This window comes from Elaeis guineensis, chromosome 9 (genome assembly GCF_000442705.2).
Source record: "Elaeis guineensis isolate ETL-2024a chromosome 9, EG11, whole genome shotgun sequence".
NCBI classification, from domain to species: domain Eukaryota; kingdom Viridiplantae; phylum Streptophyta; class Magnoliopsida; order Arecales; family Arecaceae; genus Elaeis; species Elaeis guineensis.
Genome location: NC_026001.2, coordinates 92,409,578 through 92,464,692, shown reverse-complemented (window position 1 = coordinate 92,464,692; position 55,115 = coordinate 92,409,578). Strand labels below are relative to the sequence as shown.

The window sequence follows — 55,115 nt, the reverse complement described above, 5'->3', positions numbered from 1 at the left end:
AATCAAAGATAATTAAATTGATCTTAATATATGTAGAAATGGTGAGACCAGATGTCGATCCACAGGGATCTTGGATAGGTATTGGTGAAATTAAAGTGTAATAGATGTAGTGTGAGAATTAAATATTGCTTTCCAAGAAATCTAAAGTTGATGCTAAATTACTTGGTAAAAATGATTAAATAAGAATAGGTCTCGAGAATCAAAACTTCACTTTGTAAACAGATTTTAGATCCCTTTTATGGTGCAACTTAGTAAATTTTGTGGTGCAAATTAGTATAGCTTATTTCTTTCTCAAGTACGAATCGTATTCTTAAGTTACGGCTCGTCCTTTAGGAAAATATGCTATTTATCTTAACGTACAAATTAATTAAAAAAAATAATTGATTTAGTTATTTAGAATAATTTATCCTCTCTTGGTACATATTGTATCTTTGGATCACGACGTATCTTTAAAGAGTATAAACTATTTCAATTAACCAAATCTAACTTTAAAATATAAAGAAACAATTTTGCATATTTAAAAAAAAAAATCATTCATTGATGTAAAATAAAAGGAATACAAAAAATAAGACATTGAAATAAATCTGTTACAATGTATGTCCTTTTTTCGAGAAGAAGAGAATTAGCCGTGCATGGTGGAGATATTCATCTTCCTACTGACAAAAATTTTGGATCAGTGTTCTTCTTGATGCGAAGCTGCAACTTCTTTTGAAAGCGGATTGATGACGGAACAAAGGATAGGATGGTCAGCAAGGATTTGGTGGAGGCATGGAGAAGAGATAAAAAAATGATAGCGAAAATAGTCTTTAAGTGGAGAAGAAGGATGGTCGACTTGCAGCCTCCCCAAAAATATTTCCTGTGCCTCTATTTTAAAGACTTCATAATGCGTGTTTATTCCGCGTTTGTTCTGCATCCGTTCCGCAGCTCCCGCATTGGTTACACCAGCTTACATATTCGTTGCCGCAGCCGCGTGAATGCCGTATTTGTTTGGTTCAGCAATCGTGTCCAACTCCCGTGGATTTAATCCATGCTCACCAGCTTCCACGTTCAAACCTCCTGAAATCTCTTTGAAAGCTTTTTTTTTTTTTTTTTTTTTCACTTATCTGACTATTGGATCATGGTCAAGAACACTTTAGACCATTGGATGGTATTCAAGCAGGGGTCCACCACTAAAGTATATGGAAAAGAGGGATTGTGGCCGTCTGATCAAGTGTTCCTCACAACATGAGCCATTGGATAGCACACGATAGTTTAGCACGCCACTTCTCCTTTGAATGGATTAAATGCTATGGGCCCATGAGCATTTAATGCTCTTACATTCTCCTCCTTCCAGAAAAAACATTGGTTCATTTGATATAATTTTTCATATGTCCTTTAACGAACCGTTACACATCCATGTTATGCTTGTATCCGTATTAATTTTTTAATTTTTTATAAAAAAAATTAAATAATAATTAAATAAATTTAAATATTTCTAATGATTTAATTTAAATATTTATCATACCTTCCAACTTGAATTTTACTCATCCTCAAGTAAAACAGATAAATCAGAAATATGTACCAACTTGTCCTTGAATTAAAAGTTATCCTGGACAATTCTGAAATCAGTTGATATCCGATCAGACTATCAAAGAAGTACTTCATCGGATTATCAATTATACCCATTTAATGATCGAGTAAAGTCCATAAAAATTTCTAGAGTTTTTTCTTTCACCCAACTTCCCACCTCACTCTTTAAGTCTTCTAACTTGTTGTGGATTTGGTGTAATGTCATCATGCAGTTTAGTCTCCTCTTTTTTTTTTTTGATGTGTATAGTCAGTGCAATGTCCTAACCCCTTAAGCTTTCTAATTGACCCTTATAGCGAGTTTTAAGCCAATGACTCCCAAACCAGTTGGCTTTAGGGTATTAGGTGTAGAACACCCCTCAGGCTTACTAACTCAAGTAAAAAAGGCTACGAGTTAAGATTGACTTCACAAGAGATTCTTTCACATTCTCACCTTTTGACGTGAACCATAATGCTTACTTAGGCGAAAGGGCCCGATTACTCAATGAGAGATGCTGAAAACTTATTTTATTAATCTAAATAGACTATAAGGTAGACTTTATGCATACTTTGACCTTTCCACTATAACCCCCATAAAGTAGATTCTTTATTGAGATCATTGGGCCGAAGGTTCTGGGAATTACTCTAGAATTTATTCTGATCTAAACCTTACCATTTATTGGGCTTCTTCTTTAATAATTTCTCTCTCAATATCTCTAAAATTATCTAAATCATTAATCATTCATCAATTAGAATACCCGATTGGCTTCAAACCGAGACAAAATTTAATACATAAACTGATTATGGTCATACTTGAGGATTTGATTAATTTAATTATTCTCTCTCCCCCAACTTTATTTCCATTGCCCCCAATGGATGAAAAAAATAACAAAGTAGAATAGAGAAAGAAATTACAAGGAAAGATACCACCTGGATTTGATGTGCTCGTTCATTGTCAGGTGAGGGGTTCTTCCTTTGTGGGCGTGATTGGTTCATGACTTCATCTGGGCTTTGGATGAGATGCTCCTCCCAACTTGGCTGATTGCCTTTCTTGAATTTTTCTATGAAAAGAAAAGAAGCTAGATAATCAAAAACTAAATAATAGAAAGAAATGCATAATCTGGGTTGCCTTCCAGGAGCGCTAAGTTTAAAGTCTTCAGCCAAACTGAATTGAGTATTATGGCGGTATTGGATCCACTAAATCAACAGATTCAATTAATTCTCCATCACTAATTCTATCTATGTAAGGTTTCAATCGCTGACCGTTCACTTTAAAGATGTTCCCCTATTTAGGATTTTTGAGTTCTATAGCTCCATGAGGAAATACCTGAGTTACAATGAAAGGTTCGTCCCAACGTGAGCGAAATTTTTTAGGAAACAGACGCAACCTAGAATTGAAGAGCCAAACTTTTTGATGGGGCTCGAATGTTTTTCGTGCAATGAATTTATCGTGGTACGCTTTAGTTCGAGCCTTATAAATTCTAGCACTCTCATACGCTTTATTGCGTAGCTCTTCAAGTTCATTTAGTTGAAGTCTCCTATTGGAACCTATATTTTTCATATCAAAGTTAAATTGCCGTATGGCCCAAAATGCACGATGTTCTAATTTCACCGACAGATGACAAGCTTTTCTGAATACAAGTCGATAAGGAGACATTCCTATGGGTGTTTTAAAAGTAGTACGGTAAGCCCATAATGCATCATCTAAGCATGTTGACCAGTCTTTTCTATCGAGTCTTACCATTTTTTCAAGAATATGCTTGATCTCCCTATTGGAGACCTCAACTTGGCCACTTGTTTGGCGGTGATAAGGTATGGCAACTTTATGAGTTATTCCGTATTTTTTCATTAGCATGTCGAAGTACTTATTTGTGAAGTGTGTACCTCCATCGCTAATTATGGCTCTTGGACATCCAAATCAACTAAAGATGTTATGTTGAATGAACTTGATCATGATTTTGTGATCATTGGTTCGGGTTGCCATAGCCTCTACCCATTTTGATACGTAGTCCACTGCTACCAAAATATACTCGAATCCAAATGAGGAGGGAAAGGATCCCATAAAATCAATTCTCCAAATATCAAAAATTTCTACTACAAGTATAGGAGATAGGGGCATTATATCTTTTCTCAAAATATTTTCTGTTTGCTGGCATCACAGGCAATTACGACTGAATTCATATGCATCTTTGAATAGTGTCGGCTAATAAAATCCACTCTGCAACACCTTTGCTGTAGTTTTCCTTTCACTAAAATGTCCCCAACATGCTAGCGAGTGGTAGAAGTTAAGAATACTTTGGACTTCACACTCAGTGACACAACGTCGGATTACTTGATCTGGACAATATTTGAACAGCTCTGATTCTTTCCAGAAATAGTACTTTACTTGGGAGAAAAATCTATTTTTCTCTTGTTGGGTCCAATATGATGGTATTTGTCCTATTACCAAGTAATTGACTATATGAGCAAACCAGGGAAGACCAATGGAAGACATTGAAAAGAGTTGTTCATCCGAAAATCTATCTCTAATCATTTCTTTATTGTATTCTACCAGAATCCTAGAAATATGATCTGCTACCAAATTTTCAGAGCCTTTTTTGTCTAAAATTTCTGAATCAAATTCTTGTAATAGAAGGATCCATCTAATCAGCCTAGGTTTTATATCTTTTTTGGATAGCAGATGTTTCAGTGCTGCATGATCGGAGTATACTAGGACCTTGGAACCCAAAAGGTATGATCTAAATTTATCTAGGGCAAACACAACAGCGAGTAACTCCTTTTCAGTCGTGGTGTAATTCAATTGAGCATCTGAAAGAGTTTTACTTGCATAATAAATTACATGCGATTTCTGATTAAATCTTTGCCCAAGGACTGCCCCTACAGCATAATCAGAAGCATCACACATGATTTCAAATGGTAGGGTCCAATCCAGAGATTTTATGATTGGTGCAGTGGTTAAGGCAGTTCTGAGTTTATTGTAAGCGGTTAGGCAATCTTCATTATAATCAAAAGAATTTTTCTTAGCAAGTAAGTTGCACAAGGGTCGTGAGATCTTGCTGAAATCCTTAATGAAGTGCCTATAGAAACCTGCGTGGCCTAAGAAGGATCGGATTTGTTTAACCGAGGTTGGGGGAGGCAATTTCAAGATTACTTCAACCTTTACTTTATCTACTTCAATCCCCCGCTTGGATACAATATGTCCAAGCACGATTCCTTCACGAACCATAAAATGGCTCTTCTCCCAACTTAAAACCAAATTTATCTCTATACATCGTTGAAGAACCTTGGTTAGGTTCTGAAGACAATCATCAAAGGTAGAGCCAAATACTGAAAAATCATCCATGAAGACCTCTAAAAATTTATCGACCATATCAGAAAAGATGGCCAAAATACACCGTTGAAAAGTGGCTGGTGCATTGTAGAGACCGAATGGCATACGTCTAAATGCAAATATTCCATAAGGGCATATGAAGGTAGTCTTTTCTTGATCAGCAGAAAATATCGGGATCTGGTTATATCATGAATATCCATCTAGAAAATAGAAGAAACTTTATCCTGCTAGCCATTCTAAAATTTGGTCAATAAAAGGCAAAGGAAAATGATCTTTCCTAGTAACGGCATTCAGCTTTCAGTAGTCCACACATACTCGCCAACCAGTTGTTGCACGAGTAGGAATTAACTCACCCTCATCATTCTCTATTACGGTAATACCTGACTTCTTAGGTACTACTTGGGTTGGACTAACCCACTGGCTATCTGAAATTGGGTAGATAATTCCAGCATCTAGCCATTTCACTACTTCCTTTTTCACGACTTCTCACATATTCGGATTCAATCGTCGTTGCATGTCCCTATGTGGTTTTGCCTCAACCTCACAGTGAATATGATGCATGCAAACAGAAGGATCTATACCCTTCAAATCGGCAATTGACCACCCTATAGCCTCTATGCTTTTTGAGTACCCCGACAAGTTTGTCTTCTTGGTCGTTGGTTAGGTCAGACGCAATGATCACTGGAAGGATATCATTGGATCCAAGAAATGAATATTTCAGTGTGGCAGGAAGAGGCTTTAGCTCTAGAGTAGGTGGTGCTTCTAAGAATGGTACCAGAGGGCTTGATTGAATTGGTAATTGCTCGTACTTTACAGTCCAAGAGGGATTGGTGCTAAAATTGGGAGGTTCTAGCAAAGCATGTATTTCTTCAGTGTATCCATCAATATCAAAATTATCCATTCCAAAATGTGTTAGGCATGCCTGTAAAGGATCTGAGTTGAGCAAGGCAGGAGCTTTATCGTCTATAACTTCCTCTAACAAGTTGATCTCATTATGGTCGTACACAGGTGGTCCCAAAGATGCATTGAAAATATTCAACCTTAGCTTCTTATTTCTGAAAGATACATCCATAACTCCGGTCCTACAATTTATACAAGCATTAGCGGTTGCTGAGAAGGGTCTACCTAGAATGATTGGTATTTGGTTGGGGTTGCTGCTAGATTCCATATCCAGCACAAGAAAGTCAACAGGAAAGTAAAATTCATCTACTTTCATCAATACGTCTTCCAGTATTCCATGAGGTACCTTAATGGATCGATCTGCTAGTTGTAAGGTCACTGTCGTGGGTTTTAACTCTCCAAATCCAAATAGGTCATATATAGAGCTCGGGAGAAGGTTGACACTTGCACCCAAATCTAATAATGCCTTCTTAATCGTGAGGTTCCTTATGACACAATAAATAATTGGGGTACCTGGATCTTTAAATTTGGGTGGGGCAATTTGCTGGAAAACTGAGCTGGCCTACTCAGTTAGGTAGACTTTTTTTGGTATTTGTGCCTTTGATTTTCGTTTCTGTGTACACAGGTCCTTTAGAAATTTGGTATAGGTCGGAACTTGCTTAATGGCATCGAGAAGAGGTAAGTTTATCCGGACCTATTTAAACAGTTCCAATATTTCATTCATTTTTATACCCTTCTTATCAAGAGGCAGAGAGGATTCTAAAGCACTAGGAAATGGAGCTTTAGGTGCAGGTGCTGGGTTAACAGGTTCTTTCCTCTCTTCAGATTTCTTCTTTTCTGTTGTAGCTGAAATTGGTTGCTCTTGTTGTTGGATTACTTCAGGTTGATTTAAGATTTTTTCGCTTCTAAGGGTCATGATCGATTTGGCATGTTCGAAAAAAATTTCAAGACCAATGGAGCTTTCAGCCATGTACTGTCCTTTTGGGTTATTAATAGGCTGACTGGGTAATTTGCCTTCTTCCCTCCTACTGAAAGCTGTTGCTAGCTGACCTATCTGGGTCTCTAGCTTTGCTATTGATTGCGTATGGGAGTGAAGGAGTTGGGTATTCATTTTTAGTCCTTTAAATGTTTGCAGTACCTTTTCTTCGAAAGCCGAGCTATGAGTACTCGGAGTGGGTTGACGAGGGTTCTGGTATTATGGCTGGGATGGATACCTAAAAGTTACATCCGGGTAGCCTGATCTTTGTTGCACCAGAGGAACCGCTGGTTGTGATTTCCATGAGAAATTTGGATGGTTTCTCCATCTCGGATTGTACGTACTAGAATAGGGGTTGTTCCCTGATCTATGAGTAGTTTGGGCTTGATGGACTTGTTCTTGTATATGTTCAGGAAACTGTGGTGCAACCGAACAATCATTCATATAATAAGTGGGACTCGAACACAATGCACATATATCTTGTATCTGACGGGATGGAGAAGGTGACTGTCCTATACTTAATAATTGATCTAACTTTTGGGATAATTCATCTACCTTATGATGGATATCTATGGCATTTCCTACTTTATATATTCTACCTCTCTTTGGGTTTAATATAGGTTTATCTCTAATAGAGGTAGACATATGATGTAATACATTTTCACTTAAAATTTCAAACAGCTGCCATGCCACATCCTCACTTTTCAGCATGAATGTCCCACCGCATGAAGCATCGACCATTTGTCGATGCCTTTCAGATAGCCCATCATAAAAATATTGGATTAACTGCCACTTGGGTACAGCATGGTGGAGATATTTTCTAATAAGGTCCTTTAATCTCTCCCATGTTTCATGAAATATTTTTCCATCTAATTGAAAAAAACAAGTTATGGCTTTCCTTATTTGATTAGTTTTTCCTATGGAAAAATATTTCTTGAAAAACTCTCATTGCAGCTGGTCCCAGGTTGATATAGTCATGGAATCCAAAGTATATAGCCAGTATTTGACTGTCCTTAAGTGAGAAAGAGAATAATTTTAACCTAAGAGCATCATCGAAGAAGTTGTGAATTTTGACAGTTGAGCATATCTCAAGAAATTCTTCAAGATGTTTATAAGGGTCCTCATTACTAAGTCCATAAAATGAAGGTAACATTTGGATTATACTGGACTTAATTTCATATTGGGTGGCCTCCACAGGGGGCACTTGAATACAAGGAGAGTAGGTATATATGGAAGGAGTAAAATACTCCTTCAATTGCCTGGGTGGATCATTCTCCTGATTTTGATCCATATTTTTACGTCTGTTGGCTCTAAAAGTTCTTTCTATTTCTGGATCAAAAAGTTGAATTTCTGATCATAACGATCTACGGCCAAGTATACACCTTACAATTATACTTTAGAGCAAACACAAAAAATTTTAATTTTTATAATATATATATATATAATATATATATATATATATATATATATAATAAAGTGAGAAAAGAGTGAAGAAAATCTAAAGAGAAGAACCTAAGAATCTTAAATCTATGAAAAGGGAGAAATTAGTTAATGTTTAGATGTTAATTGCAATCAACTTAAACAAGCATAGACTCTCTATCCTAGGGTTAACCTAGATCTAGACAGCTCCTAACTTTCAAGACCGTCTTTGAGCACTCCAAGCTCAAGACTGACTAACTGACTCAGTCAGGTAAGCATAAGATGTGGGAGGTTTCCTGCTCGTTGCTTTTCTTAGACACCAACTGAGTTGGTCAGGTCAGTCAACAGAATCAATTGAAAACCACTTTCTCTAACCACTTGCCTTAGACACCGAGCAATTAACCAATCCGCACTCGGTTCAACTCTAGAGCTTTCTTGTCCTATTGAGCTCGAAATTCCTAGGGCTGACATCTAGTTGATTTTAAAATTAAGGTTTGGTTTAATACAGAATGAAGATTATAATTTTTGGGCCAAGGAAATGTGATCAAATCTCCACCTTATCTGATTAATGGGTTATTGTGCTTAAGATTAATTATGGAGATGAGATGCAACAAACCAAGATGTCCAATTTTTATAATTAGCATGCAATCAAGACTAAATTAAATCAATTTATTTCTCTTTCTAGATTTTATGATTAAGTCTCTAATTTTTTAAATGGCTTATGAGGTATCAATGTAGAGATAATTTTTTTTTTAAGTAATTAAAAAAAAAAGAAAATTTTAATTATATTAAAAGTTAACTCAAGAATATAAAGAAAATAAACTAAAGCAATTCAGCCAGTAAGCAAATATTTATAATTTTTTTTTATAAATCAAGAGAACAAAAAGCAAACAAGTAAATAAAGTAGTTAACTAAAAAGACTATAAATTAAAGAAAGCAATAAATATATATATATTTTTTTACTTCATTTTGCTTCCTTTTTACTTCCTTTTTGCTTCTTTTCTTTAGACCTACAATAACAACAAGCAAATATTGGAAAATAATTAAGAAGGCAAGAGATCACAAAATAAAGAAAAAATATTTTTTTTTAAAAAAAAATCAATCGTGCCAAGATCTCCGGCAACGGTGCCAAAATTTGATATGCCTTATCATGAGGCAATCAAAGATAATTAAATTGATCTTAATAATGTAGAAATGGTGAGACCAGATGTCGATCCACAGGGATCTTGGATAGGTATTGGTGAAATTAAAGTGTAATAGATGTAGTGTGAGAATTAAATATTGCTTTCCAAGAAATCTAAAGTTGATGCTAAATTACTTGGTAAAAATGATTAAATAAGAATAGGTCTCGAGAATCAAACTTCACTTTGTAAACAGATTTTAGATCCCTTTTACGGTGCAACTTAGTAAATTTTATGGTGCAAATTAGTATAGCTTATTTCTTTCTCAAGTACGAACCGTATTCTTAAGTCACGGCTCATCCTTTAGGAAAATATGCTATTTACCTTAACGCACAAATTAATTAACAAAAATAATTGATTTAGTTATTTAGAATAATTTATCCCCTCTTGGTACACATCGTATCTTTGGATCACGATGTATCTTTAAAGAGTATAAACTATTTCAATTAACCAAATCTAACTTTAAAATATAAAGAAACAATTTTGCACATTAAAAAAAAATAAATCATTCATTGATGTAAAATAAAAGGAATACAAAAGATAAGACATTGAAATAAATCTGTTACAATGTGTTATAGCCCAAGCCCAAATTAAAAGACCCAAGCCCAAAAAAAAAAAAAAAAAAAAGAAGAAACAGGGGAACTGGGAAGAAGACTCCCAGTATGAGTCTTCTTCTCCGATTAAACCCCGGAGATCGGGAGTCCTAGGACCACCAGGAGTCCTAGAGCTCTCTATAAAAAGACCCTCCTCTTCTTAGAAGCCGATCACCGGTCCTATTCCCTCTCTTCCTCCCTGATTTTCCGATTGGAGCCGCAGATACTTATTTCGTTCTCCCGTGATTGCTCACCGGTGGGGTCACCGGAAGGCCGAAGTAAGTTTTCCTCATCTTCCTCTCTTCTTTCTCCTTCTTTCCGTGCCTCTGTGCGTGACTACCGGTGACGGGTGTCGTCGATTTTTGGTCAGAGCAGAGACCCCTGTTTGGTCTCTTCTTCCCTTTGGTTTTTCGGCGCCGGCCTTGCCTCTCCGAACTCGGGAGATTGCCCCCCTCTGCCGCCGGCTTCCGCGTGTCGGTCGTGGCCTGAATGGTCGGTCAAGGGAGGGGACCTGCTGGTCCCCTGTTTCGGCCAGGAAGGAGCCCGAGAAAAAGAAGAAAAAGAAGAAAAAGAGAAAAGAAAAAGAAGAAAAAGAAGAAAAGAAGAAAAAGAGAAAAGAAAAGAAAAAAAAAAAGAGGAGAGAGAAACTTTTCTCTCTCTGCTCTCTCTCTCTCTTAGATTTTTAGGATTTATGGAATTAAAAAATAATAATAATAATAATAATAAATAATAATAATTAAAAGAAATATAAGAAGAGTTTTCATGGATCAGTCCGAAAATCCTGAATGCTGTCATCAAGTTGATCCATATGGGATATTGGATTTTAACAAATTTTAATTTTTTTAATTCGATAAAATTTTGATCAAAATATGATATTTGACGTATCAGGTCCGGAGAAGGATTTTCAAGATTTTTAGAATTTTTAGTTTGGATTTTTTTTTGAGGTAAGTAGTATTTACTTTTATTGAATTTATCTGATAAATTATAAATTCTGAATTAAATAAATTCATGACATGCTTGTGATTGAAAATATTTATTGAAAATAATTATTGAAATTATTTGTGATTGAAGTTAATTGTAGAAATTATTTATGGTTGAAGTTATTTGTTGAAAAATTATTATGATGATGTATGATCATAAAGAATGATATGATTGGTTTGATTCGAATATCATTTATTTATATTATTTTTAAAAATAATATATGAATTGGAAGATTATATGAATTTAACAACCTAACTATGTAAAGGACCCCGCCAATGGAGGCATATACGTTGGTAATTGATTGTCCTGAGGGTTTATGTCGCCAGCGAGACCAGCGACATATCGCCAGAGAGACCAGCGATAAACTGCCAGCGAGACCAGTGGTTTCAAAGGACTTGACTGCCAGATGATTCGCAGCCTACCGCAAGTAGATACGCGGTATTATGACCCTGCCACAGAGAAAATATGGTCATAGTCATGGTTGGTAAGAAGAACCTAAGAAATTGATGAATTTAAGATGATAAGCATAATTTGAAATTATGATGAATTGAATTTTATATATGATTGATAGTATGATTATGATTTCATGAATTTACACATTGATTTTGTTATTATCAGTAAACCAACATATATAGTATTATTGCCTGATTCATTCAGTTAAAGGTATACACTGCTTACTGGACTATTTAGCTCATGATGAGTTTTATATTTTTCTTTACAGATTCAGAAAATTAGCATGATGCGAGACTTCGATTGGGAGAGCGATTAGAGATGGAATTAGCTCATTTGATTTAGGATTTTCTCAGAATTGATTCAAGACTTTTATTTTAAGTGTTGACTTTGTCAGATAATTATTTTTCTTTCGGATACTGAGTTTTGTTTTGTTATTTGAACTAAGGTTGATTGTTAAAAATTAAAAAAAAAATTATTTAACTTTATGTGTAAGATATCATGATGAGATGCCTTGCATGCTTATGGAAAAAGTTTTCTATGAGTATGCGGTGATTGCCATGACCCTCGATTCAAATCTCGGGTCGGAGGCGTGACAATTAATATGGTATCAGAGCATAAGTAGATAGATAAAGATATGTAGAATAGAATGAGCGAGTGATGGGTAGATATTAGAAAATTTGATAGGTTAGTTATGATAATTATGATCTGACCTGTCTCAAGTAAGTTTATAACCTTATTAAGGATAAGTTATTATCTCGAATTTGCCATAGGTCAAAATGTCTCTACAATGAATGAAGAATACTCAAGGAGCGGTAAGAGGGACATCAAATCCACTTGGTGATAACACTCCCCAATTGAATAGCGGCACATCTCAGCAGGAGGGAATCCTTGATCCTATCGAAAATACTCCGACAGTACAGGAGGAGCCGAACATGACTCAACTAATGCAAACTCTGATTGGAGTAGTTCAAACACAATAATAGTTACTTCAACAACAACATACACAGCCACGTCAACATCCTCCACCGACACCTGGACATGGAGAACATCCGATGCAGAGAAACAATATCGTCGAGTTTAAGAAGCTAGCCCCTCCAGCCTTCAAAGGGACCATCGAGCCACTGGAAGTAGATAACTGGATTATGGAAATGGAGAAGGCATTCACTGTGCAAGAATGCCACGATGAAGAAAAGATCCGCTACACAGCATATCTGTTACAAGGCGAGGCATATAATTGGTGGCGTATACTTGAACAAAAATATGAACACGATAGGATACTACTCACTTGGGAGAGATTTTGAGATGAATTCTTTGACAAGTACTTCTCCTGAAGTGTCAGAATACAGAAAGAGCAGGAGTTCATTCATCTGAAACAGAGGAACAGATCCGTTGCAGAATATGAAGCTAAATTTACGGAGTTAGCCAAGTTTGTTCCAAAATTAGTTGAGATTGAGCAAGACAAAGTACATAAATTTGAAATAGAATTGAAGATAGAAATTAGAAAACAAGTTGTATCCTATGAGTTAACTACTTATGCCTCAGTTGTGAATAAAGCTCTGATAATTGAGAGGAAAGTTAATGAAGCACATGCAGAGAGAGAACGGAATCAGAAGAAGAGAAATAGGTTTGATGGAACTCAAGGACGAAATCATAACAATAAGGGTCCAGCAAAGAAGCTAGCAAATGATAAGAATCATGAGAATGAGATGGCTAGATGTTCGAGATGTGGCCGAAGAGAGCATGAGTCTTCTAATTATCCATGGAATACTGGTTCTTATTTTAGCTGTGGACAGAAAGGACACAAAATTACAGATTGCCCCCAGAGGAATTAGAATAGACCCACACAAACAAAGGATGGAGGTCAAAGGCCGAAAACTCAAGGAAGAATCTATGCACTCACACAACAGGATGCTCAAGCCTCTAATGCTGTGGTGACAGGTATCATTCCTGTATCCGGTATTTCTGCTTCAGTTTTGTTTGATTCTGGTGCTACACACTCCTTTATATCCACTATTTTTATTAGACAACATGATATAGTATGTAAACCTATGAAAACCAAATTATATGTTGAGACACCAATAGATGGTATTTTGAGTACCGAAAGTGTGTGCAAGTCATGTAGTATCAGAATAGGAGAAAGAGAATTACCGACAGATTTGGTGGTCCTAGATATGCATGATTTTGATGTCATTCTAGGAATGGATTGGCTTGCTACTTATCATGCCTCTGTGGATTATCATGGAAAGAGAGTGAACTTTCAAATACCGAAAGAATTGACATTCAGTTTTGATGGAAGTATAGGAACCACCCCTCCACGTATTATTTCATTTGTGCAAGCTAGACAGATGCTAAGAAAGGGATGTAGAGGTTACCTAGTATCACTAAAGAATAAAAAACATGATGAATTGAAATTACAGGATATTTTCATCGTAAATAAATTTTCGAATGTATTCATTGATGATTTAACCAGACTACCACCAGACAGAGAAATTGAATTTAACATTGAGTTGGCGCCCAATACCGATCTGATTTCTAAAGCTCCTTATCGAATGGCCCCTATGGAGTTGAAGGAGTTAAAAGATCAATTACAGGATTTGTTGGATAAAAGTTTTATAAGGCCTAGTGTATCTCCTTGGGGAGCTCCAATCTTATTTGTGAAGAAGAAAGATGGTAGTATGAGGCTTTGTATTGACTATAGAGAGTTGAATAAGAACATTATCAGAAATAAGTATCCTCTACCTCGAATCGATGATTTGTTTGATCAGCTGCAAGGTGCACAAGTCTTTTCAAAAATTGATCTTCATTTAGGATATCATCAGTTAAAAATCAAAACAGAGGACATACCAAAGACTGCATTTAGAACTCGTTATGGACATTATGAATTTCTAGTGATACCTTTTGGGTTAACCAATGCTCCAGCGGCCTTTATGGATTTAATGAACAAAATATTCAAATCCTATCTCAATAAGTTTGTTGTCATATTTATTGACGATATCTTGATATATTCAAGGAGCAAATTGGAGCATGAAGAACATTTACGATGTGTACTACAAATATTGAGGAAAGAAAATTTTTATGCCACATTTAAGAAGTGTGAATTTTGGTTGGATAAAATAGTCTTTTTAGGACACATCGTGTCTAAAGATGAAATTTCTGTAGATCCAACAAAAGTAGAAGCTGTGATGCAGTGGAACAGACCTACAAATATTTCTGAGATTCGAAGCTTTCTGGGAATGGCAGGTTATTACAGACGATTTGTAAAAGGATTCTCTCGCATAGCTGCACCTTTGACTCGTCTTACTCAAAAAAGAGTTAAATTCGAGTGGACCGAAGACTGTGAACAGAGTTTTCAAGAGTTAAAACAGTGATTAGTTTCAGCCCCTATCCTTACTATACCAACAGGAGATGAAAGATTCATAATATATAGTGATGCATCTAAAAAGGGACTCGACTGTGTATTAATGCAACATGGTAAGGTAGTGGCCTACGCCTCAAGACAATTGAAATCATATGAACAGAATTATCCGACACATCATTTGGAATTAGCTGCAGTGATTTTTGTCCTAAAAATTTGGAGACATCACTTATACGGTGTGCAGTGTGAAGTGTTTACTGATCATAAGAGTTTGAAATATATTTTTACACAGAAGGAATTAAATATGAGACAGAGAAGGTGGTTAGAGCTGTTGAAAGATTATGATTTAACAATCTATTATCATCCCGAAAAAGCTAATGTCGTTGCTGATGCCCTTAGTAGAAAATCCATGAGAAATTTGGCGGTTTTAATCACACATCAAAGCCAATTATTGAAGGATATAAGAAAACTGGAATTAGACAACCGAATATATGACTCAACAGTACGATTAGCCAACATGAGAGTTCAGCCAACACTCATTGAAAGAATTATAGTTGCCCAGAATGATGATCCACAACTAATGAAAATAAGGAATTCAGTGGAAGCTGGTGTTCAATCTGAATTCAAGATACATGATGATGGTTCGTTGAGGTTCAAAAATAGAATTTGCATACCCAATGATTCAGTACTCAAGCATGAAATACTTCAGGAAGCACATCAGACCGGTTATACAGTTCATCCAGGAGGTACTAAGATGTATAGAGACTTAAAGAAAATGTACTGATGGAATAATATGAAGAGAGAGATCGCTCAATTCGTGGCTCAATGTTTGGTGTGTCAACAAGTTAAAGCTGAACATCAGCGACCTGCGGGACTACTTCAACCTCTTGATATTTCAGTATGGAAGTGGGAACATATCATTATGGATTTTGTAACTGGACTACCGAAGACTCCAAGTAAAAATGATGCAGTCTGAGTGATTGTGGACCGATTGACAAAGTCTGTACACTTTCTACCAATTAGAGTTGGATTTACTTTGGAAAGACTAGCAAAATTATATATGAAAGAAATTGTAAGGCTACATGAAATTTCAGTGACCATCGTATCAGATCGAGACACCAGATTTGTATCACAATTTTGGAAGAGCTTACACAAGGTATTAGGAACAAAATTGAACTTCAGTACAGCTTTTCATCTACAGACTGATGGTCAGTCAGAGAGAACTATTCAGATCTTAGAAGATATATTGATAACTTATATTTTGGATATAAAAAGTTCATGGGATGAGCATCTACCTTTGATTGAGTTTGCTTACAATAACAGTTATCAGGCTAGCATTGGTATGGCACCTTACGAAGCGTTATATGGTAGAAGATGCAGATCACCAATTCACTGGAATGATGTTGGTGAGCGGAGAATATTGGATTCCGAACTTGTTCAACAAGCAATCAAAAAGATTCAATTAATTAAAGAACGACTTCGGGCAGCACAAAGAAAATAGAAAAGTTATGCAGATAACAGGAGACGAAAATTAGAATTTCAAATTGGTGACCATGTATTTCTCAAAGTATCTCCTTCAAAAGGAATCTCAAGATTTGGCATTCGCGGCAAATTGAATCCTAAATATGTGGGTCCGTTTGAGATTTTGGAAAGAATTGATGAGGTGGCTTATAGACTTGCCTTACCACCTTCACTTGCAGGAGTACATAATATTTTTCATGTTTCTATGTTAAAGAAATATTTACCAGACCCAAGTCACATCGTGAAACTTGAACCATTGCAAGCTAAAAAGGAGTTATCATATGAAGAACATCCGATACGGATCGTAGACCGTAAAGAACGAGTGCTGAGACGTCGCAACATTCCTTATGTCAAGGACAGTGGAGTCGACATTCGGAAAGAGAAGCTACTTGGGAACTAGAAGAAGAAATGAAGCAAAAATATTCTCAGCTCTTCGAGACCACAGGTATGAAAAATTTCAAGGATAAAATTTTTTTTAGGAGTGAAGAATGTTATAGCCCAAGCCCAAGCCCAAATTAAAAGACCCAAGCCCATTAAAAAAAAAAAAGAAGGAAGAACAGGGGAACCGGGAAGAAGACTCCCGATAGGAGTCTTCTTCTCCGATTAAACCCCAGAGATCGAGAGTCTTAGGACCACCAAGAGTCCTAGGGCTCTCTATAAAAAGGCCGTCCCCTTCCTTAGAAGCCGATCACCGGTCCTATTCCCCTCTCTTCCTCCCTGATTTTCCTGATTGGAGCCGTGGATACTTGTTTCGTTCTCGCCGTGATTGCTCACCGACGGGATCACCGGAGGCTGAAGTAAGTTTTTCTCTTCTTTCTCTCTTCTTTCTCCTTCTTCCCGTGCCTCTGTGCGTGACTGCCAGCGATGGGTATCACCGATTTTTGATCGGAGAAGAGACCCCTGTTTGGTCTCTTCTTCCCTTTGGTTTTTCGGTGCCGATGATCACAACCGACCGTCGGTCTTGCCTCTCCGAACTCGGGAGAGTTGCCCCCCTTTGCCGCCGGCCTCCACCGTGTCGGCCGTGGCCTGAATGGTCGGTCAAGGGAGGGGACCTGTCGGTCCCCTATTTCAGCCAGGAAGGAGCCCGAGAAAAAGAAGAAAAAGAAGAAAAAGAGAAAAGAAAAAGAAGAAAAAGAAGAAAAAGAGAAAAGAAAAAAAAAAAGAGAGAAAAAAAAAGGGGAGAGAGAAACTTTCTCTCTCTGCTCTCTCTCTCTCTTAGATTTTTAGGATTTATGGAATTAAAAAAAATAATAATAATAATAAAATAATAATAATAATTAAAAAATATATAAGAAGAGTTTTCATGGATCCGGCCGAAAATCCTGGATGCTGTCGTCAAGTTGATCCATGTGGGGACATTGGATTTTAACAAATTTTAATTTTTTTAATTCAATAAAATTTTGATCAAAATATGATATTTGACGTATCAGGTCCGGAGAAGGATTTTCAAGATTTTTAGAATTTTTACTTTGAATTTTTTTTTAAGGTAAGTAGTGTTTACTTTTATTGAATTTATCTGATAAATTATAAATTCTGAATTAAATAAATTCATGGCATGCTTGTGATTGAAAATATTTATTGAAAATAATTGTTGAAATTATTTATGATTGAAGTTATTTGTTGAAAAATTATTATGATGATGTATGATCATAAAGAATGATATGATTGATTTGACTCGAATATTATTTATTTATATTATTTTTAAAAATAATATATGAATTGAAAGATGATATGAATTTGACAACCTGACTATGTAAAGGACCCCGCCAATGGGGGCATATACGTTGGCAATTGATTGTCCTAAGAGTTTATATCGCCAGCGAGACCAGCGACAAACCGCCAGCGAGATCAGCGGTTCCAAAGGACTTGGCTGCTAGATGATTCGCAGCCTACCGCAAGTAGATACGCGGTATTATGACCCTGCTATAGAAAAAATATGGTCATAGTCATGGTTGGTAAGAAGAACCTAAGAAATTGATGAATTTAAGATGATAAGTATAATTTAAAATTATGATGAATTGAATTTTATATATGATTGATAGTATGATTATGATTTCATGAATTTACACATTGATTTTGTTATTATCAGTAAACCGACATGTATAGTATTATTGCCTGATTCATTCAGTTAAATGTATACACTGCTTACTGGGCTATTTTGCTCATGATGAGTTTTATATTTTTCTTTACAGATCCAGAAAATTAGCATGATGTGGGATTTCGGTTGGGAGAGCGATTAGAAATGGAGTTAGCTCATTTGATTTAGGATTTTCTCAGAATTGATTCAAGACTTTTATTTTAAGTGTTGACTTTGTCAGATAATTATTTTTCTTTCGAACACTGAGTTTTGATTTGTTATTTGAACTAAGATTGATTGTTAAAAATAAAAAAAAAATTATTTAACTTTATGTGTAAGATATCATGGTGAGATGCCTTGCATACTTATGGAAAAAAAAATTTATGAGTATGCGGTGGTTGCCATGACCCTCGATTCAAATCTCGGATCGGGGGTGTGACAATTGGACTTGTTGATATAGCTATTACTATCATTATTATAGTTACAGGAAGATATAGTAACTTGTTGGACCAACAATTAAGCAACTTGGCATTTTTATTGGTTTTTTTGATAAAACACTTTTTTATTGGTTGGAACAATAACATTTTCATCGATTCATTCCTTTCGAAGCATATATCGAAATCAACTATATCTTTGAACATTTTCTCTCAACATCATTTGCATGGTCGCTACGCCGAAATTCCATAGAACATCTAACTTATCCCAACAAATATCATATTACTGATTGCTATTACTGCAAGCATCGATCATTATCTGCAAGAAAGTAAAACCAATAACAAAATTTGATTACTTTGACATGTCTCCAATTAAGTAGCTCCAAGTATCAACATACATTTGGCTCTTATATAAAAAATCAAATCCTCATATATATAGAATTTTTTAACTATTCAAATTTTGGAGTAGCTTTAGAGCTAGCTGATGCACCAAAAAATCTTATTAAATATACTGTGATATAATATCAATCATCCATACAAAACATATCTTCTTGCTACGTGATCTTTGAAGCTACTTGAAATTAGCCGACTCTTTGTCTTTAAGGCAAATGAGACCTCCACACGAAACATCAATATCTTAGATAGCTTCAGCATCAAATTCCTTTACATAATTTGACTTTTCAGGATGGATCGTTACGATTTAATCAACTTCAGTGTGCTTCATCTCTTCTTGAGTATTTTTAGAATCAACTAATTCTTCAATCACGATCTTTTTTGAATTGATATAGTATCTATCCAATCAAGCCCCTCTTGCTTCAGTTTTTTTTTTTTTTTGACTTGATTGATTCTTAAGCTAATCAAATTTGCCACACTCTAAGATTTCAAAACTTGACCTAGTCTTTAATTAATTAAGCACCTCCCACTTCAAATTTAAAATATTTAAATCAATTTTGCTCTTCTTTTGGATTTTTGAAGAAGTCTAGAACCAAAATCTATTCTTTAAGTAACTTTTGTTCAAGATATGTTATCTTGCTAAATCTTGAGTGGATAGTTGCAAAAATATTCTATACTTTCTTTGGCTCTTTTATATTATGGATATGAAGATAATTCTCTCCATCTATCAAAACTTGAAGAATCCATGTTATCCTTCTAGATTTCATATTCTACTTTCTTCTCACAATCTTATTATTAAGAGTATCTATTGGCATGATTTCTAAATCTTCTAAAATATCTGATAAATCTTATACCATCAAATATAAATTAATTATAGACTTTCATCTAAAATAAATAGTATTATTCAACTTAAAAAAATAAATTATGGTAGCAAAAGCAACAATTTGATATGGATAAAATTGACCAAATAAAAATAGAGTCTATATGATTTGCCCACATGCAAATGAATTACTAGATGCTCTGGAACCATACCAAATAATTATACCTTTAAAACCATCTACAATTAAGTCGTCGGTCTGAAGATTGCAATCCAAATAAAATCTAAAAAAATCATACATTATGTGGCTATGCTCTCATCTTGTTCTGATACCATATAAAGTTATAAATATATGGATCATCAATCTTAAAATTTATATCTCTAATATCATGTAAAATGACATGTTATTGGTATGCATTAAACATGCCATTGGTGCACATTAAATTAAAAAATATTTATAATATAAATTATGAGAAAAAATTAATATTAAAAAATAAATAAATTGAAAAATAGAATTAAAATAAAATTTTATTAATAAAATATTAGTAATATCGATGGCTAGAAACTATTCCAATTTTTTCTCACTTTCTACCGTCTGGGACGAGTACTCAAATAAACACAAAACACGGGCTACGACACTTCACGAGCTCCAAAGTACGTCCTACACTCAAGCTACTCTTTTTATAGCCTCTCAACCTAACACTGCCCGATCTTTGTAGTGCCAGTCGACCAAGGCATGACTCACCAAGTCCGTAGCCAGAGACTTTCTACTCAAACACCACTGGCCCAAACTTTCTTCCTTTTTTATTTAAATAGTGATACCAATCTTGTTCTTTTCAAAAGGCTTTGGCGTAACGGAACTAAACTTCGAAGATCATGAAAGAACAAAAATATCTGTCTTAATTATAATAATTAAATAAAATAAAATTAGAAATATAATTTTAATATTGGTAAACAATGATTTTTATTGTTGCTCCTCTCTATCTGAGTGACACGGTGGAATAGTCGGACCAGACAACTCAAATTAAGTGCCATGCTGGGGTTAACAGACACCAAGTCAGAATTTTGATCATCTACAAAGAAAGTCTACACGTCGGAGAAGAAAATGAGAGTTTTCTAATGGAGACCCTCCGATAGTTAAGTCAGTAGTAGTTGGAGAGAGAGAATAGTAGAAGGAGGTGGTGAGAGCAAAAGTCTCCACTTTTTTTGAGAGAAAAGAATCTCCTTATTTTTTTCCTCGCTTCTTTTTTTATAAGAGCGAGAGTCTGCCGGGCGGTTAGTATTAGTCAGAGTCGGAATTGAAATAGTGACCGTCAAAGCCAAGATAGTAAATCCTATCGGAATTGGAGTAGTGATTGTTAGAGTCAGGGTAGTGAATATTAACAAGCTATCTCAAGAATAGTCATCCACATCTTGAGAAACAATGGGCCTGCGTAGCAGAGTGCCAGTCCAACGAGATCTGCATTCCAAATGTCTCTAGAACCGTCTGAAGAAATGCTTATAGGGAGCCTGGTCAAAAGGGAGGCATCATCGGTCAAGGACTGATAATGCCGGATCTGCCAAATTGCCGATCTCTTGTGATAGGCCACCAATCGATGATATTGATACTGCACGGATCTTATGTCTCGGATTGCTTCATCATGAAGCTAGATATCCACCATGTATTTGGGATTCAAATACATCAGCATGTGGATGAAATATGGTCCAATAATTTTAACAAATAGAGTCTATAAAAGGGATTGAGGGTCACTTTGGTTAAACTATCAAACAAAAAGCTTGTAAGAGTTGTTTAGGAGAATACTGCTCTCTATTCTTCCAAATGTTCACTCTTTGTGTGTTATTCTCTTATTTTTCTAAGAATTCCAACCTATGGTACTCAATTGGTGAGCTGACTTGGAGGTAATTATGAGCAACTAAAGCTTTTAAGTACCGCATGATTTGTTTGAGAAATAGCCAGCTTTGCCATAAGCTCATTTAGCTATTCTTCAAACAACCACACTGCATCAAGAAGCTTTGCTTACCCACAATCTCTTCCAAATCAGCTTACTAATCCGCCACCAGAGGCTAAAACTCTTACAAAAAGAGAAATAATTGTTAGGATCATTCTAGATCCCTATGTAAAATATTTCCACTTCCTTCTATAAAAGCTTAGAAATATTCAGCTTTCTCGTCAAATCCAACGAATTTAGAGAACTCCATAAGCTTCTAGCTCTTTAGGATCCTCTTTTTTAATGTGCTCAAAAGAAGAAAATGCATACAAGGTATATGATGAAATGCTTGGTCTGCGGCATTTGTTCTAGAACTAACCATACCATGGCATATGGTGTTATATATCTTAAAAAACTCATCTCTGTGGATATGATTTTGTCCTTTTTGTCATTAAGAGAAATTCTTTGTGCACCACAAGCAGTGTAGAAAATCTAATATGGAGTACACCGTCTCATTCGATTGATCCATATAGTCACTACGTTTCAATATGTATTTAATATCTACAAATCGATATTTTGGTTTAAAAATTTTATATGATGGACAAACTTCTATTTTTTGAAAAAAATTATGACATCCTATTATGTAATATAGCCCAAGATGTCATAATATGGCCTAAAATATCATAATATGAGAAGGATATTTTTGTTCAATCACTTTTCAACGCGTATTTAATGCTTGCATGTCAATTTTTTTATTTAAAAATTTTGAATAACGAAAATGTACCGGTTCTTTCAAAAAAATTATGACATCCAGTACATATTATGGACGCAGGATGTCATAATATGAATATAGAATGTTATAATTTTTTCAAAGGGCAAGAATATTTTCGTCATACAAAATTTTTAAACGAAAAAATCGATCTGCAGATATTAAATACGCATTGAAAAATAGTGACTACGTAGACCCATCAGATGAGGCTCCATATTGGATTTTCTACACCACCCACGATGCACAAAAAATTTCGCTTATCATTAATTACCTTCAATAGTTCAAGAACAACTTTTCATCAACCATGAAATGTTTAATATTTTTGAGCAAAAAATAGAATATCAAGTTATATTAAACATAGTTTTGGACTAATGAAAATCACAGCAACAAATGCAACCTGAGTTAGAAATCTTACATTGTTTTGTTCCCTTGAATTAGTAGCCTAAACTATCCACAAGTATAGATAAAAAATATATCGAATATATTTAATTATAGAATTTGCAAGTCATTATAAAAAGTTGTGGCTTGTATCTCCAATACTTACAGGAAACGATGTATTGAATATAAAAAATAAATAGACATTTATTTAACTCTAATTGGTATACAAGGCATTTAAATAAATAGTCGCATTCTATGGTTGAAACAAGATATGCATTGGACATAAAGAGATAAGGATGTCAAAGATACATACCATGGAGAGTGACAATGGGGTCACATACCTTTGCACTCAAAGTTCTATTGACTTGAAAAGGTTTTTATGAAAGAAGAAGCGCACCTTGGTTTGTTTTGACTCTATCTCAACATATTGTAGGCCAGATGGGGCACACAGCTTTCCTTCGGCCTAATTCCTGATTGAACCAAGATCACACCACATCACATCTATATCATTTTATATATTCTAATGCCATCCCAATGTATCATACCTTAGCAACCTTGAAACATCTCCAAACGTATTGTTAAGGGAAAATTTTTCATCTCCTGCAAAAACCAACGTTTGCAACTCCCATTTTCTTTTTATTTATCGACGACAAAGTAAGTATTTTGACCTCAAATTATTGGTTAAATGTCCATTTATTGCCGGAAAAACCAGTTTTGCGGTGCTTCATGGTGATGATGATGACGAAAAATTAGAAACAACAACAAAATTTATCCTAAAATAAGGAACTCTTTGTTAGAGATAGTTTTCCACGTAATGAAACATATATAGATCTACACTATTATTTTCTATAAAAGAATAACTTAACATGATTCCTAGTTCCATTGATTTTTTTTTTTTTTTTTTTTTTAATAAGGTAGGTATATCTCAAAGTTCTTTTTGACATATGAGGAACCACCCCATCCTACAGGAGGACAATATTTGAAAGTTGAATTATTTCACCAGACTGTGGCCCTTTTCCCTCTGTTTCATTCCTAGTGGTTTGGCATGGTGCATCAGAACAATCCATTGGTCTTATCTACAGGAAACCTAGAAGAATGTTAAAGGCAAGCAAATATTCTTGGTAGGAGACCATATATTCTTGGTAGGCATTTCCCATGCTTAGCATCACAAGCCAACCCTGCTGGTCTCTCCCTTAATCATAGCCCCATAATAATACACCTCTAATGGCCAAGGTTGTCCCTTGTTTTATCACCACCAACCCAGCACCAATAGCTAGTTATCACGTTTCAGACACTGTTAGCACCCTCACCCTCCACGTGTCCACGGTCATCACTTGGTCATCTCCTGTCCCATGGTATCATGGTGATTTGACCATTAGGTAACAAGCCAAGGCAGCCATCAGTGGAGAGCTTTATTTATTTATTTTTTTTTGGTGAACAGGAGAGCTTTATTAAATGGAGGTGAGGCAATTGATTGCTTCCAAGGCCAACCGATGGATTCCATGAAATCTATTGCTTACACCATGCCTTTCCATTTCCTGCTCACCTGACATCCCCCAGGTGCCACAAGAAAGCGGTCTTAGCTGCTGCTTGTAATCTACTTGGGTATTCGACGAGATTGGACTTGATTGACACCACCCATCTTCCCTTCTTGTGATACAAGATCTTTCCCTGTGCCGCCATCACTCCCTAGATGTTCTCTACTTGTCCTCATCATGATGAATAAGATTACTTTTTGGTGTCCCCTTAGGCTTTTTAACCACCATCAAATGTGTCATTCATATCTGAAGTGACCCATGTCTTCAATCTACATGGCCAACCTACGGGCTCTCTTTCATTGGATGGAGACCTGTTCACTGAATATTCCTATAGATCGTGGCTAACATATCGAGGTTCATATTTTGGTCGGTTCTCGAGGAGATCTTGATGGAACCCAACAACTCCTGGGTCAATTGGTTTGACATCTACCTCACAAATGTGAGTAAATTGATGTCCCACATGATTAAACTAAGGTGTTCTGATTAGCATTTTATAAGAGATGCAATATCACCCATCCCAGCAGTATTATTTTCGTCCAAACACATTTAATTAAGAAATTCTAATGGACTCTGATGTATTGGTTGATGATGGTGTGATGGCACCATATTTTACTTTCATCTTAGGTAGTGTAAGTGAATTGCTTGAAACATATAGTCCTAAAGATTATACCAGCCTAGCTAGGTTATATTTCTCAGATTGAAAAAGGTAAAAAAAAAATACTAATTTTTGGTGCCCCAAATTTCTTTACATTTTATCTACAGCTTGAGCTTGACTGTCCCCTTTCCTTGTGCAAAGCATCATGAATGGTAAATAGAACAAATTTACCAAAAAAATGGTGGAACACTGAGTTGATGCCCAAACAAAACGAGATAAAGTATTTTTCATATTCTTAATATATCTATTCAAAAGATAGTGTTTCTTGGCATGTTCAATAAAAATTCAGAACGTTGGCATATATATATTTTATCACCAAATTTTTTGGATCTTTTTTTTTTCCTCAAGAGTTCTTATTATATGTTAGGGTTCGGCATACATCCATTCTAAAAGTTTTGTGGAGTAAGGATTAGACACATGACACTTCATGCTCGATCTGAATTATGTCTACAATAAATGTTACGCGGATATGTGCTATTTTCAAAATGGACAAATGTTATAGCTTTGTAATATTTTCAGCTAAATGTTCTCTATGCCTGTAAATAAGTAAGGACATGTTATATATATTTTTTATTAAAAAATAATTATTTAAAGCTTGCTATTTATTCGATATTATTTCTATCTTTCGAAAATTATACTTAAGGCATATTTGGTTGGAGAGAGTTGGACGGCTTACAAATGAAATTGGGAATGAGTTACTTCCATTTTAGACATTCGATTGGAGAGAATCCTATTTCCATCTCGATTTCAGAAAAATCTTCAATCCTCTAAAATCAAACTCTAATTCCCCCTAGTATTTAAATATTATTATGATTTTAATGACAAACCAAATGCATCAGAGAATATGACCATTCTGATTTCTATTATAATCCATTCCAATTTCTATTTTGATCACGAATCAAAAATACCATTAGAGTAGAATAAGTGTCAAGGGTTAGATCTTTAATGTTTCATCATTCTAAGTCACATAGCTATGAGAATGCATGCATGCATGCATCACCTACTAATATAATATCTTATATTAAATTGCAAAAGCTGTTTTACTAACACATAAAAGTCGGGTTTATTGTATTTCAATCATGTAATCATAAAAATTTATGCAATTATGAATTGTGAACGCGAGTTGACCCAACAGCAACACCCACTGACACCAGCAAAAGATATGCTAGGTTGAGAATTAAATCACAAGAAAGAATGATAAAGACGTATGAAAACTTTACATAGAAATCATGAAACCACTGACCTTAATAAGAACCACAAAACCAAGGTCCAAAAGCAACATTGCACTATTTTGTTGATAGTCTTCTTTTTCAAAGAGAGCGACGTGGCATTTTGGATCATCCGGTAATGCATCAATGATTCGATGTCAAATATTCCTTGAAAGACTTCATCCACAATATCATGAATCAAAACCTAATCCAAGCCCACTCTTCCAAAAATGCTCCAATGTTTCATAAACATTTACCCTAATAATTTGGCCCATACTTTGCTCAAGAAAGCTTTAGCTTTTGCTCTGGCCTGGGGCAAAGTCTCCATGTGCTCACATAGGCCAATTCCCAATGCTAACAACGCTATGTACATGATTGGGCTAGCATTTCTTGTGGCAAGTACAAACTTTCTGTATGCCCCCACTTTTTTTTTTTCTGCCACAAAATTATCTTTATGGTAGGTCATACTTTGTACCACTTTTTCCAATACTCCACAGTTTTAGATGAAAGGTTTAATAAAAAGAATAATTGTGGCCATCAATGTGTGGGCCCATCTGAGTCAGCAAGGATGGACGTATCACAGACAAGGGTACACTCCCCACGTGACGCCCACCTGTCACGCCACTAGCGACGGAACATATAACGCCAGCCGGTAGCCAATCATACCGACGTGCACCAAAGGCGAGATCTTGATATGTTGCCCACCGTTTGATCAGTGGCTGTCAGGGAATATAACTAGCTGCGGTCGTTGAGAAACGCGTTTCCTACGTTGCCTCTGGGAAACGTGGAGTTGTGAAGTGGTCTATTTCGATCATCATCCCTAGAAACTTAAATATACGTATTGTAAGGAGAATATAACAATTCCAATAGCGAAGCTGAGTACGGCTTGGGAAGGTCTGAAATATACTGTACATACGTTAATAACTTCACAAATTTATTTACAAAGAGACTCTACGATAGTTATTAAATAACTTTATGATCTACCTTACCTTTCGGTGATAGATGATTTCATCCACTCTTTCAGAATTGCTGATAAATAATGTACTTAATATTATCGATTGAAGTTTTTCATTTGTATAGAGAAGTTAATAATACAATTAATTAGATAGCATCTTATAGAGTAATTTATATGGGATATATATTATAAATTTTTTCGATAAATTTTTCTATTCAATTTTTTGATATTTTATTTTATAATTCCGATGGATATATTTATACTTGATTAATTTGAATCATCTGATTAATCAAAAAAAAAAATCAAAATCTTGTATAATGCGTGTTTTGAACCATAAAATGTTATATAACACTCGATAGCTATTATTTTAGAGATGTATGGTTATTATCAACAGCTAGCATATGTATGGCATATAAAGCTATCTTAGTTAATAGCTATTTGTTTTTATAATTGAATGACATTATAGCTATCGAGTGTTGTATAATACTCTATGGTGTAGATTATGCACCGCAAAGGATTTATGCTCTACAGAGAAACCCACCATCTTGATAAAGTTACTAGAGATATACGTGTCTTATGTATATATACAGGTTCACTAATCCAGATAATTTTGCTTATCAGACTTGATAGAGGCACTCCTAATTTTAGCTGATGAGCATTTATTATTTTTTATATGATTTGATAGATTCAATTCCAAATTTGGTTTCTCATCCTGGAGATCGTAGAATTAGCAAAATTGTGTGTTTATTTATGGTAGAAATATTTATTAACATGTTAAAAATACATTTGGCTGAACATTGTTAGAATTGACTTGATTATTAAGACAATAAGAAATATGATTTTGTGCAACCCAAACATATTGACTTATGATTAACTAGTTAGAGAAAATAAGTATGGTGTCATTTATTTATCTTCAAGAGGAATTTATAATTTTTATACGTGGACGTTGCAAGGCACGTGCAGCACTTTTTGCAACATTTTAATAATCAAGACTAGGTGGCATATTATTAGCTTGGCAAGAAAAAGCACAAGTGTAAAAGAGATAAAAGTTGTTATTGAAAAAATGTAAGTAAAAATTGTTTCGATTATTTTTTTATTTTACTTTCAGCTGAGTATATAACAGATAGCCTCGTTTATATAAAGTAATAACCAACAGGCAGTGAAAGGCTTTTACATACATTCCCAAAGATCAACAACAATTTTTTTTAAAAAAACGAGATTGATAATATTGTAATATGTTTGTTGAATTAATTCTACCGTGGAATTAATAGGCTGACGTGACATATAAAGCATTTTCTTGGGCCTTTGAAACCATCACAACAAACAATATAAGTAATATTACAGAGATTTTTTCTCTAATCACGGCAGGGTGATAGCATTCATGTAAAATAATTTTTTTCATGTAACTCCAGCTGCAAGCATCATTACAAACAAAAAATATAGGCATACCTCGACTATCATACAACAAGTAATATTTCAAAAATCTTTTCTTTAATCATGACTTGATAATAACATTTATATAAAAATATTTTTTTTATATAACTCTAGCTGCAGATATCATTCACAACTAAACAAATATTCTTATTAGTTACAGAGCTTAGATCCGCATATACAATGTATTATCTATTTTAATTTATGATTATCTTTAAATTTTAATAAATTTTAAATTTTGATGAATCTTATCATTTAAAATGTTATTTTTTAAAAAATATATTATTTGAAAAAAAATTAATTTATATAAATTATATTTTTGTAATTTATAATCAATATAAAATTAATGAAATCTTCTTCATGTCACAATAGAGATAATGACAGCTTATCATAAGGATCCAAACATCCATATTCTGACATATGTATTTAATGGGTAAAAAATATTTTTTTTTTTGAGGTGAATGATATGATGGTGATTCAAAATAATAAAGTACTCTGCGGTGCAAAAGATGTATCATAGCAAATTCTAGATCATGGCTCTTCTGACGGTTGGGAAGTAACACCAAAACACATGGAACAATTGAAAGGGGGTGGACCCTTCTAGCACGATGCCTACCATCAATCGTCTTCTTACCTCCAACCCGAATCCACTAGGCCCCAACCCAGTACCCCAACCGATCCGCTCTCCAGACCGAAACACCAGCACACCAAGATTTTCCCATAGAAAACCACCTTTGCTTGACCCACATGAAAAGTTCCATCTGGATGAAATGACGAGAACATCGATCTATTGCTTAAAATTTTTAAAAAAATTTCTTCGTCACAGCCGTCCGATACTATTTTTTGTTAAGTTTACAGGTTTCTAACACCGTCCCTTTTTTGCTACTACAACAACTACGTGCGACTTACGATACATTCAACGAAACGGGCGTACCATGCATCAGAGTGGAATTATAATGATGGGAGATAGAACCGTACGATCCGGTGATAAAAGAAGGAGATATTGGGGGATGGTGGGTGGGGCCCAGACTAATGGGATGGAGACACGGCGGCGGAGGAGGAGAAGGAACGGCGGTGGCGGCGTGGGCGTCCGCCGATTCGCCTCGAGATTCGGGGAGGCCATGCACGGAGGACGAGGGGATAGGGAGGAGGAGGGAGGAGGAGTGGTGCAGGTACCAACTTCCACCATCACCGCTTTACTTTTCGTTTTCTTTCCTCTCACCACCTCGAATGGCGTGAAGGTGGATTCCAAAGCTCATGGTGGATTCTGCTATCCTCTGTTTCGGGTGGACCGCCCACCACCGCGACCTCCACCTCCACCCAGGAACGAAGCTTGATGGTTTTACCGAGAGCATGGTATGTCCGATGCCATGGAAAATTTGCATGAGCAGCAGCGCTGCTACGATGGTGATGAGCGGATGATCATGTATAAACTTTGCACTCATCAAACTGCAATTATTTACTTGGTATTATATCCATATTGTTGCATGTGTATAATATATATATATATATATATAGATGAAATATAGGGAGAATGATATGACAAAAATTATATCCTCAATCGATCTATCCTAATAAAAAATAAGCGGATCAATAAAAGCTCATCACCTAACTATCATATGAGTGATATAAAAAAATTTGTGCAGAGACTCTCCCAATGGCTGATAATAACACGATCATAATCGCTATAATCGCTAACTTTTTCTTAACAAATGAGATAATTGAGCAAATTCCATGATCAGAAAATGTAGACGAGATTTACAGATGATTTATACGGTATATTACCTTATCAACCAATATATAGCTCCAAACTACTCGACAACAGATCCTCACCCTCATCTATGTATATTATGTTCTAGAAGAACCTTTAGGTAAGTTCCTGTCAACTCTTTTAAACTATTTGCCAGTTTCCTCATAATTTTCTATTATTTTTTAAGAATCATATTTTACTTAAATATTAGAGAGTCCCCCATTAAATATATTTAGATAGGTAAACTTCTTTATTTTTACTATTTCAGATCAAAACCAACAGCAAAATATAATCCGAAGTTGCTCTTTCGATATTCGACACTAACTAGTGGATGCTCGACACCAGAATCACTATCAATTGACCATATTCATAAGCAACCATCAAAGCATTATAGCGAAGGCATTCAATGATCCCATCTGATCTTTCTGATTCAAACGGCAGACCAGTCGAGATCTCCAGCAACCCCCATCAACTCAGTGCCTTAAATTTAGGTTTGAGCATGGGTTGGGTTCGATCGGATTGAAAGAAAAATTTTATCCAATAGAACCTAATAGGATTGAAGAAAATTCAATCCGTTGCCAATCATTTATCATGTACAAACTGTTTGAAATCAAAGTGAATAGTTTATAGCAGGTTCGGATGGATTGTATCGGTTTGGATTTCAATATTGATCCAATGTTGATTTTAAGTCTAATATTGGCTCACTTAAATTTATTTATTTTTTTATTAATTTAATATAAAAAAATTTAAACTTTATAAGTTACAAATTTTGGACTTATTTTTGAATCTATATAAAATAAAATTTTTTTAAAAAATTTACTCATCTGAAAGCAATTATATCTGAAAGCTTTCACTTTATAATTGTCTCAAATTAATGTGCTTCCATCAACAATTCAACATTAATATTTTTTCATGAATTTAAATGAGTGATGGATATTTTTTAGAATGAAGTATTAAAGTCTAAATGATGTTGTCCCAAAATAAAAGTAAGTTTGTGAAATACTACATCGATTGCATTCGGTTTCATATAGGTTAAAAAAATAGAAATCAAATTCGATCGTAAATAATCGATTTTTTACAAATTTTAATCCGATTCCATCCAATTTATATCTTTCAACCGATCAAAATCGATGTCTATTGGATCGGATTGGATAGATTTCTTCGGATTTCAGTTATTTGCTCAACCTTAATTATGTTGATTAGTTTTCAGCAGCAATACATCCTATACTACATGCACCATTTGATTACGTACACCGCTAATCACAATCGCTCATTTTTGTGGATCTTATTTATCATCGGCATATAATAAAAACAGATGGTTATGATTCTCCATATGTATGATGTACAGTGCATATATAGGGTATAATTTCTCCATGTCATGGTGCCCTGAACATTTGGTTGGGTCAAACTAGTTGGGGGCTTCAAATGCATGCTTTTTCTTATAGATAACAAAGGGATTGTGGGTCTTGGTACCTACAAAGGGGTTGGAGTTTCGTGGGAAGGAATTTTGGTGGTGGAGGGGGTTGTCTTAATGATCACCACGATCATGTGACCTACCTAGCACGTCTCAAAATTATCAAACACCTCTATTGAAATCATGGACAAAAGGAGAATCTGCACAACATTGAACTGGCATGGTAACCAACCAAGGGTGGAAGGGAAAAGTGGCATTGGAACAAGACTAAATAAATGAAAAGGCTGTACTTCATTGCTCTGATTTCGGATCGCATTGTGGAGGGTAGACGATAGAGTTATAGCTGTAGCAGGACATGCACTAGTTTCACATGGAATGCCGATGGCGGAGGGGAACGTTTGGTACCTGGTTTGGGTCCCATAGTACGACTAGTTATGATATATATAGATTCTTCTTTAGATAATCAACACCAAATTCTTTTAGCAAAATAGTGATTAAAATTCATTTCCATTTCATAAGCTGATGAGGTGGCGATGGGCAATACCACTTTCATCACAATACATAGCCATTACTGCATAATTGAATTGATCGTTAATTATTATATTATGCATGCTATTTACTAAGCCATAATAATCACTAGAAATCCAACCTTTCTCTCAACCCTAAATAATGCTCTCTCATTGTGTTTAATGCTTTTAATTTGATACAATTTCTACATAATTTTATTTTTTATATTTTTTATAAAATAAAAATAATAATAATCTTGCATAAATTGAGTTATATCCTATAATTTATTTAAGCTGCAAGAGGAATCATTCATTCAAATCTAATATGAGTACATTCAATAAAATTAAAAAATAAAATATTTTTAAACTCTCATAAATAATCAAATTATCAGTTCATGATATGTCTATCAAATATTGGGCTACAAAAGAAACAATCTAATCTAAACAGTACTGTGACAGATATGTTTGACTGCTAGAGAGATATAGTCCAATAAAATCCTCGGAATATCAAATAGTAGGAGGTGGTTAAGAGGTATCCCATCTGATGCTGGATCCATTCAACCACCGTGGCCGAATCTAATATATAAAAATTTTTAATATGTACCTTGAAGATAAGTAAAAGTAAAGACTACTTTGAATGAATTATAGAATCTATAGTAATCCTGCCTCTAAGATGCAGCACTTACTTTAGTTACTATTTTATGCGCACAGTCCTCACAACCATAAAGTGCGACCTTGGTAGATTCTAAATAATAAAAGACACCCATTCCATATTAATTGTTGGACCAGAGCACAGCTTATGATTCCTAACAATGAAAGGTACCGCTTATAGTATTTGTTAACTAATTCACACAGCTATAACCAGTCCATGGACATGTCGCATCTTAAAGTACTGTGCCACTCAATCAATTAAACTACTCAACTAAATAATTATTTTTCTAATATATTTAACTTTTAAAGTTAACAATAAGCTCTAAGAAACTAATGATCACATCTAATGCCAACCCATGCTAACCTATCCTCCCACTTTATTGAACAAAAAAAAAAAAAAAGGAGGGGTGGGGAGGGCGGGGTTAGCATGTTTACCAATTTAAGTAAATTAGCCAAACTTTTCAATCATTTTTTAAATTATTTAAATGAATAAGACAATAATGCACTCAAAGTCAAGCCTACTAACTGCTATTTCTAGAGAGAAGTTTTGGAATCCATAATAATGATCTTGCACCAACCAAACCTACCAATTTGTTGGGGTGGCAATGATAAGAACTCGTAAAATTTATCATATCCATATATAAATCCATTCAAAATTTTACCATCCGGATCCATTCTAAATATAGTTAAATATTTATTTAAAAATTTTAAATTTATTTCATCAAAAAATAGTAAATATAACAGATATTCCGGTCTGTCCAATTAATTTTAATTAGATTGGATCATTGGAGGTAGATCAGATGCTCAATCTAAAATTACAAAAAAAATTAAAAAAAAAAGAGAATAATGCCAACTAAAAATATGTATAAATAATTTGATAAATAATTTAAAATAAATAAATTTTATATTTTAGAGATAAAAATAGAGATTAGATGTCCTTAGGATATATTAGAAATTCAAGACCCCCGCAATATATATTTTTATAAAATTATATAAAAAATATATATTATAGATTACTAGATTTAGATGATAGGTATCCGAGGGTAATTTCCAAATCCATTCAAAATTTTATATCATTTTGTTTAATTAAATTTTTCAAAATTTGAAATAGAATGAATATCCGAAAAAAATTCATCTGCCTGCTATCCCTATCTCTATCTCTTTATAAAACGAGCCAAACCCCGAGCCCGTCCTCGGTCCGGTCCACCACATAAAATCCGGTTTATAACTACCCGTTCAGTCGGTGGGATTTTGTCCTTGTAAAAGTAACGCAGACCCCGCCCAAAGTTTTAGCTAAAACTGGGGCATGGGAGGGACCAGAATGTAAAGCTTTCATTAAAGCGGGTGATGCAAGCATTTTTGTCCTGTCACCCGTCCCAATCTCTTCCCCTTGGCTACCGGACTCTGACTTCGATCGCTATCCACAGATCTCCTCATGGTCTCGTCATATCAGCCGTCATTATTCTAAAAGTATCTGTATTTCTTTTTAAATTAAAAGCCTATGTTTCTTTTTACATATTGATGCATGATAGAATACCCGTCACCTTTTCCACCCAAAGGGCATGCAAAAAGAAATGCTCTTTTTACAAAATACTACCTAACTTTGGACATGATCCATAACTCCTGCTGAACATGTTCACTAGTACTCGATTATGTCTACACGAGAAAAGAATTAAGACAGTAATGAGTCGCATGACCAAAAATAAGTAGCTATAAAATAATTTTATTAGGTCAAGGTTGAGGTTTGGCCACATAAATTGCACCATGAAACCATACTGCATTACAAGAGCTGTTTGCAAGCATTATACTTAGCACTTGGATGTATTATGAAAAGGATGTGGTAACAAGGCTGATAAGGCTAGAAAAGTTGATAAGTACTTTAGCTTTGTAGCACTGAGACGTAGTGGCTAGCATTAGTGATGGATCACAATTGACCTGCCAAAGGGCACAAACGAATACCAAGAGGGAAGGTTGGAGCAAAATTGACAGAAGGGCATTTGAATATCACTAGTGCCCAACTCACGCTATCATATAGAAGGCTAAGATAAGATACTTCTCACACTTTACCCTGGTAGTGATAAAAAGCTTCATATTAAAGGCTGTACGTACCCATTGGCCACCTTTTGCCCGAACAAAGAGAACATAACAAACTCCATGCACACATGCATTTAATGGATATTAAAAGTTTGGCAATAATACAACATGCAGCCAAATCTAATCAAAGCTCAAATAAAACCAATCCATCCATATATAACTGTAATCACATAAAAGATGGAGATGGACCTAAAGCCCTGGGTCCTAACGCCTGCATAACCTGAGCAAAATACCAAACATAAATGTCATTTCCCTCACCTTCCTTTACTCACATTTCCAGAAGCTTCCCACCAAAACTTGGAACTAGTAAAAAATTTCTTACACAAAATACCAGCCCAAAGAGACCAACTAGAGCTTAACTAACATATCACTGGAAAGAAAGCACAAATATCCAAATTCTACAATTCGCCAAACAGATTTTTCTCATAAAATAACGAGATAAAGATGAAAGGAGATAAGAAAGGGGGCAAAAGGAAAGGGAAAAAAAAAGACAGAATACTTACATGGGAGAGAGGCAAAAAAAAAAAAAAAAGACCTCAAAAAGAGATACTTATTTCTAATTATATGTTTGCCGGGGTAGATACCGCAAAGAAATTTTTATCTCACCCACCCCCCGACATTCTCCATTTTTACATAACAGTACACGCGTTGGGGTTCTCATCGCTAAAGATCTGAGGGGGGTAAGGATAAGCCTGAGGGAGATAAGAGTGAGGGGGGTACGCGTATCCCACCCCGTATCTCGGATAGTAGTAGTAGAACTCGTTCTTCATCAAATCCACCACCTTTGCGGCGCCGCCGACGGCCGCCGCCGCAGCGTCCTCCGCCGCTCCACCGGTGCCCTCGTTTTCCTTCTCCTTCTCTCGACCGTCTCCACCGCCCTCCTTCTCATCCTTCTTCTCCCCCTCGGCCTTCTCGCCGCCCGCGTCGGCCTTCTTCTCGTCCTTGCCGCCGTCCTTGCCGTCGGCGGCCTTCTTCTCGTCGTCCGGCTTCTTCTCCACCGGCTCCTGCTTCACGACCACCGCGTGCTTCCCCGTCCGCTTGTAGACGTACTCCACCAGCTTCGCCGGGTCGACCACCCCGGTCACCGTGACCTGCGCAGCCTTCAGATCCGGCTCCACTGACTGGACCCCTGCTTCATTTCCCCCAGGAAAATCCAAATTCTTAGACCAATACCACAATATATCCACAAAAAAAAAAAAAAAAAAAAAAAAGGAGCTTTGGATCGAAATCTCTAAGGGAGAGAAGAGTTTCAAACACCGAGAGCAGAGAGAAAACCAGAGAAACCCACTGAATTCATCAAGAATACAATTTTTAAAAAAATTAAGGATGGGAACATGGCAGGTAACGCACGAATCACTTGGACCAAAGAGAGCATCACAGAAATCTATCTGAATCTGAATCCATTAAAGAACAAAAAAAGTGGAAGCTTTTCCTTAAATTTTTAAAATAGAATGAGTTAGAACAACTGGAACTAGAAAAGAAAAAATCCAGGGATGATACACTGAGTACTACTCTTAAAAAAAAAAAGAAAAAGAAAAAAAAAACCTTCTTTTTGCTATATTTTGAACCAGATCCAGAAGGAAAACATAAAAAATGCAGCTCGGATTCTAATATGAAAAAGGAACTTCCTTTTTTCTTTGGTATTTCAGAAAGAAAAAAAAAAATAAAGACTTTTTAAAAAGGGAAAAAGGGTGAAAGGAGGGATAACCTTTCATCTTTAGGATCCTTTTCTTAATCTCCTGGGAGCAGGCCTCGCAATGCATGTGGACCTTAAGCACCACTGCTATCACTGGTGGCTGGAGAGGAGAAGAAAACAGAGCTCAGAGAAACTATTAAGAAGAAAACAGAGCTAGCTTTGATAGATTGAGACGAAGAGAGATTAAGGAGAAAAGAGGATTAGTTAACCGACCTCCTCCTCCTTCTCCTCCGGCTTCGGTTTCTCTTCCTTCTTCTCCTCTTCCTTCTTCTCCGGCTTGGGCGGCGGCAGGGGAGTGAGAAGCTCCACCCTGCGGCCCGTCTTCTTCTGGACTCTTTCCACCACCTTCAACGGATCCTCCGCCGCCTTCTTCCCCTTCACCACCACCTTGTGGATCCTGCAGTCCGTCTTCACCTCCTCCACTCCTTCAACCACGACACAAAAAAAAGAAAAAAAGAAAAAAAAAATTATCTCGATTTTCCCCCAAAATTAACACAAAAAAAAGCGATTTTTAGATACAAAGAAGAGATTTTTATACCTTCGAATCCCTTCAAGCTGCGTTTCACCTTCCGAGCGCAGCCCTCGCAGTGCATGTAAACCTGCATCACGATCTCCTCCGGTGGAAGGGGAGGTGGTGCCGCCTCCCCCTTCTTCTCGTCCCCCCCACCGCCCTCCTTCTTCTCCCCCGCCCCTCCTCCTCCTCCGCCGCCGCCGTCATCCTTCTTCCCTTCCTCCGCATTCGCCTCCTCCTTCTTCTCCTCCGTCTCCTTCGGCTTCTCCTCCTTCTTCCCCTCCTCCGGCTTCTTCTCCTCCTGCCATCAAAATCACATATTTCCAATAAAATAATCGATAAAACCTTCTGCAAACGAAATCCGAAAAGAAACGGCTTCGGATTTCACCTCCCCCATCTCTCTCTCTGTGTGGCGTGGCAGCCCCGAGCTCAACCTTTCTGCAACGCCGGCGATGGAAGCGAAGCGATGCACAACGCCAGTTCCCTCCCCCTCCCTCTCTCGTTCGCTCTCTCGCGCCTCTTGTGGGGAAGAAGGCGGTAGTGGACTGACGTGGCATTAAATAGGCCGACACGTGCGCGATAGCGCACCGAATGTATATAAATCTCTATGCGAGATTTCAATCTGACGCTCCGTTGTCCACTGGAACCCATCCTGTCCGTCTATGTGGGGCGTCGTCAAATAGGAATGGCTTGGAGGATCTGTGCCGCCTTGCATGGACGGATGGGATGCGTTTGATTGAGAAAATATGCGGATGTATTTATTAAGTGGAGTACGAACTTTATGCGTGCGTGCAGAATGTAGATATGGGGTGCTCATCGTTTGTGGAAATCCGCCGTTGGTTTTTAACTATAATTCATGCTGTCCGTCCGTTTAATTTTTCGGGCTGTTCCAGCGAGTTCCCTCTTATCCTGTGACGCAGATTAGCCGATACTTGTCCAGAGTGTTCCTTCAGACTTCCGAGGGCGGGATGCGGCGTTCGACGGAGCGCCGCGTTTTTTTTTTTTTTTTCTTGATAAATCGAAAAATTAAATCATAAAAAATAAATAAAAAAATAAAATATTTAAAATTTAAAAAAAATTAAGCAAAAAAAATCTGAAATGAAATTTCATAATATAATATCACTATAATTAGCCACGTAAGATGTCATCCAATCAATTATATTCAATTCTCTGTAAATAAATATGAAAAAAAAAATAAATTTATGTACCATATTCAAATAATCTTGTAAAATGAGATAAAATTTATCATCAGCGGACGATGAATTTGAAAGCTATCTAATGATTATTAAAGAACTCCTTTCTAAATAAATTTAAGAAGCCCATAATATATGTGTAGTATAATGTAAAGCTTCTCTTGTAGGTAGTCATTCTGCTATTAAAATTGAAGTATTAAAAATTTCAACTCCATCTTATTACTAGAGTACTACTAGCACTTTTAATAATAAAGTTTAATTTTTAAAAAATATTTCTCTCCTATATACTGGCATTAAAGTTGATCTAGAGAAAGTAGAAGATAAAATGCAATGCTTGGCTATTTGGAGTTGTTCTGCGGGAAATGCTAACTCACGTTCAAAAGGAGAGGGGATTGATAAAAAGTTATTTAATATTTTAGATAAAAATATAATGAGAAATATTTGTTGCTAATTGAATACGTAGAAACGACTTATCTTGCATGAAAATTATTAAAAATTTCAAGATGTAGATGCATTTAGTGGTGACCTGAATGCCTTCATGTTCATTTTATTTTTTTAATTTTTTATTATATGCCATGAGATGAACCGGATCAAATTGATCAATTCTAACAATAAAATATGAGCCTGACATTGATAATTTGAGTCATAAAATATAATCTACTATCTCTAAATGATTTGTATATTAAAAATTATATTATTTAAATATAAAAAAAATCATATGATTTGGAAGGTTGGCATATGCATTTATGAAATGGTTCAAAATAGATAATTTAAATAACACAAGATAACACAAAGATTTGGCATCACTTTGATCATATCGGTAATTATTTCAAAAAAATTAAAAAAAAAAAAGATAATGATGGCTAAAGAGCTAGTGATAGTGGTGGCAAAAGAGTGGCAGTGATAATTGTAAAAATGTTAGCAATATGGTTGTGGTGCGAAATAGTACCACGGGCATCAATGAAATAGTTATAGCTATGATAATGATGATAGTTTGGTAGAGGTTATAATGATAGTAGCGATAACTATGATTATAGTAGTGACGGTGCTGTGAAGATGACTACAGCAATAGTTTAAATGATGGTAATAGAAAAATATAGTGAAGATGATGGTGACAATTGTGGTAATAATAGCAGCGATGAAAATGGGAGCAAAAATGACGATGAAAGCAGTGCCAATAATAGCGATAAAAAATAAAAATTTCTCATTAAAAAAAGAAAAAACAAGAATTTCTTACTTTTTAATAATAATAAATCTCAAAATATAAAAATAATGTAATATCATAAATATATTTTTGCTTTGATTTTTTTTGAATTTTAAAATAAAAAATTAATGGTATCAAATGAGATCCAAGGATCTCCTAATCATAGAATATTTTGTACATAAATAATTTAAAGATTGTTGCCACATCTAAAGGTTTAAATTATTAGCCTGGAGTGCTATCGTTTAGTTAGGACTGACTGATATGAAATATGGTTAATAAAATTCTAAACCACCTCTCTTTTAATAAATCCATTATGTCTCTTTAATGTTGTATGCATATTATAAGCTATGGGTAGCTATGGTTTTGTCTTTGGCAACGAATAAATTTACTCTAAAATTTGGCTAGCATGATTGGCTGTAATCTCTATTTTCTTTGAAGAGAGAGAGAGAGAGAGAGAGAATGAACAAAAGGAGATGAATTTGCTAATTAAAAATATTTGGATTCATCAACGCATATCTGTTGAGCCAACAATTTAGCCCAAAAAGTTTGCACTGCAATAGTGAAGATAATAGTTATACTTTGAAATCATCCTAGGCTATTACATAACTACTTTGGGCTAACATATATGGCTATCTTTTATTACAATCTAATATTCAATGAACTAGCTTGCAACCCAGTAACTGAATAATAATGCCATGGCTACCATTATTTGATTTTTTTTCAAAAATATTGGATATTGTACATATTCTTGAATTTTGAAATAACAACAATGTGATTCAATAATAGTTTTGCATAGTCATAAACTTGTAAATTAAATACGGGGTTATGTCACAAAAAATATGGGAGGAGGGGGGCATAAGGTATCCTTTCTTATCCCATTCGAAAAGATACTACCCTCATAATTATCTATGACTGTTCTTACTATCGGAAAGCGCCTATTAATAGAAATGGCTACTAGTTACTTTTATGATGTCATCTAATTCTTGCTATCATGGGTGTATCATATCTTATAATCATCACAACCTTAACCATAACATTATGATGATTATTATTTGTAGCCTTCACGGTGAAAGATGTTTGGTACTTGGATATTAACATCCACACAAAGATTAATTAGCAAAATTATCTAGACAACAAGTAACTAAATTCTTTTGATTCAACGTTTAAAAGTGCACCATCTAAAATGGCCAATTCTAACTAGATTAACCAAAATCTTTAAGATTTCACTATAACAAGAGATCATCATGTGAAGAATGTGCAAAAAAAATTTGAAGAATTTCACTATTTGACACAAACAACAAATTATAGTATCAAAATGAGAAAAAAATTCCTACCAAGTTATCTTAATTTTGCTAGATGGCATCCTTCTCTATTTGTGAGAGATCTAGGATTATCCTAGCGGTGGTGTCTCCACTATATTTCTCAATAAAAGTAACTTGTTGTAGAGCTGTTCCTTATATTTGTAGCATGAACTGGAGTTTAACCAATTAAATATTTCCGCAACAATTGTATTTTTCATTTATCACAATTTCATTTCAAGTATATATGATATAATATATTTCTATTTGCACTATGGTAATTAATATACCTATTTATCTGCAACATTTCATTTATCAATCAAATTAATGGTGGAACCTTGCATCATAAATAACTAGTCTAATGCAATTCTAAAATAAATTATGGTTGTCCAGACCTATTTCACCTTCCAATCTTTTATTCTTTCCGGTCAATGGCAAGCCAATCTGCCATTTGCTTTGATATATAATGTTAAGATAGTAAGTCATACTTCGTTAATAATGTTAAGCTGCAGTAACAGAAGAAATCTAGAGCTCCTCGTTATGATCAACTTATTGCATTAGAAAACTTTATGAAACAGAAGGAGTGCAAGGATCTTGTTGATTATTTTTTAATCAACAGAAGCATATGGGAATGCTAAATGATTATTTTATGATTAATGGGAAATGGTGCAAGGAGAAGGGACATTTGGTTTGCTATTTTAAAGCATGATAATGTGATCATGGTAGACTCCAAGATCTAAATCTTAACATTATCAATGAAGGGTTTTACAATCTACAAATATCTGACAGAAGTATGTTGGGATTAGATTATTTTAAACCATTAACCCATGACTCCAATTATAACATATCTATGAGCAGTCATGGTAGTTTAAGATAAAAAATAAATATACAAGTTGGTCACATGCCATTGCACATGAACAGAGAATGTTGTTTGAGCCAAATCATATGCACATGGGAGTTTTTGAATTTGACCTCTTGTCTACCTGCAGAATAACTTCACCAACAAACATTGAGATCCAAGCTGAAAGGAACAGATCAGCTGTTGGGGCTCCTGCATCATAACAGATGGAGGACCACCAAGATTAGTAGCACTGATGTTAATTATTGAGAGGGGCCTCCACATACCACATTGCTTGACATGTCCTTGATACATCGGGTTAGATTAATTGGATGCATGAGGAAAGGTTCATGAACTTAGATGCCTGCAGAAGCAGACCCATTTTGATCTTTGAGCCAGAGGATTTAATTCCATGTTCATTCTAGTTGCTTAGACTTCTGTCAAATACCTTTTTGAACCATGTTCACAGTATTTTAATACTAAACCATAAACACATATGATGAGTCATGTGTTTGTTTTATTTTCAAATATAACAAAAACACCGTCATCGTTTGCGTACAAAAGGCTTCACCTAATGTGTTAATAATTAAGGGAAGAAGAGTTTTAATGAATATATATATAAGGATCCATGTTGATATGTATTTAGTCTTACATTAGTTATGCTATAGAATCAAGGAATTCAAATAATACCATTCAGCTAGTCTTTGTGGATAAGATACTGGTTTGTTACAACTTGTGATCCCATGAACCATTTGATTGAGATGTGCTCAATTAAAGGGTTTTGGTTCATGTGAATTGATATATGCACTTTCTTTTTCGGTTGATATTCTTATCTCTTTTGTTTATGTGAAATGCTGAACCATAACAACTCTATTCTAACAAAGTACCTTAAGGGTAAATCAAATCCTCAGTACTAGATTTAGGATATCTGCCAAAATTGTTGTCGACTCCCACATATAAGATACAAATTTGCCATTGTTCACTTGTATTACAGTTGATAGTAGAAAGCAAAATAGCCCTGTTTTTTCCAGCTTTTCTATATCTTTTTAAAATAGTGAACCCAAATGCATTCAGTTATTAATAGTTAAGGATTATTGTCCTTTTCAAGGAAATTTGTAGAGATTCCAACTAAGTCATAATAGCTAGAGGAATTACAGAAGAGAGCAACAGTCCAGGAGGAAGGAACCAAATCTGATTAACAGAATGGAACAAAAACTCAGGTAGATCCGGAAACACATATTTCGAGCTTAGACATGACAAAAAAACATGAAAGAGAGGCCAAAACTAAGCCATGGAGTAGAACCTTTCTTAGACCTTACTCTTACAATCTCATACAACTTATCCAGCATTTTTATCTTGCCAGCTAATGATATGATGATACTCATGTCATTGAGGAAATTGAAACACAATCATTCAAATTAATAAGATATTTGTTCAGAAATAGGTTTTTAATTTATCACAATTATTTAGGTCTGAATATATTGAGGCATGCACCATTCAAAGCTCAAAACCAGAATCACTTGTTGCCGACCAGAAGTTTAGGGTTTTGGATTTAGGTTACACCTGGACAAACCCCAATTCAGGACCTAAGATTAAGCTAGAGAAAAAGCCATGCACCAAATCAAGTCAGGTCAATTGAAACATGCCAACAGGAAGCAGCTCAATTGTTGGAACCTGTGACCATGTACTGAATGATCCACTTAGGAAGAGGTGGTGTTAAAATTACCACATGGACTCTTTTACCCTACTGTGGCTTCAAGATCATGCTGCAGGTGTTAAAGTGGTACCTTTTTCCATATGCTTTGCCAATTTGTGGTCAAGCTACAAAGGTTGGGCCAAGCAAATGAAGTGTGTGAACCACAAATCAAAAGTCAGAGTACTAAATGAATCGCTGGGATAAGGGGAATGCCGACAATACCACAAGGACCTTGTACCATATTTGTGACTTCAAATAGTCCCTCAGAAAAAAAAAAAAAAAAAAAAAAGGCTTCAAATCATTCCATAGATGTTGCATGAATCTTGTTTCCATAGCCTTTGCAAATTTAGACCACCTTCTCAAATCAAATTTTGCCGACAAATAGTAAAACATGACAGGACTAGGGAGTTACATCTCCCATGTTGTTTGCCAATTGGCGGTTAGCACGGCAGGATTCATGGAACCATGTCTATTCTCAACGACCATCAATCAACTGTGCATCATCTAAGCATTATAAACATTGTAGGTGGTGGTTATCTTACCGCATGAGATGTTCCATCCCTAACCACTTTTCCTAGATTAGATATTCGAATATGGATCAGATAGATACCAATACATATCCATATCTATATCGGTATACAAATCTATTTTTATTTTCATGTATGGATATATTTAAAAATAGATTCAAATGGCATCATCTGGAAATAAAAGTGGACACATGGAACCTAATGGATGTTGCAATTAGAACATATGTTTGAATTTCTGCTTAAGCCTAGAAGTGGTTTCATCCACTTAGGTTGGCCATTCAACCCATCCGACAATTGTTGGCACAAAAGGCTCCCTTAGGATTTACTTTTCGCAGTTTGTCATAAAAGGTACAATAAAGGTCGCCAGATAACCAACCTAATTCAAAATTGATCTCGTAAGATTTCAAAAAAGTTCTCTAATTTCTTCCAAAAGCAAATGGATCTTCATTTGCTTCTTCCAGAGCCAGGATAGTGAGAAAGGTCGATAAAGGCATTTCAAAAATAGATCTGATTCTATATTTGCTTATTTTATTTGAAGAAAGGGTAGATCCAAAAGAATTGATATTTTTCTTTAGTTGCTAAATGTTGGTTAGATTGAGCAATGTGTTGTATTTCAAATTCTCATTTCTAATAAAAACAAAATGATTTATGATTGATAAGAAGATCTTTTGACCAATTAGATAGAATTTCTTACTCAAGCAAAAATAGATCTCGTGAAATGATATTGAATATTTGACAATATATTTCGTATCTTACTACAAAATTGATCTTTATTTACCAACCCATACATTGTCTAATCAAATCAAATTTTCTATCGACACATTCCTCAAAAATCTAATTCCTCCTAATTCTTTCCCAACTAACTAAGACATCTTAGTGCAATTGCCACATAAATCGAGTAGAATCTTGCAACAAAAATACTCCACTTGCTTCTTGAGAAGAGATGAAAAACATTCTCAATGTCAATTAATTATCTCACCTCATTATTGTTCAAGAAAAACCTCCACTTAAATTACCCTTTTTTCATGAAAAACTTATATGGAAACAAATAAACTCGTCCCTAAAATTTCAAATAGCCATCCCAAATTCAAGTTGATTATATTTTACGAAAAGCTTTACTGCTAATTATCAATGGATATAAATTTGTGGCGATTGAGTGCAATAAATGGTTCGCAATATTCATTGGTCCTCAGGAAAAGCCATCGGTTCCCTGCCACTGAATGCTAGATGATAAATCAATGCATGTCAACCATGGAACTCTGCCCAAGACTTGGGCCCACTTAGGGCCCAAAAGGGAATCCTAAACCATCACGCAGCCACTGCAGCAGGGAATCTTAACTTAATACCCAAACCAGCTGAGGTATCACAATTCCAATTTGGATTGACAGGTGGGGCATCACCGGCTGAGCTCCTCCGTTTCCAGACAAGACTGTAGGCCTGTCTTGATGGATCAGTGGAGATATGGGCTGTGGCCCGTGAACTCACAGGAACAGCATATGGAGAGGGAGGCTGGAGACAATGGAGGTATGTGGGCAGAAGCATGTGAGAATGTAAGGGAACTAGTGAAGATATGTTTGATCCATTGTGGCGCCAAATGTCGCCGTACCACGAAAGCATCAGCATTGGACCAGCTGAGCTGCTTGCACCATACCTTCGATGTAACCATAAAATGATAGAGCCATGACACTGCCATCTTCGCAAAGGTGTCCATGGGTTACCATGTCTATGAGTTGGCTATTTAGACGAATGATTCCAAAAATCTTGCTCTTGCTCTGCCTGCACCTTCATCTTGATGCTTGTTAAAATCATCTATTTTGACACAAGAAGAATGACAGTTTTTGGAGGCCAATCAAGTTATTTTTGCATTCATGTTTTGACTGAAACATACTGTTATAATCTCTTGCAGTGATCACTTATGTTGTAATGAAACAAGCTTTAGAATGTTCAGAAATTAATTCCTCTTAAATGCAATTAGACAACCATTAGATGCCTGAAAGAGACAAACAAAAGGGTTGAAACCTTCCGGTGGAGAATTTAGCTTATAATTTCTGACATATGAGGGTGAAAACAGAAAAGTAAAATGGTGGACCACCAAAAATATATTCCTGGACCCTTCTATTTTGCTGAAGGTGGAATCCAAACATAACTGTCTTGGTACAACCACCGGAAGATTTTACTATCTGAGCTACCTAATTTGTTTACCCAATGCAATGCTATATTCTGCTCTGCTATGATATAGAGAACTCCACTCATGCAGCAAACATTGCAGAAAATATGGGGAAAAAAAAAATCACATCAAGCAAGCATGCTCTCATGAATATGCAAAATAAAATAAGAATCAAACAAATCATATGATTATAATTTTTCATGAATTAAATCAATTTGCAACATGATTCTGGCTTTGGTCTCCATTAATTTTTGGTAATTCTTTGCCAAAATATTTACTGCCTCTTTTTGGGAGAAAAAATAATTTCTATAGTTCTTTATGCCAAAATAAATCACAAATGCTAACAGAATGGAGTTAACATGAATTGCATTCAAAAAAAAAAAACAGAGGGAGAGAGATAGAGTAGTGACAGCAACCTGTTAAGCTAAACCACTTACAATATGCCTGATCCTATGCAATCCAAGTGAATTCAAACTTCAGTGGAGTATGTTGTTAATCACAAGCCCAAGTTGGAAGCAAGATCAGCAATCAACAATGTGCATGCAGACAATTCTTCCAACAAAGAAAAGCATATACATGCAAAAGAAAAATACGTAAATCATGCTTTGAGCTTTTGTCATTTACAGCAAATGCATGCCAAGCAGAACCTTCAAAAAGTGCAAATAGGTCCCAGCTAGCATTACCCATGAATTAATACTTGGTCGGTGTTACAGGCTTACAAACCAACACAATGACCCATCAATGCCTTTTTCAGTTGATTCAGTATGTCTACCAAGTTTATACCTTGAGAGCCTTCCATGGTACCATGCCACATTTAAACATTTTTACAAAAGCTGATTGGAAGGATGAGAAGGAATCTGCTCGCCTATATAGTGAATATACCTCTACCACTTTGATCACCTTGTCCAACAGTTAGGCACTGAAATAAAGAGGTACAGGGTGTGGAGCTCATATATGTCTGTCCTGGGGCCATTATGACAATGGTGGTGTGATCCAGCCAGGCTCTTCCCCATCAGAAAGGAGACAACACATGTCTCATTTATCTCCCCAAACAACCCCACCTCCATAACAAAAATCTTGCCATGAATGCACCCTTGTCCTTATTACCTCATGTGTTGTCTCCTTTCATTTTAACATGGGAGCATCCTTTGAATAACTAGAGGATGAGTGGCATGAATTTCCTGCTTCTCTTCCTTCCCTCGCCAACTACAAAATATTGTGGAAAGCTTTTATAGAGTCGACATTTGGATGTGGATCTGGTGCAAATATTTTGGACTCGCCACCTCTATAATTGTTAAGTCCCTTCATAGGTTTCCTAATTGGGTCTCAACTTCTCCCTCATATTCCTCGAACTTTTTAGTGGTTTGGATTTGTGCAGCTAAATACACAACCAAATCTTGAAAAGTCATTGATAAAGGTGATGACATGATTGATTCCCCAAATGTATCTTAACCCTCATGGGTCCACACATAACGGAATGAATAACTTCTAACAAATTTTTAATATGTCAATTTTTCTTAAATGGCCTCTTAGTCATTTAAGAAGCAACCCATGGGTTCTTGGAGTTTTAGTTAGTCCATGTAGGATTTGTGCAAGAACTATGGAGATCCAGTCTAAGAATCTTGGCCATCTATCTATGTTATGTGCAGTGGTGGCCTGTGATTGTATAAACCTCAAGCAGTCACTATAAGAAAAAAAACTATTAGCAACGGCTAATTGCCATCGCTAATCAGGGTCGGCCCTAGGGCAGGTCAAATAGGACGATCTCCCCAGGCCTCAGGTCAGGTATTGATGTTCCAATGAGATGCAATGATGGCTTCTATAATATTATAACAAGAGAAATAATTAAATAGATTAATGGTGGGTTTTACACGCTGCTTAATGAATATATCTATAGAAAATTATTGCATGTAGGTTAATTTTTCAATGATAATTAATATTTAAAGTATGTTAATTTTTAATAGAGAAGATCCCATTTTTTTCATTTGGCCCCAAGTCTTAAAAATGTCAGGACTGGTCCTGTTGCTAATAGTCAGTTTGCCATCGCTAAAAATCCGACGGAAATAACCTCATTGCTAATTACCATTATTAGCGACGGTAAATCCACCGTCACTAATAAAGGTAATTAGCGACAAAGTTTTGTCGCTAATAATTTTAATTTTTTTTCTTAATTAAACTGTTAGAAAACTATTAGCGATGGTGATTTCGTCGCTACTACCATCGCTAATAATTTTTTTATTTTTTTAATTAAAATTTAAAAAAACTGTTAGTGACGTTAGTTTGCATCGCTAATATCATTGCTAATAGTTTTTAATTCTTTTAAAAATTCATAATTAAATATTTCAAAACTTGCTTTAATCATAGTAACTAGCAATAATATTTTTTAAAATATATTATAAATAAGATAAAAATTATGTAATATAATCATAAATATAAAATTAATTATACTATATTAAAAATATAAATTATATAATTTTACATACAGATACTGTTTTACAAGTATCAAAATTGCATACATATAAAAAAAAATCATGTACGATCCTCTTCCTCATCCTCCTCATCCTCCTTCTGCTCTTGTATATCCTCTTCAGCAGCTGGTGGATGAGAGTTGGATATCTCAGAATCTTGTAATAAAGAAAAATAAAATATTATTAATAAATTTTGATACAAAAGTATATATGTCGATACGATGACGTATATTTCGATATACTATTTTGATTCTCGAACAGATTATTACTACATATTTCATTCGATGATACGGAGCTATAAATTCTCCCGGTCCATCATTTGGATGGTTAGATTGAATTTTTACCCCATATATCTTCCTTCCAGACTCAAATCTAAACATGTGAAGCTTCTAAATATAAAAATTTAAAACAAGTAAAAAAAAAATTATAAACTTACTTGTTGTAATGGCTGTGACAACAAGTCCAACTGATCATGCAGATACAGTTCTCAGAGAATTTCAACGATCGTATCGCAGATGGCGTCTCGACAGCTCTAAGATCGCTGGCACCAAAATCTCTGCATGACCTCCTCCACATGTACGTCAGCCCATGTCTGGATCATTAAGCTCTAAGAAGAGGACGTCGATAAAGATCCTCGAGTTGGTGGAGGATCGAAGCTGTGGCCGAATCCTATGACCCGACTCCTACTCACCCCTCCAATGGCCTTGAGCCATCCCTCGAAGTCATAGAGGGACTGAGAGGATAGGTTCTCACTGTGCTGTGATATGAGATACTCCATTAAATTTATCTAAACAATTTAAAAATTTATTAGTTCATATATATTAGTATATATAAAAACTTAATAAATAATATTTTAAGTTATTACCATGATTTGTCGAGATCGAGGATCTAAATAATCATCAATCCTTTTAAAATGATATGTGACCTCCTATATCTGTAGCTGCCCTGGTGCACGATCCAGCTACCGTGTCTGTAATAAATAAATAATAAAATTAAATTAATTAAAACATACATATGATTAATTCAATATGAAATTAATTTAAGTGTAGAAGTTTTACCAATCTATCGATCATAATATGTGTGCCAATGGAGCTGCCAGTGTGCTTGATCGGATGTTACTGGACAGACCAATTCTGTCATGTCCTTTGTTGCCTATCAGAGTACTCCTCAATACTCCACTGATCGTAGAGGGCCTCCCATATGTCCGCTTGTATCCAGTGACCTGTGTAAGATTTTCAGTTTGATGGTGACTCGAAACTGGAGTGCTCTATGACAGACTGTCGAAGGCTGTACAGCCTATCCCAAAACCTCTATATGGCCACCTCCTCGAAGGTTCGACGGCCAACCTCCTCATCTTGAGGAGTCTCAAATCGATAGTACCCTTGCAAGTAGAAGCAACCATATATTAATAAATAGAATACAAACCTATCGTGAATTTAAAAATTAAACATCTTTGACTTACCAGGAATAGTGTAGAAAATATTATTGAATATATTTTTTTCAATATGCATAACATCAAGATTATGATGGATCAAATTGGTCAATCGGTACAGCAATTCCCAAAAGAAGCTGTGCTTCATCCAATTATGAATTCTACCAAACCCCTAAGATTTTTGCTTGTCAAATAGTATGACAAACTGGACTTTGTCTATTTAGGACACCCTCTAAAACACTTCCATACCACTGAGACGCAGGGGTGCACGGTCTTTTTCTATCTTATTCCTCATGAAACTGCCCCACTGCTTTCGAAAAGGATGATGCTCGGGAAAAAAATGACGATGACAATTGAACCAACAGGGCTTGCGAACATGCTCAAGTTGAAACGATTTTGTATTCTTCATGTAATAGGACATGCTAGTTTTCCATGAGTACTCCATCCCGACAGCATCCCATAAGCAGAAAAATCACTAATGATCCACATCAATATAGTCTTTATTACAAAATTTTACTTCTTTAATATATTAAATGTACGTATGCCATCGGACTATAAAAATTTTAGCTCATCAATAAGAGGCCTTAGATATACATTAATGCTTCTATCAGGGTGTCATGGTCCAGGAATAACTAATATAAGAAAGATGTTATGTTCTTTCATGCACATCCCAGATGGTAGATTGTATGAAGTAATAAAGACCGACCAACATAAATAAGGAGCTACTGCATGATTGAATGGTGTAAACCTATCCGTAGACAGACCCAGTCAGACAATGTATGATTCTTGAGCAAATAAAGGATGGCAAGCATCAAATTTCTTTTATGCCTCACTATTCAATGGATGACTCATCACATTAGTGTGCTTGCGAATTTCTTCTTTATGCCATCTTATCTATCTGGTAGTACTCTTAGACAAATAAAGCTTTCGAAGCCTAAGAGTGAGGGAAAGGTATCGAAGAACTTTATATGGTATGTCCTTCTGATTTCTATCTTCTTGTGTCGACTTAAATCGGCTTTCACTATATATATCACATGTACTCTTCAGTTGGTCCTCGTTGTAGAAAAGCATGTAATCATTATGGCATACATCTATTTTTTCGTATCCCATGTCTAACCTTTTCACCATTTTCTTTGAAGCATAGAGGCTCCCAACAAGCTTCTCATCCTTCGGTAGCATCTTCTTTATTATTGCTATCATTTCATCATAACAATTGGCCGTCATATTAAACTTGACCTTCAAGTTCAACAACTCTGACATAGTTGATAATATAGTATGTATTTCACATCCTGACCATAATGGTTTATCAGTATCTTTCAGCATATAATAGAAATCGTCACTACCAGCTTCTGGATCATCCTCCATATCCCAATCAAATTTTGGATCAGCTGCATCCGTAACCATATCTACCATTCTGTCTGTCCCTATCCTGTTGAGGACTTCTAACCTTTGTAGTTATCTCCCACATCTTCTTATGCAGATACCAATGTTTGTAGTTTGGCATAAATCCACTCCTATATAAATGGGCAATAATTGTATCGCTATCAAATATTTCTCTATTGACACATCTCTTATGAGGACAATGAGCCCATCTTTGAACTAAAAGTGCAGTATTCCCAAAAGCATAATCACAGAAATATTTGACACCCTCCTTAGATTCAGCAGAAATCACCTCATTGACTGTTCGATGGTCCATCCAACTACGGTCCATGGCACACTATCCAAGAATTCTGCATATAAAAATACAAGATAAAATACTTATCAAATATTTTATCATATAAAATGGCTTACATAATAAATGTATTCTATCATCAACTAATAGATATAGAAAGTCCTACCCCATTCAAAAATTTTATTAATTCTGTAGGTCAATTACAGTAATCAAATGATATGTAATATGGGCCAAAAAAAATTTTGACAGTATTTTTTCTTAGTTCTCCCCATACGACTGAAAATGTGTGAGGAAAACTAAAAAAAATATTATCCAAAATTTTTCTCGAACTCTCAATAAACTATTTAATTACTATAATTATCTATAGAATTAATTGTAATTCTCAAATTATTCAAATTGGATAGTCAAGTGATCAATATACATAATTCTCCAATCCGTACAAAAATATATAAATGTATGGATATCGTAGAATATGTACATTAATCAAATGACGGATCTATCATTATATGCAATACAATACTTTTAAAATTTTTAAAATATTGGATTTCTAAAGACATCATTGCAAATGTAGACAGTCGAGATGCACATCCCGTGCATGTGGACTTGGAACGTGCCAGACGACTAGGTCATGCAAACACACTAATATGGCATCTAGACAAATCCCATTCTAGAGATTTCAAAGTACCGAGCGGGATTGCAAATAGGGTTGGAAATGGGCCAGGATGGGCGAGGCCTAACCTTTCTTATGTCCGATCCAAAAAATTTTTCGAACTTCGGACCGGGTCTGGGGTCTAGAGTCCAATTATCAAGCTACTCCGACCACCATTGAAGTAGATGGGCAGGCTCGAACCGATTCGATGGTGGCCCAATCTCGAATCTTTACCATCAAAGGCAGTAGGGCTGCTCTCATCGGAGAGCTTCCTAAAGTAGTTCCACCTTTTAAAAATAATATTAATTTAAATAATAATATTAATAATAATATTAATAATATTATTAATTTAAATATTATTAATATTAATTTCAATAATATTATTAATAATGTTATTAATAATATTATTAATATTTAAATTAATAATATTTAAATTTAAATATTATTAATTTAAAATTAATCAGATAAATATAATTTTAAATATTAAAAATTTAAAAGGCTGGGAATGGGTTGTGGCGACGGCGTCGCCGCTGCTAAAAATCACTTGGTGGCTTCGACGGTGGTGTCGATCCAACGATGGATCAACGATAGGTCCGACGCGGATCCGATGATGGGTCGATGGTGCGGTGCTCTGGTGACTGGGCATCTGAAGGGGGAGGGGCAGGGGGAGAAGGGGGACGCGGTCGCGAGTTCGGTCCGGCAAAGGGAGGGGCGGGGGGAGAAGGGGGAGGCAGCGCAGTGGCTGATTCGATAAGTGGAGGGGCAGTCTGGTGAAGGGGGAGGTGGCAGCAAAAGGAGCACGATCCGACAAGGGAAAGGCTCAAAATATGAGATTCGATGAGGGTATATCGGATCAGAGGCTAAGACGGTGGGCGGGGATTGGGAGGAGGACATCAGGGTCTCCGACGGCACGGTGGGGGAGAAGGGGGACTGGAGGTGGGGGTGAAGAGGGGAGCGGAGGGCGATCCGGCAAGGAGAGGGCTAGGGAATACGCAATTCCACAAGGGGATGCCAGATCGGAGGCAAAGACGGTGGCGTGGAGGCTGGGGGGAGGAGGTCGGGGGCTTCGATGGTGTGGCAAGGAAGAAGGGGGATCGGAGGCGAGGGGAGCAGAGAGGCAGTAAGGGATCCGGGGAGTGTTTTTAGGACAGACTATTAGTGACGGCTAGCTTTCGTTGCTAAAATCATCGGGAATAGATATTTTTAAAATTTAAATTTATAGCGATGGTAAAGCTGTCGCTAATACCGACCTTTTAGCGATAGAAAAATTTTTCATCGTAACTTTTGATTGGTAAATCTAAGTATTAGCGATAGTGCTTCGTCATCGCTAATAACACAAAATACTGTCGCTAATAAGTCTACAGGACGGAAGAAAAAATCGGGGGGGGGGGGGTGCGGAATTTAGGGTTATTAGCAATGACAAATTACTATCACTAATAAGGTAAATCTATCATTAATAATCCTAGAAATAAATTTAAAAAAATAAAATTACTTGATTATTAGAGACAGCAAAATACCGTCGCTAATAAGATAATCTCATCACTAATAGTCTTAGAACCATATTAAAAAAAAATTACTTGGTTATTAGCAAGGGCAAAATGCCATCGCTAATAAAATAACTCTGTCACTAACAATCCTAGAATTAAATTTTAAAAAATAAAATAAAATAATTTTTTTATTAGAGATGCAATTTATCGTCACTAAAAGTCAAAACTACCGTCACTAATATATTTTTTTTATGACGATAAATTTATTGGTCACCATTTGTTATCGATAAAAATTGTTATTAGGGACGATAATTTTGCCATCGCTAATAGCCATCGATAAAAAAGTATTTACTTATAGTGGGTGTATTCCAAGACACCAATCAAAATTAAATTCTTTCATTGGCCTATCATGAATAATAAATAACTTTTTATTGAAAATCTAAAATAAGTATAAGTCAAAATAAATTGCCGTCACTAATAGCCATCGGTAAAAAAATATTTCCTTATGGTGAGTGTATTCCAAGACGTCAATCAAAATTAAATTCTTTCATTGGCCTATTATGAATAATAAATAGCTTCTTATTAAAATTCTAGGAAGAGTATAAACCAGAACTTTATATTGTATAAATACTTTAAACGCACATTTAATGCCCGTAGATCGATTTTTTTATTTGAAAATTTTGAATAATAAAAATATCTTTATTTTTTGAAAAAAGATTATGACATTCTGTACCTATTATGATATCCTGTATTATATTATGATATCCTGTGGACAAAAATTATGACTTTCTAGACATAAGATGTCATGATATGAACATAGGATATCATAATTTTACCAAAAAATAGATGTATTTTTATCATATAAAATTTTTAAATGAAAAAGTCAATCTGCAGGCATTAAATGTGTGTTGGAAAATGATAATTATATGAACCAATCAGACAAAACTGTGCTCCACATTGAATTTTCTACACCACCATGGTGCACAAAGAATTTGCCGGTCCAAATATTTTTGAAAAATTTAGA

At 35.4% G+C, this 55,115-nt stretch overlaps 1 protein-coding gene and 1 non-coding gene across 2 annotated transcripts; one reads left to right on the top strand and one right to left on the bottom strand.

Moving 5' to 3' along the window:
* Positions 1-7,552: 7,552 nt before the first annotated feature.
* LOC140851836 (small nucleolar RNA R71) lies at positions 7,553-7,658 on the top strand. The gene has a single exon (XR_012134593.1). It is a non-coding gene; the product is annotated as a small nucleolar RNA R71 (small nucleolar RNA).
* Positions 7,659-35,657: 27,999 nt separating this feature from the next.
* LOC105032696 (uncharacterized) lies at positions 35,658-38,003 on the bottom strand. Its single transcript, XM_010907209.4, has 5 exons — positions 37,849-38,003; positions 37,488-37,761; positions 37,163-37,374; positions 36,962-37,049; positions 35,658-36,382 (listed from the first exon to the last, which is right to left on the bottom strand). Exons 1-5 carry the CDS (start codon positions 37,855-37,857, stop codon positions 35,883-35,885), a joined length of 1,083 nt encoding a protein of 360 aa, XP_010905511.1. The 5' UTR covers positions 37,858-38,003; the 3' UTR covers positions 35,658-35,882.
* Between the last annotated feature and the right edge of the window lie 17,112 nt (positions 38,004-55,115).

Coding starts and splice junctions, on each gene's coding strand:
- LOC105032696 (XM_010907209.4), bottom strand. Junction 37,050..37,162: donor CGGAGGAGAAGGAGGAGGAG/GTCGGTTAACTA, acceptor TCTCCTCTCCAG/CCACCAGTGATAGCAGTGGT. Junction 36,383..36,961: donor AAGGATCCTAAAGATGAAAG/GTTATCCCTCCT, acceptor GAAATGAAGCAG/GGGTCCAGTCAGTGGAGCCG.